Genomic DNA, 59,520 nt, shown 5'->3' with positions numbered 1-59,520 from the left:
GAGACCCTCCTCAGCTGTGCTCTAGGGTAATACCTGTGTATGTATATAGCATAGAATCATGGAATCCCAGCCTGGTTTGGGTTGGAAGGGACCTTAAAGCTCATCCAGTTCCAACCCCTGCCACAGGCAGGGACACCTTCCACTGCAGCAGCTTGCTCCAAGCCCCTGTGTCCAACCTGGCCTTGAGCACTGCCAGGGATGGGGCAGCCACAGCTTCTCTGGGCACCCTGTGCCAGTGCCTCAGCACCCTCACAGGGAAGAGCTTCTGCCTAAGAGCTCATCTCAGTCTCCCCTGTTCTGGCAGGTTAAAGCCATTCCCCTTGGCCTGTCACTATAGGCCCTTGTCCCAAGCCCCTCTCCAGGTTTCCTGCAGCCCCTTTAGGCCCTGGAGCTGCTCTCAGGTCTCTCCTTCAGGAGCCTTCTCTTGTCCAGGCTGACCCATACCAGCTCTCAGCCTGTCTTCAGAGCAGAGCTGCTCCAGCCCTCGCAGCATCTCTGTGGCCTCCTCTGGACTCCATTCACAGCCTCTGTGCACAGGTTTCAGGGTGAGGACTTGCTGTAGGGCTTGGCACTTGGTGCAGCTCCAGGCTTGGTGCTGCTTTCGCTGCTGGGTAACAGTGGCTCCTAGGGCAGACAGGAAACTGAGGCAAAGAATAAAGCCACAAAGTCATCAGCAAGTCAGTGACCAAGCAGGGAAAGGATCCCCTCTCCCTCCCAGGCAGTCCAGCAATGCATTGTACAGCTCTGAGGCATCTTACCCCTCTCTTGGGTCATGAGGGAGATAAGGATGTCTCCATCCTGGGAGGTTTCAGGGCTTGGCTGAGGAAAGCCATAGCCACTCTGATCAGTGCTAGGGATGATCCCACTGTGAGCAGGAGGTGGGTTAGATACGAGCCCTTTCCCTCACTCATTCCCTGATATGAGGAAATGTCCAAGCTAATCCCTGCTGGTAGAGCAGACAAAAAAAGTAAGTATCTACAGGCAAGACATTGGAATCAATGAAATAATTCACAATGTCCCACAGTTTCTGAGCATCATATGTGGATTTACTTGTTCTGCTGCTAGTACAGAGCTGCATTAGTGACAAATCAAGTCCAAATAAAGATGTAGATCTGAGGCTGGTGCTAAGCCATTGTTCTGCTGGCTACACACAAGCACCACACAAGCATCAAGCAATTACTTCAAACCTTCATAACAGAGGTCACAAACCAAGTCCAGACCCACTGCTTTTGTTGGAGCCTCACAGTTACATCATGAATGTGCTGTGAAAATGCTTAAGTAACTACATTACCCCAGTAGCTACCCAAACAATTACCTTGGAATGACAATAAATCTTTTTTATGCTGTTGTGTTGATGGTACCTTACTGGCAAATGAGTTAGAATTGGTTTATTTATCACTTTTATTACACTCATGACACATTTTACTACACTCATCATAAGGGCAGAGAGTTAGGACTGACAGTCCCTTTGCATATTTAAACAAAGAAGTAGGAAGGACCTGGTTTGGTTTAGATTTATTTACACATAAATCAACTTTATCTGTTGCTAAGCCAGACACGTTCCTGCAGAACTCTCCCCCTCGATTTGTCACACTGCCATTTTAAGCCCCATTGCTGGGAAATGAGCATCTTGCAAGTCTATGAAACTGCTCTGAAACCTGAGATTTACCAGATGTACTCAACTCAGGAGGCACAGAACAGCCCCCAGCCTTGGATGTGTCAGGAACATGAGCAGAGAGCAACCTTATCTGCTGAGGAACCCAAAGTCAGCACAAACACACAGCTAAAGAGTGAGAAAAGATCAGCTTGCATTATGCCGTGGGGCATCCTGGAGACCGCTGAGGCCCTGTGCAGCACAGCACATGGCCAGGGACATCCCATGGGACAGCCGAGTGCTCTCAAAAACTGGGAACAAAGGGGACTGCTAAGTGCTAGACTGCATCCAGGTACCCCTGGTCACCCTGTCCGCAGGTCCTGCTGATACAGCGCAGCAAAGGGATGTGGGCAATGACAATGTTGAAGGAAGGGAACACATGAAGGTGTTTCCAACAGCTTCAGTGTGGGCTCTTTATTTCCAACTCCAGGATTGCAGAGCCTCTGTCTTTCTTTGATTGCAAAGGGCAGATTTCAGCTCCTGCAAAGGCAAGGATGGCACAGCTTCAGTACAGGAGGAAGTGCCAATGACTTAACATGGAACCATAGACTTCCAGACTGGTTTGTGTTGAAAGGGACCTTAAAGCTCATCCAGCTCCAACCCCTGCCATGGGCAGGGACACCTTCCACTGGAGCAGCTTGCTCCAAGCCCCTGTGTCCAACCTGGCCTTGAACACTGCCAGGGATGGGGCAGCCACAGCTTCTCTGGGCACCCTGTGCCAGCACCTCAGCACCCTCATAGGGAAGAATTTCTTCCTTATATCCAATCTAAACTTCCCCTGTTTAAGTTTTAACCTGTTACCCCTTGTCCTGTCACTACAGTCTCTAATGAAGAGTCCCTCCCCAGCATCCCTGTAGGCCCCCTTCAGATACTGGAAGGCTGCTATGAGGTCTCCACACAGCCTTCTCTTCTCCAGGCTGAACAGCCCCAACTTTTTCAGCCTGTCTTCATATGGGAGGTGCTCCAGTCCCTGATCATCCTCATGGCCTCCTCTGGACTTGTTCTAACAGTTCCATGTCCTTTTTATACTGAAGACACCAGAACTGCACACAATACTCCAAGTGAGGTCTCACGAGAGCAGAGTAGAGGGGCAGGATCATCTCCTTTGACTTGCTGGTCATGCTTCTTTTCATGCAGCCCAGGATACAGTTGGCTTTCTGGGCTGTGAGTGCACACTGAAGCTGGCTCATGTTCATTTTCTCATCGTCCAACACCCCCAAGTCCTTCTCTGCAGGGCTGCTCTGAATCTCTTCTCTGCCCAACCTGTAGCTGTGCCTGGGTTGGGTGGAGAAGAAGTTCAGAGCAGCAGACAATTGGTTAATGTCAGATCTCAGGTCGGTTGTTGAGCAGCAGATGCGGTATTGCCTCTGTGCTCCCCTCCCTGGGGCGGGACAGGCAGAGCTGGTCATGAAAATCCCATTAATTACCTTGAGACCACGCCGCACACCAGCACCCGCGTGACGTCACTCTGTGACGTCACACTTCCCAGTGAGGCACCCCCGCTCCCGCCACTCAGCCCCGCCCACAGCGCCTTTTCCCCGCCCCCTCTACCACAGTTCTCCAACGCTGATTGGTCCGATGCCCTGCCAATCTGCGTCCGGGGCGGGGCGAGCGGGGAGCGCTGCCCAATCGCGTGCCGCGACGGCAGGCCGCCGCGGTGGGGACAGGTGAGGAGGTGGCGGGGGCTGCTCGGGTACCTGGGTCGGGGCTCGGGCCGGCTCCCCGGGGCGGGTCCCGCTGCTCGGGCAGGGCCCGCCTGGAGCAGGGCGGGATGTGGCGGCCCGACCCCGTGCTAGGCCGCGGGGATGCCGCATGGGCCTCCCTGAGGGAGCCGCGGCCTCGGACCGCGTCAGCCCGCGGTGCCGGTCCTGAGGTGTGGCCGGGGCTGGGCCGTGCTGAGCTCTGCGGGCCGGGGGTGTGACTGTGCTGTGCCCCGCAGCGCCGGACATGGCTGCGCCCTGGGAGGACGTGCTGCGGGACAGACCGGCCATCCAGGAGGCCGCGGCGGTGGCCGTGGACGCGGCGCTGCTGCAGGGCGTGTTGATGCGGACCGAGGGGCAGCCCAACGCCTCCGATGTAAGTGCCAGAGCGCAGGCACGGGACGGGGTCGGTCCCGCCGCGGTGTGAGTCAGCAAAGGCGGGGAGCGCCGGAGGAGCCGGCTGGCATCCTGGGGGCTGAAGGCCGACAGCCTGGGGCTTAACTCACCCCCCATCCTGCTGATGAGGGCGTCTGCTGAGACACAGCCCTGCAGTACAGTTCCAAAGAGAGGGAGAGATCCGGAAGCTTTCGGGATTGGGGGGATTGCCGGGAGCCTGCATGTGGGGGGTGGTGCGAGTTTATCCCTCATGCAGCACCCCACTGATCCTTTGAACTAGGGGAGCATCGCTTGCAGAGTGCTCCCTGCTGCAAGGCAGCCTGCACTCCATACCTGGGATGAGGTGACAGAGATGGGGGTGGCTGATGTGTGGGGTTACCTCTGGTGAATCCCTGGCAGCTGGCTGGGGTGAGGGTGCTGATGGGGGTCTCGGCCTGCTGGAGGGAGACCTGGTGAAGGGTCTGAGAGGAAGATGTACTCCTGTGCGAGAAGGGTGGGACACTGTCAGGGCTGGGTCCCTGAGGAGCTTGGGGGCAAGCAGGGAGCTATACTGGGACCTGGCAGGGGTGCAAGGAGGGAGGTCTCCACCATGAGGACTTCACCTTGATGTCAACCCCATAGTCAGAGCTCTGAAGGAACCTCAGGGGGTGAGAGGAAGAGGGAGCTTGGAGAGGCTAAACACACTGCCAGCGTCACTTGTCTTGTGTAAAGTCAAGGGGTATTGGGAGCTCCTCCCTGCTGTTGTATTTTGCCTTTGAGGGTGGGCCTGTGCCTGAGCTGTGGGGTCTGGAATCACCCCTGGGACTCAGAGATCAAAGGCAGTGACTGATGGCTGAAACCCACAACAGGCAAATTCCCCTTTGCTCTGAAGCAGAGGCATTTTGGAGACAGTGCTCTCCAGCTGAAGCACAAACGGGGCATCCTCCAGCGGGAAGCACTCTGCCCAGCTCTAGCTGTGGAGCAGCTGCTTCTGCAGTCCCTGTGAATGCTCTTCAGGCAAAGCCCTCAAAAGCCAGGGGTCAGCAGGGTTGAGCCATGTGTCTGTCAGGGTGCACCCAGGAGGGCTGGGGGTGGCTTCATCTTTCACACAAGCAGGGGCAGCTCTTTTTCAGTCCCACTTAAGCTGCACAGACCTGACCTCTCTGCTGCTGCATCTTTGCAGGTGGTGAACTTCGCTCCCTTCACGCTGCTCCCATCTGCAGTGCCCAGTGCCCTGTTTGAACAAGCATATGCTGTTCAGCAAGATTTTAACATGCTGGTGGATGCTATTAGTCAAAACAAGGATTTTCTGGAGCATACTCTGGCCAGGTAATGCTCTTTCATGGTGCATTTTAATGAACTATTTTAAATGCAAAGCATTTACCACCTCTCAGCCTTCCCACCTTCCATCCATTCATGTCTTTCACCTGAGGCAGGTACTCCTGTCCTCTGCAGAAAGTGTATCCTTTCCTGCATTGTTTGTCCCAAGATTAATTCCCATCAAGTCTCTGTGTTTTGAGGTTTTCTTGGGCCTCAGGGGATGGGACATCTGGCCACGGAGGTGACTCGCTGCAATGATCTTCAGTTTTGCCAGTGCTTCAAGGTTGTGAATTCTTATTGTGAGCTTGATAGCCCCTGGGCCTTAAATTCAAATTGGTGGGTCCAATAACCACCAGCCCTGCCTGCTGTAATGAAGAGGTGTTTGTCCTCCTGCCATCCTCTCTGCTCAGACATGCAGTGTCCCCTGCTCTCCCAGCCATGTTGGGAAGGTGAGCCACAAGCTCTGGGTGATGGAGTGACCATCCCTCACTATGGAATCCATAATCCATAGGGCTGATGCTTCCACAAAACCCATTTTCCTTCCTGCTGTCTGTGGGGGTATTGCTGGTGTGGGGGTGCTGCTGGCTCTCTGGCACTGGGACAGAGCAGAGGAGACATTTCCAGCATCCTTCTTGTTCTGGCCCCTCAGAGCTGTTAAATGCTTGTGCCTGTTCCAGAGCTGTTTGCAGCCAGAGCTTGTGGGGACATGCTTATACCTGTGGCGAAGGAATGCAGTGCCTGGGGCTTGGGTGCACTTGGGTGCCTGCCTTGTGCTGCCTCCTCTGCATTGTCTCGGGGCAGCTCCTTGGAGGTGCTGCTCACCACTGGCTCAGGGATTTGGGATCCTGAAGAAAAGCCAGACCTTCTCTAGCAGGGCCACTTGGTACCACGGTGTGTGGGATTTGGAACCCAACAGGATGGGGATTCAGTGAAGCTTGTGAAGCTTCCTCTATGAGCTGTGCGTGCAGGCCCAGAGGGACTTCTCATTCCTTTCCTGTGTGTGGAATTCTGCTGCAGTCCTTTGCTTCTGCTTGTCTCTTGCCCTGCAGACGAGTCACCTCTCACATGGTGCTTTTTGTAGGGTGCAGTGCTAAGCAAAGCAGGTTTGTGTTGAGGTTGTACACCCTTGATGAGGAGTGCTTTCATGGTGAGATGCTTAACACTGCTGCAGGACCTGGTTTAGTCACAGCCCTGCTGTTTGTGCGGGGGAGTGTCCCAGGGAAGGTTTTCTTTGTGGAGAAAAGGGATTGAGAGGAATCTCCAGGAACTCGCCAACAAGGTTGAAGTTGACAAGCAGGAATTCTTCATTGCGGCGCCGGGGGATAGCTCCTCCTAGTGTGTCTCAGCCGAACCTCAAACAGACTGTGATACTATTGTTGCTTCACGTGCATATTCATTAAATTACATACATATTCATTAACCGTCCAAGAACCGCTTTACGGCATTCCACGCCCATTTTCACATGTTCACAACAACGTGGTAGTGGTCTTTTGGGGGTCGTTTACTTCTTCCAATAATCTGCATCACTTCTGGCAGTCTGAAGCACATGCAGTACATAATGCTTACACCAGCTTAATTGGTTCAGTAACACTGCAGACATAATCATCTTGTCCTTCTACTTGTCACTTAGCTTAGCTGCAGCCCATCCTGGACATCTGCTAGGTTCAGATACTCTTTATCTACATGTCCTGTTTTTCTATCCTGTTTTTCTTACACTTATTTTTGTACTAAGAACATAAGGACCAAAAACTGCATCAGCTACAATGATTTATCTTATACAAGGATTCTTGTTATGTTCTCTAGCTGCACTCTGCTATTTTTTCTGTGAAACATGTACCTCAGTTATTTGCCATTGCTCCTGTTACAAAGCCCCCAAACTTAATGCTACTTAGAACTGATTTTCATATTTAGGAAGGTTTGTATTTCATTTTATGCCTTCTTGTCTCAAGAGTTAACTCCTTGTTCCCCTGTGACAGTGTAAGGGGCTGATGTGATGTGTGTTCCTCTCTAGCACCATCAAGGTGGATGACTTCACAGCTCGACTCTTCAGGATCTACACACAAGTTCTGGAAGAAGGCTTGGCTCAGGTACCTGCCAGGAGACCTCTGTGCTCAGTGTCTCTCTGCACCCTGGTTGCCTTGCCTGGGCTCTGTCTGCAGGCTTGCTGCTGCTTGGGACTGTCCCCTGCTCAGTCCTACAGCACAGTGTCTTGGGTACAGCCTGTGAGCTTGGGACTTTGCCCTGTGTGGTCGTCGTGTCCTTTGGTTAGTGTTGCTGGAAGCAGACAGCCCTTGACTGGGAGGGTTTAATATGTCTTTGTCCTCTGGGAGCCTAAGGAGAGTGCAGGGATGTGTTCCACATCAGGACCTGTGCTGGCAGGCTCTCCCTTCAGAACCTCCTTTAATAAGTGTTAACTCCTTGGAGTGCTAAGGAGGGCTGTGGTTCTTAAGCAAGGGCCTAAGCATCCATGGGCATGGCTTGCAGAGGCTTGTATCAACATGAAGGTGACTGGATCTGTCCCAGGAGTATTCTGAAGCAAGGTCATCAAAGGGATTTGCAATTAAAGGCATCAGGAGCCCCCACTTCACCTCCCCTTTGTTCCAGTCTGTGTTTTTAGGCATAAATCGCTCTGATTACATGTTTGACTCTGGGGTGGATGGGCCACCAGCTCTGAAGCAGATAGAAATAAACACCATTGCTGCCAGCTTTGGAGGCCTCACCTCCCGCACTGTGGCAGTCCATGGGTAAGGCAGCATCTCTGGCCTGTGCTGCAGCAGCTGTATGCATGGCCTGCTGCACAGCCTGCCTCTGCATGCTCCCAAACTCCTGCTCCCTGTCACTGGCCAGGGGCTGTTGTGGCATTGACAGGGTTCTTTGTTCTACAGGCAGGTGTTGAAAGTGCTGGGAAAGCATCAGGAGGCATCACGGCTGCTGCCCAACAACCCATCCAGAGGCCTTGCCTTGGGTATTGCCAAAGCCTGGGAGCTCTACGGCTCTCCAAGGTAAGGAGAGGGGAGGTGCTGGAGGCTTCTGTTATCTTGTCTGCACTGAGGATGCACGAGTTTAGGTTTGAAACTGTGCTTTCTGTTTGCAAGACAAGCTGCTCTCAAAGCCTGGGACACCCTGGGAAGAGCACTGGGTTGTCTTAGTACACAAAGCTGCTGTGTCCCAGAGGCAAGGAGGGGCAGAGGAGCCCTGGAGAAGTTGTGGGGTTCAGTAACCCTGCACAGAGGTTGCTTCTCCTCCTGCCCTTGGGCTCATGCCCTGCACTGGTTTGGTTGTTACACAGGAGCAGTGCTGCTCTCTGTTTGCATACTGACCCATAGAGACTGGTGAAAATGAGCAGGAGCAATGCAGGAAGCTCACAGAGGTCAAAAGTTGGCATTCTTGGGTGCACATGGAGTGTTTCTGGGTTCAGTGATGGCTTTGGTGTTTCTTCCAGTGCTGTGGTGATGTTTCTGGTGGAGGAAGTCCAGAGGAACATTTTTGATCAGCGATGTGTAGAAAATGAGCTTTGGAACAGGTAAAGGTTGGATATTCCTGGGATGGGAAGGGAAGGAGGTGGAACAGGCTTGGAAGAGGGAAGCGGAGTGAGCTGCTGCCAGATTGTGGTGTTTCCCTCTATGCAGCTTTTGGGGTGTTTCCAGGCTCTCCAGCAGGCACTGAGAGTGTAGGAAAAGGGCAGGGAAAGATGGTGGTATGCAGAATCCATTTGCTTTTAGCTTTGTCACCAGCTCACAGATAAGGTCAAAACACTTTTAGTTTTTGGGGCTGTGAGAGGCCACATCTTGGTATGTAACAGGGCAGCTTTTATCTTGGACTTATCTCTGCTCTGTTATGCAGCTCTCTCAGCATTCCTTCAGTGGCCTCCTGCCCAGCCTCAGCACCCACATTCACCTTCTCACCAACTCCCTAAAGCCTCTCACCAGCTCTTTGCTGGAAATGCCAGCAGCATCAAAGCCTCTGCTCTTCCGGGCTGATTCGTTGCTGCTGTTGAGCCTGTGTAGTCCTCAGAGCTGCACCAGTGGTAGCTTTGCTGTGTGCCCAGTCTCTTAGATGAGACAGTAAGGAGCAGAGGAGGTTAATGAGGGTCCTGCTTGCCTCTCGCTCGGGGTTTGGCACAGGGCATTTAATAGAAACTTAAATAATGAAGCTCCAAAGCAAAAGGAAGCAACGTGACCGTGGAGCGAAGCACTGGGGAGATGGAGGTGTTCAAAGGTCTAGCCCCGGAGCAGTGCTGGAGTGGTGGGAGGTGTATCCCGTATCGTGCAGTGTCTCCACATCAGCAGCTCCACACTGCCGCTGTGTGGAGGAAAGGCTGGAAAGCAGGAAGGAGATAAACCGTGGGGGGAAGTCACTGTCTGCAGCTCTTTCCTTGGAAGGCAACAGTGGGTGAATTTGTTGTGTAGGGATAAAAACCCCAGAATACCAACTTCTCTGAGAAACGCTTTAGGAGATGAAAGGAGAGATGGAGAAATCCAGGGGTTCGGGGACATGTTCTGCTTCCTATAGTATCTGGGTAGGAAACACAGCAGAGAGGTGCTAAAACCTGGGACTGTTTTGCCCTGTAGGATTCCTCTGGCTGTAGTGTAAAGTCTGTGAAGGAGCCACCAGCTCCTCCTTGCTGGGGCAAATGGCTCCACCTCTGATTCCCAGCTCAATGCCCTGCTGGTGACTCTCCCACTCTTCTCTTGACAGGGATATCCGGGTCATCAGGAAGCGCTTCAGGGATGTGTTTGAGAAGGGATCTCTGGATGAGGCCAGGAGGCTGTATATGTGAGTATGAGCCAAGGTGCGCATCCCAGCTCTGTGTTGGGCACATGGGGCTGCAGTGGGAATGTTCAACCAAAGCTGGTGGGATGTTATGAGTGTCAGTAGTGCCTGAGTGTCAGGCATACTTCAGGCTGCTGCTTCTCCTTAGGTCTGGAATGATTGTTTGCATGCACACACCAGTCCCTTACAGCTGGAAATGTAATTTCCCTCCTTCAAGCAACAGCCATTAGAGCTCTGTGGGATCCTCCACATACATCTGCTAGGAGAAGTCCTGGCTGTTCCAGAGGCTTCCTCAAAGCCATTTCCTGTTTCTGCTCACATGAGGCTCTGTTAGTGGGGGCTAGGGTGCTGGAGGAGGAAGCATCCCATGTCCTCATGCTGTCTGTTGGATTTAAATACACTCAGCATCTTGCTCTCTCCCTGTGGAGGCCTGTGCAGGTCACAGGCTCCAAGTGCTGGCCATTGGTCCCAAGTGGGACATTTGTCCTGTTTCCAGGTACTGTGCTTGGAGCTGTACAAGCCCAGAGGAAGCTATGGTTCCATGGCAGTGTTTTTAGGCTGTGTTTTCCTTGGTTTGACCTTTGGTGCCTCTGCTGTGTTTAATTAACAAACACATTTGCCATTGCCATACAGTCAAACTGTATCCATGCACTTCCTCAGAGCATCCTCCTCTCCCTGCTGAATGCCTTTATACTTATGCTGCCAGCAAGTTCTGTGCTGCTTTCCCTGAGCACATGCAGGGTGGCCCAGGTTTGAGTGTGTGGTGCTGCAGGGGTGCTGGTGGCCCTGCCCTGGCAGGGTGATTTGGTGCCTGGGCAGGTTGTTGAGTTGATGTCCTGCCTTGAATTGCCACTGGACAAGGACCCTGTTCCCTCCCAGCCTCCAGCATCTCACAGGCCTATCTCCTGGTGGCAAAAGCTATTGAAAAGTAAGGGTCTTCCCTCCGTGCTGGCTGGAGCCTCGGAGGCTGTGGCTGGTCATGGGCAGAGTTGAGGTGTCAGCTCCCTGTGTCTCAGGCAAGCGGCTGGGGTGCAGTGGAGAGGAGCCAGGGCTGGCAGCTTCCTCTGGCAGAGCCAGGCAGGAGCAGAGCAGCCTGGGAGAAGGGGCAAATGCTGGAATGTTGCCTCCTGACTCCACTGCAGCCCCCTTGGTGCTGGGGTTCAGGCAGGGGTGGCCTGGTCTGTGAGTGCCTCTGGTTTGTGTTCCAGGGACGGGCAGGAGGTAGCTGTGGTGTACTACAGAGAGGGCTATGTGCCAAGCAACTACAATGAGCAGGTCAGTGCTGACACCTCTGCTCCAAAAAGCCACTCATGCTCTGGCCTTGTCCAGTGGGTGTGAAGTGCCCTGTGATCCCAGGGGTTTGTCTGCTGTCCAGGAGGGTTGGGGTTAGTCCTGGTCCACGTGGCTGATGGCATTGGGAAGCTGTGATGCTGCAGTGCTATGGGTGTCCCTGGCATACAGTAAGCAAAATGAGTGGCTTTCTTACTGCAGCACTGAACTGCTTCAGTACAATAGGAGTTAGCACAGGTATTAGCACCACCTTAAAGGGTTTAGGTTTGATCTACAGCCCGCGCTGCCCTCTGCTATAGGGCTGTTAGGCTGCAGCTAATACAGGCCACATCTTGCTGTTGCCTGCAGGTGGCAGCACTGGACAAGCTGGGCAGGGGTTGGCGGCAGAGGAGGTGGACCAGTGGTGATGGGAAATCCGTGTGCGCATCTCCAGGGTGCTATTCCCATCCCGGCCAGGCAGGCAGGGAGGGAGGGAGGAGGCAGCTCATATGTCCATAACTGAACAGAAAGGAGTGGGGAGAAGCTTTAAACCTTTGCTTATGTGACCGTCGCTGTCTTTGTGCCTCAGAACTGGGAGGCTCGGCTGCTGCTGGAGAGGTCCCGGGCAGTGAAGTGCCCTGACATTGCCACCCAGCTGGCGGGCACCAAGAAGGTGCAGCAGGAGCTGAGCTGCCCGGGGACTCTGGAGAGGCTCCTGCCCGGCCACGCTGAGGCAGTCACGAGGATCAGAGCAACCTTTGCTGGGCTCTACTCCCTGGACATGGTGAGTGGGGCTGTGCAGGGACAGACAGACAGACAAGCATGTGCTTGGCCTGTGGGATGTTTCTGGTTAAGGAGATGCTGTGATCCCCAAGGGACCCTGTTGATGCTGCTCACAGGGGGGTTCCTGGGGAGCCCCTGCTCCTCCATCATGCTTTGCTGTTCCATCCTCCCTGGCAGGGTGCAGAGGGGGACAAGGTGGCTGCTATGGCAATCGCCGACCCCGACCGCTTCGTGCTGAAGCCGCAGCGAGAAGGTGGAGGTATGAGCTGAACCCATGTGGGGCTTCACTGCTGCTCATGCTGGAGCAGGAGGTGGTAGCTGTGCGGTGGCCCCTGGTCTTCTGCCAAGGGGGTTGGAACTGGGTAATCCTTCAGGTCCCTTCTAACACAGCCCAGTCTGGGATTGTGTTTTAGGCACAAGGTCTCCCCTGTGTGGGTGCGGAAGCGCTGGCACAGGGTGCCCAGAGAAGCTGTGGCTGCCCCATCCCTGGCAGTGTTCAAGGCCAAGTTGGGTACAGGGGCTTGGAGCAAGCTGCTCCAGTGGAAGGTGTCCCTGCCCGTGGCACAACCTGTCTGTAAAAGATGGGTGGAGGAGCTGGGCTATGGGGAGCCCCAGGCTGGGTCTCTGACTGCTGGGGCTACATAGCTGAGGCCATGGGTTTGTGGTGTGCTGGGCAGCCCTTGACTTGCTGGTTTTGTTGTCAGGAAACAACCTCTATGGTGAAGAGCTCAGACAGGTTATGGAGAAGATCAGAGACAGCCCTCAGAGAACCTCCTACATCCTGATGGATAAGATCAAGCCACGGCCAGCCATGAATTACCTGCTGCGGGCTCACAGCCCCCTGCAAGTGTCCGAGTGCATCTCAGAGCTGGGAATTTTTGGTGTCTATGTCAGGTGAGAGCGTGCTTGTACTGCAGGGTCATTTCCTGCTCCAGCCAGCACTGCAGCTGGGAGCATTCTACCCTGTGCACTGTGAGCACAGCAGCAGGGCTGATGGCTGCGGGGAGGTGGAGGTGCAGGAACAGCCCTGGCAGTGCAGCCTCTGCCCTGGCTGCAGCTCCAGGCACTGCTCAGACCCTGCACTGGTGCTCTGGCCCCGCTGCCAGTGAGCTGATGCTGGCAGTGACGGGTGTAACAGCCACGTAGAGCTGGTGTGTGCACTCCTACTCTGGGAATACTGCTCAGGTCCCCAGTGCAGCCACGTGCCTCTCTAAAGCCCTGGCTAGCACAGTAGTACCTGAAGGCTGAATTTTAACCCTAAGTACTTGCTGCTTTCGTTTAAAACCCTCGTAGGCCCATTGGAACGGTTCCAGAGCTTCTCAATTCAAGTCCTTCTGGTATAATTTTAGACACAAAGGTACTCTGGCAGCATTCAGAACCTGGCACTGTGTGTGCAGTCACCCAAAGCACCACTGAGGGAAGGCACAGAGAGGGCCGGGCACAGCTCTGCTGTGTGCAGACACCTCTGCACCAGCCCTAGGGGTTTTACCTGCCTTGCACGGGGGTGGGGAACACAAATCCCACTGTCCAAGCTAAATTCAGCCAGGTTGGATATAAGGCAGAAGCTCTTCCCTGTGAGGGTGCTGAGGCGCTGGCACAGGGTGCCCAGAGAAGCTGTGGCTGCCCCATCCCTGGCAGTGTTCAAGGCCAGGTTGGACACAGGGGCTTGGAGCAAGCTGCTCCAGTGGAAAGTGTCCCTGCCCGTGGCAGGGGTTGGAGCTGGATGAGCTTTAAGGTCCCTTCAACACAAACCAGGCTGTGACTCTGCCATCAGGTCCATGCTGTGTGGTGCTCACCTGTCCCTTTCCTTTGCAGACGGGGCTCGGAGCTGGTGCTGAATGAGGCTGTGGGGCACCTCCTGCGCACAAAGGCAGTGGAGCATGCGGATGGGGGGGTGGCGGCAGGGGTGGCCGTGCTGGACACCCCCTACCTGGTGTGAGGAGGTGACCCCATCCTGCTGCTGCCCCAGGAGCTGAGCTGCCCCAAGCTGTTCTCGGGGTGCGCTTGCCAAGGCCTGACCTGCTGGGGATGGTGAGGAGGGGATGGGAGGACACCGCAGCTTAACCACCCCATGGACCAGCCCCAGCTTCTCTGCAGGACAAAGGGGCTCCCCTGCACATGTCCCTGCCCCTGCACATCCCACCCATGGCCTCCCAGGACAGCACAGCTCTTCCTGTGCCTTGGGAGCCACAGCAGGCACTTGTGCTGCTCCTGGGTGTGTGCTCCGTGATGCTGTTTCTGGAGACGCAAACCCCCAAAGTGTGCCCCTGTGCCACACGAGGCAGGCAGCAGTGCAGGCTGCATCTGAGACCCCCAGTGATGATGGGGAATTGGAGCCTTTAGTCACTTTGTCCATAAGCCCCAAATCCCCAGTACTTCCCACTGCGGGTCCCACACTGAGCAGCTCCTGCCTGGGCTGCTGCAGCATGTACAGCCCAAAGGGGTGTCAGGGAGCGCCAACCTCAGTGAATGGTCCTGTGGGACCTGGGAGCTTTGTGCTGAGGAAGCAAAGGAACTGCAGGAGAGGCTGAGTAGGTGCAGCCCTGCTGCTGATGCTTCCCTCTGGGACCAGCACAGGCACTGCATGTCACCCTCCAGCTTTCATGGGTTGGGAACAGCAGCAGTGCAGGGATGTGGGCGCAGCCTTTCCTTCCCCAGGTCTTTTACTCTTCCTCCAGCCCCTCTTCCTCCTCAGCTGAGCAGTTCGAGGGGGAGCAATCACAATGCACCTTTCCAGCAGTGCCTTGGTTAAAGCAGCCTCAGCTCTGCCCTTGTGGTGACACCAGAGGAGCAGATTAAAGCCACTACTCCTGAAGCCGAACTATGCTGAGTGCCAGTGCAGTGCTGCTGCCTTCACTGTGCACCTCAGTGGTCACTCCTGTCTGTGAGGAGAAGTGGTTTGACATTCCTGGGGGTTGTGGCACAGGGGCAGTGATTGCCCCCAGCCACACATTAAAACATGATGTGCAATGTGCGCACTGCTCCTGTGCCTGTTCTGTGTGATGCTGGGTGTGGAGGGCCAGGGGCTGCCTCCTGGGTGCCTGGGCTGCTTTGGGCAGGGGCCCACGTGTGCATGGTCCTTCTGTGTACCTTGAGCCCAGGGATGGCTGAAGCCAGTCCATCCCTTTGTGTTCTGTGTGCACTGTGGTGGTGGTGGGTCCTGACACTGCAGCTGGTGTGAGGGCTGCCAGGTAGGACACATCTCCACGACGAGATGCTGAGCCAGGATCTGGGATGCAGTGAGCTGGAGCAGCAGGGGAAGGGACAAGGTTGGGCCAGTTGTGAGCAGCAGGAGCACAGTGATGGAGCATGGCCCTGGAGCTGACACAGGACCACAGTGTGGAGACAGAGGCTGGTACTCAGTGCTGTGCCTGTGTGAGGACCAGGCCTGGTTTAGAAGTGAGCCCTGAGCTCCTGTGGGTGCTCAACTGCATCAGTGTCCTGTGGTGTTGATGTCAGATGGGTGTCACCTTGAGCCTCAATGGAATAACCTTGGCTGCAGCCCAGGGAGAAACTGAATCTCTGCCCTTGCCCCAGTGCCCAGGAGCAGCACAGGCAGTCACAGCCTCTAACCCTAGCCCATGCTCTGAGCCCGTTTCCATTTTGTTTCCTTGAGCTTTATTCCATAAAACTCGAGCTGTTTCCAGCCAACACAACACAGTGAACAGTAACAGAGGACAGTAACTGAGTGAATAGGAACAAGGTGGCACAATCCAGTGGTACAGTTGTGGGGGACTGCACACTCAGGTTATAGATCACAGACATGGGCTGTGCCAGCAGGAGCAGCAGGTAAGGAGTGAGCCATAGGCTTTGGACTACAGCAGCCAGCCCCAGAGGCAGCTGCCTCAACCCTCCCCACTCTGCCCAGCTGCAGATAAAGCCTCTATAGCTGCTGCAGCACTTTTTAAAGCCCATTTCTCCTTTGGTTTAAGTGCAAAATCAAACAGCTCACATGCAGTGTTTATACAGACATTACAGAGGAGGTAGCTCAACACAGGGCTGGAGTTCAATGTACTTCACTGGAAGAAGAATGGCTTTGGCAGTGCCCTTGTGATGTTCAGGCTCTTGGGCTATGGGTTTTGGGGTTCTTTTTCCCTCTCAACAGCATAAATCCCTGACATGTTTAAGCAAAAGACACCTTTAAACATCTTCCACAATGTTCTTCCTGATGATGAAACACCAGCACTAACTGCCCTGCCTGCCTTGGTGGCCTTTGCATGGGCTCCCTGCCTTGGGTACCACAGCACCTGCTCACACCCCAGGACACAAGAGGAGCATCAGCCTGAGCTCAGCTGTGAGCTCTGGAGCACATCACACCAAGGCTTCTCCTCCTTGAATATTCATGGCTCTCTCTCGTGTCCATGGCCAGTGCAAGACCTTGGGTTGGGTAAAACACAGCCCATGGCACTGCGCACTTGGGAAGCAGCGGATCTTGGTACCCCATTGCTCTAAGCAAGCTGTTTAAAGGACAGTGCTCCCTCAGCCTTGCCCCACTCCCTCTCAGGTGCAAGGACCTCTGCTAGCAGCAGGCTTGGACAGTGGATGCAAGACCGAGGCTCAGCTGCACAGCTGTAATGTGCTTTGCAGGGCTTCAAGGAGAAAGAGGGAGCTCAGCTGGGCCTGTGGGGGCTGCAGCTCCCTTCCTTGCCTGCATCAGGTAACTCCAGCTCCACCTCTCCCCTCCAAACCCCAGTGTTCCTTCCCACTGTGTACAAGGTGCCAGACCCCCTCAACTACATAAAATTAACCAACAACCCCAGCCCCAACTAACTTAAACATCAAGAAGGAGGTGCTGGAAAGGGAGGAGTGCCCCTTTGCATGAGGCTCAGCCTCACATGTACAGCTCCCATGTAGAACAGGATGCACTCACTCTGAGGCAGGGACACACCAGTGAGAAGTAGCCTCTCCAGAGCCTGTCCCTCCTTCAAACACTTGTACATTCAACTCAATGGGTGAAGGTCCGTATCCCAAGGCAGGCAGCTGGGACCTACTCACAGGACACTGCTGCCACAGCAGGGCCGATGCTGCTACTGGCCAGTGTTACATCTGTTGTTGAAGAGTTGGTCTATGATGCTCGGGTCTGCCACAGTGGACATGTCCCCCAGGTCACGGTCATTCCTGGCAATCTTCCTTAAGATCCGTCTGGTAATCTTCCCTGTAACAACAGCCACAAGAGGGGAGCAGAGTCAGCATCTCCTCATATCCTCAGCACGAGTAGGGAGTGCCCAGACCTGCAGCATCCTCTTTGCCCTGAGGTTGCTCCCCCCTGACTCTGGGTGTCCCTGGACAAGCAGCTGAGGGCTGGTTCCCTTACCTGAGCGGGTCTTGGGCAGGCCGGGGGCATACTGGATGTAATCGGGCGTTGCGATCGGTCCAATCTTGTCTCTGACTACAAAGAAGAAGAGATTTTAAATGCAGGTAAGATGAGGCACCACACAGCTCCCTTTTGAGGCAGGAGGCCCATGACATGCACAGCCCAGCTGCAGGGCAGGGCTCAGGGCTGCTGCACCCATGCCTTCAGGCTGCTGGGGGGGGGCAGCGAGACCTGCAATGCCAATGGGGCCATAAGCACGTCCTGCCATAGGCAGCAGCACTCATCTTTTCATCCTCTCCATCCTCAGGAGACCTCTCCAATAGCTACAGCCAGCACTAAACACCATTTTGACAGAGCAAGGGCTGATTTGATGTTGGGTTCATCCAGACAGGAAAGTGCCAAGGGTCCATTTCAGGTCTGATGTGGCCATGAAATAAGAGCTCCCTTGAGACCAGAGCACAAACACTCCAGAGCACCCAACAACCGTCTCAGCGAGTCAGGATGTGCCCAGGGGAGCCACTGGGAGCCGTACCCACACAGAAGAGCTTAACAAGGCTCTGGGCACCCCAGTCCTTCACAGAGCTGCCAGCTCCCATCCCAGGAGGTCCAGAGGGCATCACATGTGCAGCCAGAGACTCCAGAACTAATTTTAGTGCTCGCCAGCCATGCTCTGCTCAGAGGTGCACCTTGTCACACTTGTCCTTGCTGCATTCCCCACACTCCCAAACCCTGCAGCACCCATCCCGCACCTCCCCAGGCCTGGCTGGTGGTACCTTGCTTTCTGAGCTCATCCTCCAGGCTCTTGGTGAACTCATAGCCAACCCTCAGGGTGACAAAGCAGTAGAGGCACTCTCCCTTCAGGGAGTGGGGGTGACTGACCACTGCAGACTCCGAGACAGCCGGGTGCTCCAGCAAGGCTGACTCCACCTCTGACGTGCTCAGCAAGTGGCCTGGGAGCAAAGAGAGGCAGAGTTTTAGACCTGCATGGGTGAGGTGATGTCCTGCAGCCTCCAGCTGCTGGGAGGAGGAGGGAGAAGGCCCTAAACTATGGGTTTGAGAGCAACAATTCCATGTGCTTGAGAAAAGACGAAGGCTGGAGAGAGAAACCCCAAAGGCTGCCAGGTATCAGCCACCTGCAGAGCAAGGCCACCTCCCTTGACTGCCCCCACTGCCACCTCTGGGCTTCTTGACCAGCCCCAGAACTGCTTACAGCCATGGGAGCACAGAGCACAGGCTGAGAAGGAGCTGGATGTGGTAAGAGACCGGCCCACATGGGGAGCTGGAAGGTGCAGAGGAAAAAGAGGCTGGACCTGCCATGCACTGCCCAGCTCATGGCTGTGTGGGGATGATGTGATGCTTCACACCTCAGGGCAGGGGCACAACTCCTTCCTGTACCCCGGCTCCTGCACTCTGACATTCCACCCTGGAAGTGCTGCCACCGAAAACCACTGGAAGGTGGCTGACCCCCAGAATGATCAGATGGAGGATCAAGCACTGCTGGTCAGAGAAAAGGATTTAGTTTGATGCAGGGACAAGTACAGCAGTATATCACAGCCAGCAGTGTATACCTACAGTATACAGTACCTACAGACTACAGCCTCCAGGGAAGAAGCTATTAAATGCAGTATATGGATAATGATGGGCTGAGAAGTAGCTGAATCTCAGACTCCCTCAAGAGAGGTGGGACAATCTCCACCCTCTGTAGACACAGCTCCAAGCTCCCTGATTCAGCTTCAAGATTAGCCCTATGGTCTTGTCCAACCTCTGTGATTCCCTGTGCCCAAAACACTTCAGCACACAGGCACTTGGCTGGTTACAGATCTCCTCTGAGTGGTTACAGAAGGTTCGTTCCCTGCAGTGCATTGTCTCCAGAGGAAATGATGCAGAAAGCTACCAAGTCAGACACGTGTCTCAGAAAGAAGATGATCCAGCAGTTAGATCCACTGGAGGGCAGGTTGCTGGGCAGAGTCATGACGCAGAACCAGCCCCCATAAGCCAAGGTGCATTTATAACTAGTGTCAGGAATGGATGGGCAAGTGCCCCCCCAAGGCATCTCTCAGGCAGTGTCAGAAAGCACACTGGTCCCCACTGAAGACAAAACTTCTTACCAGAAATATTCAGCATGTCATCCATTCGCCCTGTGATCCAGTAATAACCATCTCTGTCTCTCTTGCAACCTAAAAATAACCAGAAATGCCAGGGTGAGGAGCAGTGCCAGCACCCAGCTACTGCCTGCCAGAACTGAGACTGCTGTCCCCAGGCCTCTGCAGCTGTGTGCTCCCCAACCTACCATCGCCTGTCACATAGTACCCAGGGAACTTCTTGAAGTAGGTTGCTTCAAAGTGTGAGTGGTTCCCATAGAGCGTGCGCATGATCCCCGGCCAGGGCTGCTTGAACACCTGAGAACACACCTGAGTCAGAGAGAGCAACACCAGCAGCCCAAGCTCTGCCATGCTGAGATGGACACAGGCTTTGCATAGGATGAAACAGAATCCCAGCCTGGTTTGTGTTGGAAGGGACCAGCTCCAACCCCTGCCATGGGCAGGGACACCTTCCACTGGAGCAGCTTGCTCCAAGCCCATGTCCAACCTGGCCTTGAACACTGCCAGGGATGGGGCAGCCACAGCTTCTCTGGGCACCCTGTGCCAGCGCCTCAGCATCCTCCCAGGGAAGAGCTTCTGCCTAAGAGCTCATCTCAGTCTCCCCTGTTCTGGCAGGTTAAAGCCATTCCCCTTGGCCTGTCCCTACAGGCCCTTGTCCCAAGCCCCTCTCCAGCTTTCCTGCAGCCCCTTTAGGCACTGGAGCTGCTCTCAGGTCTCCCCTTCAGGAGCCTTCTCTCATCCAGGCTGCCCCAGCCCAGCTCTCTCAGCCTGCCAATGAACATGCAGTGTCAGAGATGCCAGAGACAGCCAGGAGACACCTCCACACCTGCTGCCCAGTGCAGATCTACTGGGAAAGCCTCACCAGGCTTGGCATGGGGGAAGGAGCTTGGATGAAAAATTGTTCCCATCCTCCTGCATTTAACCATCAGCTGATGGTTATCAGTTTATTTACAGCAAAAAGCTCCCAGCAAGTTATGACAGTGAACTAAGTTCCTACCACCCAAGAAGGGGGTCCCTTGTGTGGACCCAGAGTAACCAGATACATGTGTATGGTACCAGGAAGGTCCAGGGAAGGAACAAGAGGACGGTGAGATCATCTTTACCAGGTAGCCTTCTGCTTCTCCTTCCAGCTCTTCCCCTGACTCGTTCAAGACGGCAGGGACCACACCGAAGAAAGGCAATGTCTGCCATGGGGACCAGAGAGAAAGGAGACATGGAGGTGAGCCCTGAGCAATCCCTGGAGGGCAGAGTAAGGGCAGCTCTGCAGAGGCTATGGCACATGGGACCACCTCCCTGCATGTACCATGGTCCCACAACCACCCTGGAAGGCTGGAAAACACCAGGCCATGGTACAGGCAGTGCCATCTGCTGCTGCAGTGCCCCGGGGAGCCCCCCTGCCCCTGGGAGGAGAGCAGCAGTACTCACAGCAGAGCCCGGCTTCAAGGGGGTGGCACCAGGGAGCGGTGTCAGCATGTGGCCACCCTGCAAAGAGAGGGAAATCCCAGTGAGTTTGGGCCATGCCAGCCTGGCCCACACTGTCTGCATCAGCTCTGATCACACCACGTCAGACACAGGCTGCTCAGGGTAGTTGTGGAGACAGGGCCTTGAGAAGGGTAAAGTAGGGGATGGGGGCCTGTGTTTGGGCACAAAGCTTTGGAGCTGCTGGGGGACAGAAAGAAGGGCAAGACAGCAGGGTCCAGAACAGACCTTGGAAGGGACCCTATGGAGAAGGTTTCCCCTTGGAGCCTGTCTGAGCTCCAGGAAAGAAAGAGGAGAAGGGGAACTAACACTTGCAGTCCAAGCCTGGAGTCTCCCGGGCAAGCAGAACAACTAGTGCCCATAGAACCAAAGAAACAGCATGGCAAAGCTGCCAGCACCCTGCAGGGAGCACGAGGGATAGAGAGGCCCCAGGGACACCCAGGTGAGCACTCACTGTCTCTGTCTGCCAGAATGTGTCCACAATGGGACACCTCTCTTCTCCCACCACGCGGTAGTACCAGAGCCAGGCCTCAGGGTTGATGGGCTCACCAACGCTCCCCAGCACCTTCAGAGACTTCCTGCTGTGCCTGCAGAGAGGAGGGGGCTGGCAGGTGCTCAGCAGGCCATGGAGGACAGCAGCTCTGAGCCTGCTGCAAAGCAGAGCCTACAGGAGCCCTTGGGCTAACCCTGAGAGTGTATGCGGAGCTTCCAGGCATGGTTGAGACCTTTCTCAGCCCTCTCCCATGGGTGAAGAATGGAGACCTCTGTGATTCTGGTGTCTCCCACCCCAAGCTCCCACTTGGCTCTGCTCATCCCTGGGCCAAGGAGCAGCTCTCTGCCCAGCACACCCCTGTGAGCTTTGGGTCAGGAGCAGGGAGAACCTACAATCTCTGAACTTAACTGCAGCTTACATTGGAAGAGGACATGCTCAGAGGTGCCATAATGAAATCAGTGCTGGGGGTACAGAAACATGGCCTACATATTGCTGTGAGGCAGAAGATGCTGATCTGCTCAGAAAATCTGCTGGGGAATCATAGAATAGTTTGTGTTGAAGGGACCTTAAAGCTCATCCAACCCCTGCCACAGGCAAGGACACCTTCCACTGGAGCAGCTTGCTCCAAACCCCTGTGTCCAACCTGGCCTTGAACACTGCCAGGGATGGGGCAGCCACAGCTTCTCTGGGCACCCTGTGCCAGCGCCTCAGCACCCTCCCAGGGAAGAGCTTCTGCCTAAGAGCTCAGCTCAGTCTCCCCTGTTCTGGCAGGTTAAAGCCATTCCCCTTGGCCTGTCCCTACAGGCCCTTGTCCCAAGCCCCCCTCTCCAGCTTTCCTGCAGCCCCTTTAGGCACTGGAGCTGCTCTGAGGTCTCCCCTTCAGGAGCCTTCTCTTGTCCAGGCTGCCCCAGCCCAGCTCTCTCAGCCTGGCTCCACAGCAGAGCTGCTCCAGCCCTCGCAGCATCTCCATGGCCTCCTCTGGCCTTGCTCCACCAGCTCCACGTCCCTCTTGTGCTGCTGCCCCAGAGCTGCTGCTCAGAGGAACCTGGGGCTCCTTTCCCCCACTGCTGCCTTTGGCTGTGCAGGAATCCCCATGCTCTGGGGACTGGCACTCACTTTCTGACAGGCTCGTCCCCATACTTCATGAGTAGCCGGATGGCCGTGGGTGCTGTGTAGAACTTGGTCACCTTGTACTTGTCAACGATGCTCCACATCCGCCCAACATCAGGGTAGGTGGGGACACCTTCAAACTGAGAGGGGACAGGGCAGTGACAGGGGCACCATGCATGGAATCAACCCAGGGACCTCTCTTACTGCTTCTTTGGGGATGCATCTGGGCATCACCCATCACAGGTGTCCTAGCAAATGTCACCCGAATCACCCAGCAGCCCAGGCACTGTGGTACCACCCACCAGCCCAAATGACCCGTGCCCACATGGTAAGTGGCAAGAGGTCCAAACACAGTGACAGAAACAAAATCAAAAGTACCAAGAACCCCAAGGACTCCCTCAACGTGACAGTGATTTTCCTGCTCACATTTCCCCAGGGAGCCTAGGACACAGGCCTCTGTCCCCCTGATCAAGTTACAGTGGCACACTGCCACAGATGTTAAATGCAGGGTGTGCCATCAGCATCAGCAGAGAAAACATCATTCCCTGCTCCTGGTCCAGCTTTCCTATTAACCCGCAGCAGCCCTGGCTCCCCAAGGCTTGTACTTGTAAGGGAAAGAAACCAGGCAGCACTTGAGAAGTTAACCTCCAAAAGCACACACTGGCTGTCCCCAAGCTGTCACCATGTCCTCCTTGGGACCACCACCCTTTCCTGCACATCCCAAGGCACTGCACGCAAGTGAAAAGCATGTTCATGAGAGAGCAATGTAGGGATGCAGCTCAGCACCACATTCTCCACTTGGAGTCAAAGCACCCAGCTACCAGTCAGTACTTACTATCACACTGGTTGCCCCATTGGCCAAGGGTCCATAAGTGATATAGGAATGACCTGTTATCCAACCAATGTCGGCTGTGCACCAGTAGACATCCTCAGGCTGGTAATCAAACACATATTTAAATGAGGTGGCAGCATAAAGCATGTATCCACCCACTGTATGCAGCACACCCTGCAAAAAGAAGGCACACAACTGTGAGGGTAAGCTCCCACCAGGGCCCTCACCCTCCCAGGCCAAGCTGAACATCACTGGTCCACCGAGTGATGGAATGACCAGCACAGCTCCTTTCTAAGACCTCTGTGGCTCCTCTTACTAGGGCCTCCCAGCATGGCCTGGCCACTTTCTAGATGTTACTGCAGCCCAGCTCCGGGGGTGAGCTGGGGAGAAGCATACCTTGGGTTTCCCAGTTGAGCCACTGGTATAGAGGATGAAGAGCTTGTCCTCTGAGTCGCACCACTCGGGCTCGCAGTCCGTGCTGGCATCACTCATCAGCTCGTGCCACCACATGTCTCTACCTGGGGTCCAGGCGATCTGAGGAGAGCAGGAGAGTAGAAACAGACCCCAAAGCCATTGAGGGTGCGGCCCCAACTTCATTCCTCTCATGGACCACTGAGACAGATATTCATAGCACAGCTTCTGTCCCAGAGCTGCCTGCTGCAAACCATGCATCAGAGCTGCAGTTCTCACTCCAGAAGCTCCTTTTCTCAGCCCACAGTTACAAGGAAAACCTTCAAACAGCCTGCACACACCTGAAGCACTGGCAATGCTGATAAATCCCTCTCAGCAGCCAGAAGAGGGCTGCCCTGTGCTCTCACAGCACATGCTCCTCCTGGGCTGCAATGAAGCAGCCAAGCAGCAAACACTGAGCACAGCCACACGCACTGCAGAGGCCCCGATGGCAGCATGGCCCAGACAAATAGGAACAGATTCGGCTCACACTGCAGACCCCCAGAAACCTGTTATTTGGATTTTAAGGCAATTACCCTCATAAGAAGTGACTGCTCCATCACTGAACCATCACCCAGCACTGGCTGCCAAAGGCTGCTGCTTGAGGATGCTTTGAGGATATCAGAGCCACCGAGGCCTCTGGCTGATGGTCACAGGTCAATCCCAGAGCTGCGCTGGCTGGTACCCCTCCAGGGTGGCACAGGACAGTGCATGACCCAGCTCCACCTTCTCACCTTCCCTCAGAGCAGTCTGGGGGCAGCAGCTCCCCAGCACAGAGCTCCACTTCCCACACTGACCCTGGGCCTTGCAGCTCCCCCATGGGGCACATCTCCTCCTAAAAGAGCTACAGCCTGCTCAGCTGGGTTGTGGGGCATGGAGAGCAGCCACGGGCCACACAGTGACTCTCTGCAGCCTTAAAGATGTTCATGGTCCAGCACATGTGCTGCAGGGGATACCAGACACTTCACAGCCCAGCATATCAGAGCCTGCTTGGAAAGCTCTCAGAGATGCCCAGGGCTTTACCTGGGGAAGCAGCTTCTAAAAGGCTGTCCCTACCAACAAGCAAAGCACAGGGTCAAAGAAGCCCAAGGTAGGCTCCCACCAGCCCATCCAGCAGTTGCTTTCTTGCATCCCTCCTTGAAGGATCCCTTCATTTTAGCATCCAAATTTCAGGACGTGAGATACACACCACAGCACCCAGCCCTGGAGGCCAGGCCTGCCTCTGCCTGCTGCTCATGGGGTCCTGAGGCTGCAGCTCCTTGGATGGGATGGGCAGAGTCCAGATGTTGGGTCTGGAGCTCCAGGTTGGCTGCTGCAGCCAGGAAGCTGTGGGTGATCCCAAAGGCATCACCACAAAGGGGAGTCTGCTGCAAGAGCTGCTTAAGAAGGCAGAGAGATGAACATCATGGACACACTGGCAGCACACCCCAGGAACTGTGCATCTCCCCTCCTCAGCACCCTGACATGCACTCAGGGGGGTTCATGGACACAGATTTATCTCTGGCAGCAAAGTTGGTGGCACTGTATTCACCCTGAAACTGTGAGAAGCTCTGGCCAAGCAGTGAGTAGAGTCTACAATTAACATGCAACTGCTGGTAGCTAGGTTAGGAAGGCATGTGTGGCTGTGCAATCACAGCAGTTAGGAAGGGGGTGCAGAGGGAGGTGCCATGAGAAGAAAGGCAGTGATGGGTGTAAATACCTTAGGATGGAGTCTCTGTGAGCTGTCTGTCTTTTTTCCCTGTTAAAAATCCACACAGAGGATGTCAAAGTGGAGAAGTGGAGGATCCACACCAGGAATTGCAGGCAGAGATGCTGGGAAACCATCCCAGCAGCTTGGAGAGCATTTGGATCCTGGGCTAGGCCAGGAGAAGCCCCTGAGCAAAGTGCCACCTGTTGCTATCACCTTCCCTGGGCACCCAGAGACCACCCCTGCACATTGGCCAGCTGGGTGCAGAGCACAGAGCCAGAATATAGCCCACAGGGCGACCAACAGCGTTACACAGGCCAACAGCATGGTGAGAGTGCATTCACCAGGGAAAGCAGCCTTTAATAGCCAGGAAAATTAACTCAAAGATACAGAATCTGTTGGACTTGCTGTTCCAGGAATGGGCACAGACCATCCCTTTGGAAAGCAGAGCCCAGAGCTCAAATGCACTCCCCAAATACAACCCATTTCTGAAGAAGCAGCAGTCTGGGGGTGACCCAATGCAAATCATCACCTAACACAGATGGGTAGAAGACATGGAGCTCTGAGGCAGTTGGAAGCAACCTGCCTGTTGTGTGGATGGAGGCAGCAGGACTGCTCAGGAGCTGAGCAGCAGCCAGGGCTGCAGGACACCTTCTCCTCCTTCCACCCCCATCTCACCACATGCCTCTGGCCTACATCCTTTTATCTGGTTTCAGATGCAAAGGAAAGCCCCAGCCCTGACAGCTGACGCAATTGCTGTGCCAGCTACAGAGACTGCACTGTTCTCAGTGCATGATTGTTGGGAGGGCTGTTGGACCCACACCACAAGCACAAATGTGTTTTAACTCTGCTAATGCCACTGTCACAGCTACAGTGCAGGAGGGCACTGCTCTTTGCACAAAAAGGGAGAGAAACACAGGGGTAGGAAGGAAAAGTTCTTCATTATGTGGAGGAAAACAGGCATCTTGTCCTTGTCCTAGTGGCTTCAGAAGTTCATAGAATCCCAGACTGGTTCGTGCTGAAAAGCACCTTAAAGCTCATCCAGCTCCAACCCCTGCCACAGGCAGGGACACCTTCCACTGGAGCAGCTTGCTCCAAGCCCATGTCCAACCTGGCCTTGAGCACTGCCAGGGATGGGGCAGCCACAGCTTCTCTGGGCACCCTGTGCCAGCACCTCAGCACCCTCAGAGTGAGGATGGACCTGCTGTGCTCTCAGAGGTCCTGCAGCTGGCAGCTCTTGATGGGGTTAAAGGAAGAAACAGAGAGAGGATCTGGTTAAGACAAAGGAACCATTTCCAGACCATTCTCAACGCAACAGCAATGAAGGAGGAAACAGGAACAGGAGTCAGACAACAGAAGCATCCAGGGAAGCAGTGTGGTGGTTTCACACCGACTGATTTTCTGGGCTCAGGCCCATAGCAATAAAATCTTGCCTCCCAGCCCCAGGAGCATACCTGTACATCCTGGCACACCCTTTTGAGAGGTGGAGACTTGCTGCATGTCCCAGCCACTGCTGTCTCTTCCCTTCCCAGGTGCTTCACCACGATGCACTTCTTCAAAGGGCAGCCCCTGTTAAAAAGCAGGAGCTGTCAGATCCGGCTGGTCAAGGGCGAAGCCTGCCCTTCCCAAGCAGCACTGGAGGCAGAGCGGGGGCTCTGAGCAGCTTTTGTTGAGCTACAGCATGTGCTGCCATGCAGGCTCCAGGCACCATGAACTGCCAAAGGACACCAGGCACAGGAACAGGGCTTGGAGAACAGGAAAGGTCTGTGCACATCTCACTGGGGATTTATCAGGAAACGGGATCCCACAAGCACTTCTCACAGGTCACTGCTGGGGAGATTCCTCGCAGATCCCAAATTTGCCCATCTGTGACAATGAACACCTCCCACAGCACCCAGGAGACAGAAGGTGGCTGCTCCCATCAATAAGCATGATTGACTAAGTCAGAAAGAGGAAATACTTCCAAAGCCAGATTATACATCAAAGAAAAGAGCAGGCATTTGTCCCCTCAGGAGGGAAAGCAGCCTACCTATAATGCAAACAAAATGCCCTTTTCTCCCTCCAGCCCTTTTAGGGTACCACCACCCTGTCTCCATCAGGTAACTGGCAACTTCAGAATCACCCCTGTCTTCCCAGGTCCCTACTTCTACAGACATACAAACTTAAGTTCTCGAGTTTGAAATGCTCTAAGAGTTTGAGTTTCTAACATGCACAGACTATCTGCCATAGATGTCCATGGTTGATCTAACTTATCAGACCACATTCAGTCTTGTACAAGCTATGCAGATACTGTCTATAAGCACGGCAAAGTCATTTCACCATGATCATTTCCCTTTCTGTAAGATCTGATGGTAGATGTGTCTATCTCTGTATGGTTACAGGAGCTCAGTGAAGATGTTCAATAAAATAAAGTAGCTTCACCATAGGCTTGTGCACAGCCAGGCCCTGATCCTGCACACACATTGTGCATGGCCACTGGAATGCCTGTTCCTGTTCACACAGCCAGTTCCCAAACTTGCTTTACTATATTATTATTGAATTAGTGGCTTTGGAGCGAGATTTAAGCCTCGTCTTGACATGCCCCAAGGCACTGTGTCCATCTGTTCACAACTGGCACTGCATTATTCCCTCTACTCCAAGAGCTGCTGCTGCACAACTGGGCGATCTGCCACAGTATCATAGAATGGTATTGGACAGAAAGGACCTTAAGATCATCCAGTGCCAAACCCCTGCCATGGGCAGGGCTGCCTCACAGCAGACCAGGCTGCTGAAGGCCCTGTCCTACCTGGCCTTGAGCACTACCAGGGGTGGGGTATTCACAACAGTGAATAAAGGTAAGGAAGGTGAACAATGTAATTCAGTCCTCTTGGCCTCCCTGATAAAGGAAGGCAAGTGAGGCCATGGGCTGTAATGACAGTGGATCAGTTTGGCTCCAGCACATCCTCTCATCCAATATGTGGGCCTTGAGGTCAGAATGGACAAGAGGAAAGTTAAAAGAAGGTATTTTTAAGATGAGGGAGTTGAAGCATTATATTACTTCCAAAAGACTCATGAATGTAGTGCAGCTCATGTCTGAACTGCTGCAGAGTCTGCCCACCACCCATAGTGAAGGAGCAGATTCCACAGCAGCAATGCCCTTCTTAGAAGGGAATCATAGAATCATAGCATAGTTAGGGTTGGAAAGGACCTTAAGATCATGCAGTTCCAAGCTCCTGCCATGGGCAGGGACACCTCCCACTAAACCATGTTACCCAAAGCTTCATCCAACCTGGCCTTGAACACTGCCAGCAATGGAGCATTCACAACTTCCCTGGGCAACCCATTCCAGTGCCTCACCACCCTAACAGTAAAGAATTTCCTTATATCCAATCTAAACTTCCCCTATTTAAGTTTTAACCCTTGTCCTGTCCCTACAGTCTCTAATGAAGAGTCCCACCCCAGCACCCTTAAATCCCAAACTTACTTGTCTTTACATTTCTGGAGGGCTTCGTCTGCAATCTGCTTCAAGCTGATCAGCTTGTCCCCTCGATAGAAGGCATCTGCAAAATGGAAAGGAGAACATTAAAGGGGCTTCAGCACCAAGGCAGCCTGGGACATCTGGAAGCAACAGGCAGCTCCAGGAGGGCAGAGCAGGGCCCATGTACTGAAGTGAGGAAAGCAGACAGGCAGTTGAAGGGAAAGGTTTCTAACATTCCCTTTTAGCCTAGAGAAAACAAATGTCAAGAGAAATGGTGGAACTCCTTCCCTGAGAGAGGTTCCAATTTGACCCGACAAGTCTGCTGGGAATATTCTTCGGGAAACAATCCAACACAGCCAGAACACAGATTGCATCTTAGTGGGTCCTTTCCATGCCATGGATCTATTAATAAAACTACTATTTCTTGCAGCATTGCAAAAACCAGTTGGGAAATGCAGTTGGGCTTACATGCAGAACTCCCATTTTCTTAATCCCTTGGCTTTACAAGATTGAGAAGTGCAGCACAAATATCCCTGAAATTGGGAAGGGAGGGAATTCTCATGTAAGGACTGCTCCCTAAATGATACATCTTGCAAACATCTGGCTGGTTTTGAGAGGAACACAGATGAGAAGCATTTAGGAACATGTTATTAGCAGCTGGTGACATCATGCTATACAGGCCCAAGTGGGCGGGCTGCTCAGTGCTTCCCTGTGTTTTCAGGGTGGAAAGCAGCTCTCGAGCAGAGCTACAAGCAGCACATCCGTCCTGTGGCAGCTCAGCCGCAGCACTGCCCCTTCCTCTGCCAGTTCCACAGTATCTGGCTTTAAAGTCAACTCCTTTCAGACAAGCAATGGTAGAATCACAGAATGAGCCAGGCTAGAAAAGCACTTTAAGATCATCAAGTCCAACCCTTACCCCAGCACTGCCAAGGCCACCACTAACCCATGGCACTGAGGCCTCTTCTCCATGGTGTGTGAACACTTGCAGGGATGGTGACTGCAGCCCTGCCCTGGGCAGCCTGTTCCAATGCCTGAGCACCCTCTGGGGAAGGAATTGTTCCTCAGCTCCATCTAAACCTGCCCTGGTGCAGCTTGAGGCCGTTTCCTCTTGGAAGCAGAGCCGAGCCCCTCCTGGCTCCATCCTCCTGTCAGGCACTTGTAGGGAGCCATCAGGTCCCTCCTGAGCCTTCTCTTCTCCAGACTGAAGCCCCCAGGTCCCTCAGCCATTCCCCATCACACTTGGGCTCCAGGCCCTGCTTCAGCTTCATTGCCCTTCTCTGTACCTCAACAACAGTGTCTCAGAGGCACAGATGAATGTTTTACCTGCTGTGATGAGGAGACAACAACCACAGTCAACAATCCGCTCGCAAAGGGAATCTGCTGAGAAGCCTGCAAACTGACAGAGCACACAACCAAGTCAGCAAGGACACACAAAACCCTCAACCCAGAACACCCAGCAGCAGCCCTGCATTTCACCCATGGCAAATGATACCACCAGGCATGGATAGAAAGAGCTGAAGGAACTTATTCCACAGTTAATGCAGAAAAAGTCTAAGAAACAGCAGCACCTTAACCTAGTTTCCATGCATCTATCTCATGGTCTGCACCCATCCCTGCAGCTCCTCTTTCCAGAACAAGAGCTGGTCCCCCCTCAAAGGGCTGGGTCCTACCACAATGGTGTGCAGAGCTCCAATCCTGGCACAGGCAAGCATGGCTATAACCAGCTCCAGGATCATTGGCATGTAGATGGAAACACGGTCTTCTTTCTTCACACCTGGGGAGGCAAAAGGAACGTGACTTTTAAAAACAAATATGACACATGTCAAAAGAACAGGGTATAGAAAAAAACTGATGGTTGAAACTCAACAGTTACATGCATACAATAAAGCTTCAAGTTTTAGAGCCAGCCAGCCTTGGGTTCTGCCTTTCAAACCTAATGGCTGTTGTAGGAGCTGTTGTAAGACCTCAGGGAAGCTCTTGTAAGAGCCATTAGGGGTAACAGGTTTAAGTTAATGTTTAAGTTAACAGGGAACCTTCAGGTTAGATATAAGGAAGAAGTTATTTACTGTGAGGGTGCTGAGGCACTGGAACAGGTTGCCCAGGGAAGTGGTAAATGCTCCATCCCTGGCAGTGTTCAAGGCCAGGCTGGATGAAGCCTTGGGTGATATGGTTTAGTGTGAGGTGTCCCTGCCCATGGCAGGGGGTTGGAACTGCATGAGCTTAAGGTCCTTTTCAAACCAAACTATTCTGTGATTCCTATGATTCTATGATTCTAAGATGACTGCAAAGACTCCAAGTTCTCCCAGGACACAGCCCCTTGAAGGAAGCAGAAATGCAACCAATGCCTGCTGCTCACTGGAAATCCCAGAGCAGGAAGTCTGGAGCACAGATCTCTTCCTTGTACAGCTGCCATAACCACCAGCTGTAAAAACGGAATCAGTTTTCACACTCACAGCCAGAGATCAACCTCCAAAAGTGTGTTGTGGAGCAAAGCTGCACCCACCAACTGCGGGAGCAGACAGAGAAGCCAATGATTTTGCACAAAATGACTCAACAGGCTGGCGAGCACACACAGAATGGGTGCAATCTCCTCCAAAGCCCTGCTCCGATGCTTTCCAAGTAGCCAACACAGCGTACCTTGGCTGCGGAGGACGTTGGCAAACTGACAGACCTTGTGCAGCAACTCGCTGTAGGTGATTTTCATGGAATCCCCAGGTTCATTCCCTTCCCTGGGAAAACAAGGTAATATTTGTTAGTGTACAAGCATTACAAGGTGAGAAGGACACTGCAAAGTCAGAGGTACTGCTTTGGGCAATATGTATGTCCTCCCCTGCCCTTCTGAGCACAGAGTAACCAAAGCCCAGAAATCCAATCCTGGACTAAAGTTCTCCAATAGTAGGAAAATTTAGTCCGAAGTCCCCATCCCTGTGTAAATAGTACACTTGAAAGCAACAGAGTGCATGCAGTGGAAATACATGGGATTTTCAGAGAGACAAGAAGGGTCCAGAGAAACAAAGCTGAGAGCAAGCTGGGATTGATGGCACAGCACCCTTGCTCACATGTACTTGTGCCTGCAGATATGTCTGCATGAAACACGGGCCAATGTTGTTGTGCAGCAACACCCAACCCTTAAATACCTCCCATCTGATTGACTGGGATGGGATGCCAAGGGCTGGCTTACTTTCCAAGGTCATATATAAATATACCCCTGTATCTCTGTCAGTGCTATGTCTCCTCTGCATCATCCTCTCTGTGGTTCTCCATGAACCAGCTCTGGCTCCTGCAGCCCTGGTGCTAGTTCAGCAGGACCTTGCCATTAGACACACTGATGGGGAGAAGAGCCAAGAGCTGCACGTGGAGATGGCCCTGGATGCCACATCCCCAAAGAAATAGTTTGCTACCAAAAACCAGCTGTTTTGAATGTGACACAACACTTCAGCTATGCAAACAAGGTAGCACTGCCACAGACCAGGAAATTAATGGAGGATGTGAGATGACTTCATTCACTTGGTCTCCCACATGCAGGAAGGAAGGAGACACCTTCCCAGGTCTCTCTCCAAGGCAGCCAGGATAGAGCCATCAGTGATCCATGAAAGAAAAGCAGTATCACTCTCAGATAGTGCGCCTGGAAAAGTGTTCCCTTGAGTATATGCAGCCAAGTGAAACACAACACGGGTGCTGGGGAGGAGCCAGGAAGCACCTCCATCGTGTGTCCTCCCTTAGGACTGCAGCCAGGCTCCAGCTAACTCAGGAACAGCAACCTCACTTCTTCAGCATCTCAAACAGCCCAGAGCATACACAGTATGTACTGCACTGTAGCTAAAACTAACCACTGCTCTCCCTTCCTCAGCAACACCATTAGGAGGGCTCCTGTGATGCAGAAATCCATAAACACACCCCCTCATTTCTCATGTAATTCATAGAATCAGCCAGGTTGGAAAAGACCTGTAAGATCAAGTCCAACCTTTAGCCCAGTACTGCCAAAGCCACCACTAACCCATGGCACTGAGGGCCCTGTCCACATGGGTTTGTGAAATGAAGGAGATCCTGGTGGAAACAGCATTAGAGTTGGGACACCCCCACTGCTACAAGCTCTGTGCCCCCTGCCCTGTGTAGGACAGGGGTATCAGAACTCGTGGTTACATCTGGATTATCCCATTCCAAGCTACTAATGGATCTGCTGCTTACAAACTTGATTTACCCCACCTGACACCTGGTTATACTCCTGGCTTCCCTGGTACTCTGCAGCAAGTGGGTGCATCCATACCTGCACTGACATGCACAGGGCACTATACCTTCCCACCAGTAGCTCCTGAAAGGGAATTCCCTGCTTGATCCTTTATGCAAGCTTGAACTCTTTTTAAGTGTAACAAGGAAAGAAACAAGAATACAAAGAAGAAAAGCACAGGAATGAGAACCAGCGCCCAGGGTGGCTCTGCCCTGGCATCCAAGCAGTTTCCTCCTTTCCCCATCATGAGCAAGAGCATCGCTTTCAGCTATCTGCCACATGAAACCGTGAGATGAGGTCCCTTACAGCAGGAAATCAGAGAGCTTCCTCTTTGCTTCTATTACTTGAGGGTCAAAGATCAAAGAGCTGATTTTGGTGCTGGACTGCGCATCTGTAACTGATCTGGCTCAAAGGAAGAGCATCTGCTGCTGGTGCATCTGGCTGCATGCTGAGTGCCTTCCCTCACCATGCATAGGTCTTTCATGCTGGATCCACAATGCAGGTGCAGCAACATCAAGGCCAGCACTGCAAACCTGCCTGCAGTATCATTGCCAGTGCAGCTCTGCCCTCAGCAATAAGCCTTGCAATGAAATACCTCCTAAAGACAATTATAATGCTTCCAAATACAAGTTGGAGCATCCCAGCCCACTAATCCCTGCACTGTGGTTTGCTGGGTACTGTGGGCAAGCCCTGATTGCACAATCCAGCCCACAGCCACCATCAACCTACAGAATAGGAGAGGGAGGAGGGCCATCCTTCGCCCATGCTCTGCTGTAGCCTGGGATCTACTTCCAATCTTTACTAAGGAAGAAACACAACAGGAGGAAAGACCATCACAGGCTGTCCCATCTGGAAAGCTTCCCACATAGGGCAGGCAGCAGCCTGTGCTCTCTGTGCTGTCTGGGGCTTGGCTCGGTAGGTGAGCTTTAGCCAAGGACACCACAGAAGGCACACTGGTTCCCCATGCCAAGAGAATCAGGTTTTCACATCAATGTGGTAGTGCAATACCTGCTGAAGAAGGGAGGGGAAGGCTCTGCTTTGTGCACTAAACCTGGGAGTCCTCCAACACAAGCAATCCCAGGAAAACTCAGCTGGTACCCGTGAGGGACATGGACCTGCCCAGAGCCATTTACTGCTCATGGCCCTGCTGTCCCTGCACACAAGAAGCGCATCTCAAGCACTCCAGGTCCTCCTCAGTGCTGGGCTTCAGGAGGGAAATTCAGGCCAGGGAGTGCACCCAGGCTTGTCCTCAAAGCCAGCACAGGCAGAGCACTGCAGAAGAAACGTCAAAGGGAAGTTAAAACTCACAAGGATTCTCAGAGGGCTTTCAAAGTCCTTTCCACTCATTCTCGTGACTGCAGAATAACTCCATGAGCACCAGCAGGGGTGACCTCAGGCTCTGGCTTTGAAGCTGATACTTAATGGGAAGCAAGTCACTTCCACCCCTCTGCAGGACAAGCTGCCTCCTTTCACCTCTTCTCCAGCAAAGGCCTCCAAGCAATCTCTCAAGAGCAGGCCATTGCTTTAAGTTTCCTCACATCTGAAAACAGTGTGGAGTGCCCGCAGCTACACTCAGTAGCACTGAGATTGCTCTGTCCTATTCTCGGGAACAAAAGTCCAGAGAATGATGGATTTTAGGCAGGGCATTTAAAGGAATGCCCACTTGCACGCTACCCAGTCCTCTTGGCAGCAAAAGCAAGCCTGCAAATCCCTGGGGTTGGTTTTGCAAGCAGCATCTCCCCTTCTTCGCCCATCAGATGTAAGAGCTGCCAGTGCTGAGCCTCTCGCATGAACTCACTTGTTCAAATCCAATTGAAAAAGAACTAAAAACGAGATACAAACCCTTGCATTTCCAAACCCATTTTACAGTGCTCACCTTCCCCAGCCCTGCAGAATCCAGCACCCTCAAACAAGCCTTTGGTAAGAACTGCTGTGATTGCCAGTGTGCTGCTTTTGATCTAACAGGGAAAAGCCATTTCCAGCTCTCCAAACTTCCCAGAGACATCATGAGATGAATCACAGTTTTTTCCTCATGTCCCTTAACCCAAGTCCTGCATGTAGCAAAGAGTAATCACAAATTCCATAGTATCATCTGGGGCACAGCAGGAATGTATTTGAGATATTTTAGCACTTGAGCAGCCTGTGTTTTACACACTGCATGTTGACTGCAGGCGCAGCAGGAGAAAGGCAGCTTTTGGCCATACGGTCTCAGGGGAACCACCCATCAACTAAGTACATGCAAGTCTTTTAAATGAACCCACCAGATGCACAGCTGGGGACCTTCTGTGGCAGGCTGCCTCCTAGAACATGGTGCTTTGGTGAGTAAGGCAGGTTTTATGCAAAGATGATGACTTCCTAGCTGCCTGCAGCCATTCACATAGCCCAGGGGCACTGGGGACCATCACCACAGTGGTGTGCAGGGTGGTAGTGCCCAGCTCAACCTGTCAGCATATTTAAAAGAGCAACAGGCTCTGCAGAGCACTTATCATACTGCCAGCAGTTAAAATAATGAGTTATCCACTTCTGAACAGGCACCGTGATGCACACAAGCCCCATGGTACATACATCCCATGGAGAAGTTACCCTGGGCAGGAGAGGAAGAAAAGCTCGGGTAGGAAACATGAACACTGTCACCTCTGAGGTGCAGCCATGCTTCCAGAAGCCTCACAGAATTCCTGCCTGTTCAGCTGGAGCTTCACCTTGGAGCTGCAGAGCCACAGACCTGTTTCACCCAGTGCCCATGGAGCTAAATCCAGGTTAAGCTTCCCTGTTAGTTCAGTGAAAGATTCAGTGTTGTAAGCACGTTGTGTAGTAGGGAATGTGGTTTGTAAGAGCAGAGAAGCATGTCTTTAGAGCCACATTAACTCAGGTTGACCCTGTGGAGCAGACAGGGCTGTGGAGCAGCAGTGTGGCCAGATGCACTCCTGCAGAGCTGCACCGTGCTCTGCTCAGCATCAGGGCTGACTGCAGCACTTGTCCTGAAGCTCTGCTCCAAGCACCTATCACACAGCCAAGCCAGGCTCAATGCTGCCATCCAAGCAAGCAGAGCCCACCTCAGCTGGAGGATAACAAGCAGGAGGGAGGGGTGGTGGCTTCTTAACCTTCTACTCAGTGGCCAAGGACGTGCCCATGTCCCAGAGCACCTGAATGGACCAAGCAAACCTGACCTGAGAACAAACCATCAGTGCTGTTTGGTTCCTCTTTCGCCAGATTCTTAAAGGACAGTTATGTGCACGAGCTGCTGGAATACCAGCTGAGCACAGCTTCCCTGTGCTACACTGCCCCAGCACTTGCACGGAGCACCAGGAAGCACAGGTTGCATCAATGGGAATTCTGGTTTTCAAGGTAATTGCTGATGCTCATTGTGGTTTCACCACTAAGGGGAGGTGGTGTAAGAAGAAAATGCTGAAACGAAGCCAAGCAAGTGAAGTGTGACACGTTTCCAAGATCTGCCAGACCATCTGCAGCTCCACAGACAGTCAGGAACTTGAAAATGCACAGACCAAAGCAAACTGAGGCACAAAACCAAGCCTATGTGATGCCTGCAAATGCTCCCACTGGGGAGCAAAGGGGCTGAAGATCCTTCAGGTTTCTCCTCGAAGCTCCTGTGACCACATCACCCACAACCAAAAGCATTAACCCATGGTCAGGAAGCCCTGCTGGGGTGTGGGGCACCTGGAAGGTGAGTTTTCAGAGCAAAGCAAACCACCAAGTTTCACCCCAGGACCAGCAGAGGCAATGGCAGCTCTTAGAGCAGTTTTGCTTAATCCACATTTTAGCTACAGAAAAACACCCTTAAGAAAACAGGGATTTGCCATTTGAAAAAGGTGCTGGGAGAGGGAAAGGACCCTCCCCTAGATGGTGAAACACCACAGGAAGAGTGTGCACAGTGGGGAGCCATGAAAACCCTCCAGTGGAGCAGAGACGGGGTCTGTAGGTATGTCACAAAATATCTTTGGTGCCTTCTGAACTAAAACATGCTCAGAGCCCAAAATCCCTCCTAAGCATGGGACCAAGCTGGTGCATGGATGGAGACAGCAAGTTCTCCAGCTCCTGCTCCAGCAGCAGCCTGTCCCCAGGGCACAGTGCAAGGCAAAGCAAGTAGCTTTCCTTTACCACAGGCTCTTGTATGGTGGCACCTCCTCATACGTGAGGTTGCTGGGGGCAGGGCTTCCTGATGTGTTCTGCATCCCGAATTAGAGCAGCTGAAATGCCAGGCAGAGCTCCTGCCATCTGGGAATGGGCTCACGTGCAGGCCGCATGGGCAGCGGGAGCCCCAGCATTCCTGGGCTGCGTGCTCAGCTACCACAGCCATCAGCTGCTCCCAAACCTTCTGTTGCTAGAGTCTCAGGGAAGCTGTGGCCTCAAGAAGGCTCTGCCTGAAGTCAGCTCGGGAGTTTGGGAATAACAGCAGCTAAAACTAAGAAAACCACGATTTCTCCCTCCACCTCCAGCCTTGCTTATCCCATCTGACATGGAAACGGCACTGGAGCTGAGAGCATGCTGTAATATCTGCCCTGATGAAACAGATTATGTTGAAATGTGACATTTGGAAAGACCAGCTGTGCAAGATCATCAGAAAGACAGCATTTCATCAGGAAAAAATGCTTCTATTTGCATGGATCATTCCATATGGGAGCTCCTCCCGTGTGGAGACAGGCTGAGAACACTGGGGATGTTCAGCCTGGAGAAGAGAAGCGGCGTGGAGACCTGAGAGCAGCTTCCAGTGTCTGAAAGGGGCTACAAGGATGATGGAGAGAGATCCTTCATCAGGGACTGTAGAGACAGGACAAGGGGTGATGGGTTCAAACTGAAACAGGGGAAGATCAGGTTAGACCTATGGCAGAAGCTCTTCCCTGTGAGGGTGCTGAGGCACTGGCACAGGGTGCCCAGAGAAGCTGTGGATGCCCCATCCCTGGCAGTGTTCAAGGCCGGGTTGGACACAGGGGCTTGGAGCAAGCTGCTCCAGTAGAAGGTGTCCCTGTCTGTGGCAGGGGTTGGAACTGGATGAGCTTTAAGGTCCTTTCCAACCCAACCCAGTCTGGGATTCTATGCTCCTACACAGACTGCCCAAAGCAGAAGCATCTCCAGCAGTATCAGCACCAGGATTTCAGGAGGCAGCTGGGAGGGGCTGAAATGGGCTTGCAAGAAACTTTCATGAGAACATTTCATACTAACAGGACTGACAGCGCAGCCCTGACCATGCTCCACGTCATCCACTTCCCACCACAGCAATCCATGGCAGGAAATACCCAAAGGAGTTCTGGAAATGCCAAGAGGCTTCCCAGAACGCCCAGCCTCTTCAGTCATGCTTGAATCCCATTGCGTCATGACAGGGCTCAAAAAGGAAGAAGTTGTGAAATGATGGAACATAAACTGGGATGGGCTGGTGGAAAGGGTTTCCCAGCATGTTGAGATACCTGGCAGCACTGAGGGAACACTGAGGAGTAAACCTGACACAGGAACCCCAGGGGAAAGAAAACTCTTCATCAATTTAACAGCTCACCTTCTAAAGCCATACAGTGAACTGAGACCTGCATTAAAACCACCCTACGGTTTTCCCCTCATACACATAGGTAGAGCCTAACAAAGCTCCATTGTCAAAACCATCTCTGAGCCAAACCATCCCAACTGAAAGGTGATCATGTCCCTAGTATGAACAGGCTACTGTTGCTGTAAAGAAACCCAAAGCAGATGGCAAACAGCACTATGCAGTTCCAGAGCAGGAGCCCTGTGCGCTACACAGCACCATGGGCTGTGTGTCCAGCCCATCCTCTCCAGCCCAGCTTACACAAACACAGACATTACTGTGCCTGTATTGCACAAAACAGCAAAATGGAGCTGATTTCTAAAGGGTCACAGGGCCACCATCTGCTCTATGAGCAGGGCATCAGTCTTCTAATCATCTTTAAAAACAGCCATATGGAAGTACAGCTTACAAAGCAAACAGCCAACACCCTGCATGGCTGCTGGTGTCCCACAAGAAAGACTGCATCCATCTTTGTCCTTTCTCACTACACACACTCTCAGCTACTCTGTCTGGAGCCTTTCAGATCCTGAATGAGTACCAGAGGCATCTCAAGAAATAACCTTTACCTTGTGCAGTCCAACCACTGTTCACTTCACCATCCCCTGAGAGATGCCTCCAGCACAGAGCCCAGCTGGATGTGGACCCTGCTCCAAAATCACTCAGCATTCGCTGACCTTCCAGAATTCCCTCCAATTTTCCCACTCACCTGCCAGGCTACCCCTTAAGATTTACTTCAAGCCCCTTTCTCTGGACTGTGGGATGCTCAGACATCTCTGAAGGAACCAACACCTCCTGCCTTACATTGCTGCCAACATCAGCAAGAGGGTAAAGTAAGTGTGCTGGGGTTTGTGCATACTGTGTTCACACCTGAGAGCCACAACACTGATGGATAACAGGGAAAGTCAAGGGAAATCTGCTGTTGTTTTGCCACATTTGATCAAATAAGGCAGTTTACAAATAACACAGAGCACACGTAAATACCTCAGTGCTGGTGTCAGCAGCCATTCTGTGCTGCCAGGTATCTGCTCAGCAGCAAGGGGAATGCTGCTCCTCTGGGGCTTTGTTTTTTTCCTACTCACTTGATACAGAGCAGCAAATCAAGAGGGTATCCCTGGGGGTTGGACTTGGGTGAGCTTTAAGGTCCCCTCCAACCAAAACCAGTGTGGGATTCTGTGATTATGTTCTTACTTCAGTGTTGTACAGCACAGGAGCAGAGCCAGTGCATCCAATGACAGCTTTATACCAAGTTTAGTGAGAGGAAAGTTTAAGATTTTGAAACATAAAGATTTTAAGGTTTTTTTTTATTATTATTAAACAGAATGTTCCATAGTGTTGAAACATAGCTCATCTGGAAGACTTGTGCAGTAGGTCACTGAGTCTGGCTGCCTTCAGCCAGCACTTCTAGCCCTGCAAGCTAAAGTCATGCTGTAGAATAATGCAACAGTTTGAGAAGAGAGGTACATTTGATGCCTATCATGAGCAGTATTATCAGAGAAACAGAGTCCACTGGGGGAGAGCCTATTTCCTGCTGATTCCTTGTTCTAACAACTTGCATTGAGGCCACAAACACATCCTGGATGAAGCTTCTGCAAGGCAGTCAACAAGCTGCCTACAGTTGGGAAACACCCCTATTGGGAAATGCTGTTCCAAGACCTTCTAACACTGAAAGCTGATTCCAGTGGGGGCTCAAACAATATCCATCAAGGCTATGACCTGGAAAGGGGTGATGGATTCAAACTAAATCAGGTGAAGTTCAGGTTAGATATAAGGAAGAAGTTCTTTACTTGAGGGTGGTGAGGCCAAGGCACAGGTTACCCAAAGAAGTGATAAATGCCCCATCCCTGGCATTGTTCAATGCCAAGCTGGACAGAGCCTTGAGTGACATGGTCTAGGGTGAGATATCTCTGCCCATGGCAGGGGGTTGCAGCTGGATGAACTTAAGGTCTTTTCCAACCCAAACCAGTCTGGGATTCTATGACTGTGATTTCTGGTGGACATTTCAACTTTATGCCTCAGACATCTCTACAGCTGACGGCCAGCTGTCACCTGCTGAAGTGTCATCTCAGTGGTCACTGGTGATAGGAATGTAAAACATGCTTCATTAGTAGATACCCAGTCGTGAAGAAATAATCAAGAAGGCCATGGGTTTCCTCAGGGATTCCCCTAAAGGGAAGTGCCATCTGTAAAAATTATAAGCTTTGAGCCTATGGAGAACTGCCAGGGCTCATGATCTCATATCACACCACATTTCACCATCTACAATAAGTGACGTGCAGATATGCAAACAAAGAACTGAAACCCTGCTGTGTGCAATGGCTCTGATGCAGGGCCGGCCACAGGAGGAAAAGGCAAGCTCATTGTGGTGGAGGAGTCAAAGAGACCTTGTCAAAGCACTGGCAGCCAATACTACAGCCTAACAGCTATTCAGGCTGTAAAGAAAGCCCACCAGGTACAACAACGCTGTGCAATACTCCATGCTTGGGGGAGAGTGGCTGGAAAGCTGCTCATGGAAAAGGACCTGGAGAGGTTGACGGACAGGGCAGAACATGAGCAGCTTGTGCCTAGGCAGCCAGGAAGCTACCAGCATCCTGGCCTCTACAAACACCAGTGTGGAAACAGGACCAGGGCAGTGATTGTGTCCCTGCACTGGGCACTGGTGAGGCTGCACCTCGAATCCTGTGCTCAGCTCTGGGCCCCTCACTACAAGAGAGACCTTGAGGTGCTGGAGCAGGGCCAGAGAAGGACAATGGAGCTGGTGCAGAGCCTGGAGCACAAGAGAGATGGGGAATGGCTGAGGGACCTGGGGGGCTCAGTCTGGAGAAGAGAAGGCTCAGGAGGGACCTGATGGCTCCCTACAAGTGCCTGACAGGAGGATGGAGACAGGAGGGGCTGGGCTCTGCTCCCAAGGAACAAGGGATGGGACAAGAGGAAACGGCCTCAAGCTGCACCAGGGCAGGTTTAGATAGAGCTGAGGAACAATTCCTTCCCCAGAGGGTGCTCAGGCATTGGAACAGGCTGCCCAGGGCAGGGCTGCAGTCACCATCCCTGCAAGTGTTCACACACCATAGAGAAGAGGCCTCAGTGCCATGGGTTAGTGTTGGCCTTGGCAGTGCTGGGAAATGGTTCAATCTGATGATCTTAAAGGTCTTCTCCAACCAAGCTGATTCTGTGATTCTGTAACAAATACAACTACCCAAAGGAGAAACACCATGCCTGGAACAAGCACCCACTCCCACCTCTTCTGGCAAAGCCTGATAACTCTGTCCCCTGACAATGCCACTACTCAGAGCCAGTGTCATCCCCATGGAGCCTTTGTCCGCTTCTGCTCCACTCACTGCAAGGTGCCAGGGAGGGCACAAGCCGTTTGCACAGCTAAAATAAAATAGTCATGTTTTCTGTTTGCTCATTTCTAGTCCAACAAACAAACCGAAGGCTCTGACCTTCCATGTCCTGGATCAATACAGGGTTCACCTCCTCTGTGCCCATGAACTCCATTTATCCATCCCACGTTTCAACTCTCCTACCAGCACTCACAGTGTGCCATCACTGCAGAACCATGGTGCCTCTCAACAGTTAGCAAACTATTCTTAAAACATAGCAAGGGGCCTGTAATAGCTGCCAGAGTTACAAGTTTTACATGTGAGAAACTCCAGGAACTATTGCCCCTCGCTACTCCCCCAGGTAGTGATCATGCAACCACACACCCAGAACCACCCAGGGCCACAGCAGCTCCAGACAACAACAAAACACTAGTCAAAACCAAGGTGCAGGGTTCTGCCCCCAGGAGCAGCTGGTTATGGAGGGCACATGAGCCTGGCCACCATCAACAGTTCAGTTTCAACACTGATCCTTGAAAGACCTGCTGCTGGTCCTGAAAAATGACCATTGAAAGTGAGGAGGTGAAGGGTAAGTCTAAACCAGCTCTACAGAACTTCCTTGAACAACCTTTTTGTGGGAATCCTCAAGAAGGCAGCCTGAAAACAGCCATATCCATGTGCTCAGTGCCACACAACTGCACTCCTACAGGACTCCCATCACCTTTTTCCATGCACAAAGTGACCCGATTCCACTGTACCACTACAGATGCAGGGGGGTTGGACTGGGTGATCTCCAGAGGTCCCTTCCAAACCTAATGAATCTGTGGGATTTACCAGTTCCCAGGACCCTTCTATTGCCCTCTCTAAACAGAGTGGGGCTGGCAACCTCCCAGTCATTGGCACAACAGCCCTTTGCAAGAGCACACAGCATACCCTGGCCAGAGCTCTGCAATTTCACATTCAAGTCCCTGCAGTCCTCTGGGGCACATGCCATCTAATCCTGGGCACTTATTGCCATCCAACTTGTTTATCTTCTCAAATACTTCCTGGATATTCCCTTGTATTTATATAGACAGATGTTGTATCCCTGCCAGCAAGCAGCTTCCAAAGGTTTCAGAGCAAAAGGCTGGGAGCAAACAGTTCTGGCAAAACCCAAATGAAAGTTGCTGCCCTGATTCGAGGCTGTTGCTGTGTGTGTGTTCCCAAACTGCAGAGTTTACACAACCTTCTCCTCACTACTCAGCCATGGAGCGGGACACACAAGTGCTGCCTGAGTCCTTCTTTCTTTACAGACTTAACAGAGAAGAGCTCCAATCCTGCAGGAGGATTACAGCTTATTTGAGCTCTGTGAAAACTACTTCCAATGAATATCTTCAATAATGCTGAACACCTTCCACATGGAAGCACAGCTCCAAAGGTGCTTCTGAATGGGCAAGCCACAAAAGACCATAGGCAGTGGCATAGAATCCCAGACTGATCTGTGTTGGAAAGGACCTTAAGCTCATTCAGTTCCAACCCCCTGCTACAGGCAGCGACACCTCACACTAGACAATGTTTCCCAAGGTTCTGTCCAACCTGGCCTTGAACAGTCACCAACCCTCAGTACCCCCATCCTTTGTTGCACTGCAGAGCACCAGGCTGACAGCACTTGCCTGATGCTGCCCTGCATCCTATGATGGAAAAGGCTCTGCACAGCAGGAATACAGCTTGAGATCTTCAAAACATTAAACCAACCATTTCCTGGCATCTTGCTGCAAACCAGCATGTGTAGCTGACAGGGATGACTCAAGCTACTCTTCAAGTCAGAAGGGAAAAATAATTCCAAGTGCCTCTGTGCCCACCAGCTGTCTGAATAACGTGTACACAGATCCCTGACTCACAGCAGCCAGGAAACACTCAGGAAGCTTCACTGGAAGCCCACAGGAAAATACCTGCCTGAAGAAGCTGTTTGCTGCTCTCACATACTTAGTTCATCTGTTTGGCACGGCCACTCACCTGAAAACTATCTCAAGACTTTCACTAGTCAGGAAGTGGATGTAGGATGCAGCAGACAAGTGCAAGCCACTAACAGAAACACTTGGGACAGGAGAACCTCTACATATGACAGGAGAAAACTGGCAGAGGTCCCTACTTACAGATAGCTTTCAGAACCAAGCTTCAGCCCATGATCCCTGTGTTTCCCAGGCCCTCAGGCCAAATCAAGAAGCTCCAAACCCTTAAGCAGGCATCACCATGCAGCCCTGGGGCAGCACCATCTTCTTGAAGATGGAGACTTCACCCATCAATAGAGAAAAGCTAGAGAGCTACACCAGGGACAAGCTGTGAGTGCTTGCTGTCCCAGTTTGCACTTCCATACAAGCAGCTGAACACAGTGGTGTTTGCACTACTGCCATAGCACCAACCATACTGGTTGGTGACTGTCCCAGAACTGGGAGTGGAAGAATTCCACCAAAGAAGTCAGGAAAGTGCAATACTTGGATTTTACTCCTTGATTTTAATACCAGATTCCTACTGATGCTCCCACTATTCCCACTCCTGCACTACAGATGCAACACAGAGCCAGAGAGGAGCTCACAAGCAAAGATGCTCCTGTTTGGAGATTCCAGGCTGTTGCTGTGTTTGTTCCCAAGCTGTGTGTGTCCCGAACCCTTCTTCCTGCTCACCCAGGGCTAATGGTGGTCACCCCACTTCCATGGAGATCCCATCAGGGAAAGGAGCTGTGCTGAGCCTGGGTATTGCTGTAAGCACAAACCAAACACTGTAACTGCCACAAGGCTTCTCACTGCTGTAGAGGTTACACACATTCCTCTGTGGAATGTTCTCTCTCCACAGTAGCATCAGGGGAACAGCAGCTTTGGGCTTGGCTGCTTGGTAGCACCTGCAACACAGCTTTGACTGCTCTCAGCAGCCTGCACAGGCAGGCCTGCAAGTATTTATCAATAAAAATAACCTTCCCAGCAGTGAATCTTCACTCTTTAAACACCCAGTGTGATTCACGGCTATGCTTTCACTGCCAGAACAGTGTTGAAAGAGGCTGCACCACTGCAAATGTAACAAATCATGCAGGAAGTTACTAAAGAAATGAAGCATCAGTTTGGCATGGGACATCCTGAAGGCAGTGGAGGAGCAGAGCTGACTGCATGGGGCAGGAGCTGGCTATGGTTAACACCTCTGAAGCCTGAGTGGTAGCAGCCAGCATCCTCAGCCACAGCATCTCTGCATACGACAGTATTGGATTGCGAGACCAAGCACTTGGCTCTCAGCAGTTTACGGCAAGATTATTTCTGCAATCAGAAGAGAACCAGACCTTTACAGGATAAATTCTACTCAAACAGTTTATTGGCTTCAGTTTTGACTCTGAGATGGCACAGCCCAGGATAAAGCACTTCATGGAGAGGAACAGCCACCAGATCAAGGTGCATGGGGAGCAGGCAGGACCCAACACATGTGGGCTTGTCCCATTTATGCTCAGCAGCATCCTCACACCAAACCTGTGTCTGATAATCTACAGCCTCTCTGGAAGGCTGCTCGACAAAGCCTTCCAGTTTCCTAGTGAAAACCTCCAAAAGGGCCCTGACACTTGGTTGTCATTTCGTGGTTTTAGGTTTTCTGTTGTTGGGGTTTTTGTTTGTTGTTTTTTTTTTTTTTAACAGGTTCTGTAGTTGTTTACTGGCCTTCCAAAAGGATTCACTGGAAGAAATGACACAGCTACAAGACCCCAAATCCTTTATTACATTAAAAAAACAACACACAACACCCCTTCTTCATTTTATCTTTGCATGTCATGTTTGTTCTAGGCCCAGAATGGGAACCACAAGCAGTTATTCTTCAGTTTAAATAGAGCTCCAGTAAGGTCTGGCAGCCTTTACCATCTGTTTCTCCTTTCTAAATGTGTTATTTCATATGCAAGCAGAAGAAAGATTATCAATCTCCCAGCGATGGCAGAAGCCATAAGCTAGGCTAATAACAGTGTCCAAAGCTCTATCTCCTTCCCTGCTCCTACCAGGCACCACCAGTGCTGCAGGTGGGGTGAAACAAAGGCAAGAACTTCATGCAACCTGTACACAGCTGAAACACCAAGAACAGGCTTCATGCAGGTCCCTTCCCACCTCAGGGTATCATTAAGGAGGGTCTGTAATAAGTGCTGTGCTATTTGAATTCCTACCTGGTTCTGTTTTCCCTTCCACAAGCTGCACAGGCTGATGCTTACAGGGGATTAACAACAGCTCTTCAGCACAGAAGTACAGGTTAGTCCACATGGCAGAGGTATGCCCAGAGCATGGTAAAGACACACTGTTTACACTGCCCACCACAGACCAAGTCCTCAGCACTCCTGCAAGTCCCCTGCAAGTGTCCCAGCTAGTTTGTTCAGTGCATTCCAGCTGTGAGGCCTACAAAACAGGGATCTACCTGCACAGTAACCACAGTGTTACTGACTTAGGCCTTTCCCTGCAATTATGAAGCAGGTTGCACTTCTGAGAGCAGCACTTTAAGAGAAACATTTCCTGGAGCTTCTGTTCCTCTTTAGGCCAACATCAATACCACAGAAAGAGGAATCAAAAGCAGCAGAAACAGAAATACTTGTAACGTTCATAAGCAGCAAGAGAGACCACAGTGAAACAGGACACAGGCAAAATGCAAGTGTTTCCTACCAACTCGGGATGGTCCTTGTGAACTAAACACAGCTAACAGCACCAAAAGGAGTGTACCATAACAGGAAGTGTCATCTATGTACAAGTTCTGCAGCACAAAGCAGTGGCATGTACCACCCTTTGTGCTGAAAGATCAATTCCATGCAGCTTGGAATGAGACCCTCCGAGTAGAGTCAGTCTGGGCAATCCTGGACTGCTGGTGGTGCAGGAACCTTCAAAGCAGCTTGGCCAGAACACATCCAGATGAACTGCTTGCTCCTTCCAGTCCATGCAACACTTGAGACAGTCCCAGTCAGGGCCATGCTGCAGCTGAGTTCTGCCAGGACACATCTCAGAGACACCAAGCAGTGCCTTGAAAAATTATTCACTTTTTCCCCCAATATTTCCTCTCTGAAAGCAAAGATCTCTTCTCACTTGCAAAGGTCTTGTATCTTTTCAAAGCTCTCAGAGGTGGGCAGTCAGATATCTTGGTATAACACCAGCACCTTTCCCCATCCAGCAAGCTATAGATTTTCTTAGAAGCAAGTGGCCAAGTTATTAAAACCCCAAACATCCAAGCCTTCCCCAGGAATCCTCTTTGGCTTTTGGAGGCTCTCATTTCTCTTTTGACCTTCCATACAGTGTGACAAGTTTCAAGTGGTTTAGGAAAGTGGACTCATTCAACAGTGTCAAAACAAAATGTGAAAGGCTAAGACAACCACAAGTACACTTTGTCACTGAAGAACATGTGTCCAGAAACGCACATGCACATTTCTAAAAGATTAATTTTATGAGCTGCAACCTATAGCCCTGCTTCCTTAAGACCTCAGTTCCACAAGCTCACAGGTCAATACCACACACATCATATTTAACATGCCTCCTCCGTCCCTCACCATGACATTTCCAGCTAACAGCTCCAGACACCCCAGTGCCAGGTCACTGGTGACAGAACCACACTAGGAGAATTTATGCTGAAGTATTCCGGGAAAACTGGCTGCTAAGGAGGAAGAGACCTTGTTTTTCAGCACTGTGAACACCGTTACTGTCAGACACCCACCCTTTTAATAGCCACTCCAAGCTTTGCTCAGCATCACAAACACCCCTCAAAGGCTGCCAAAATAACTACCAAGCTGTAGGCTGGTGCCAGGCTGTCACCCAAAGACTTACAGGCAAGAAGAACAATGCACCTGCTCCCTCCATAAACTCCACTGCCCAAGGGCTCTGTTTGCTGGCACACCTGAATGAGTGTACAAAGGAGTTTTCCATAAGAAGCTGCACTCACTTTACAACCAGGTGAGTTAGAGAATATATTTAACTAGCAGGGAAGGAACCAGATGTCACCATTTCACCTGTGGCAAGTACATCAATATGATTATTTGCTAGGCAGTATATTAATTCTCCTACTTAAGTGGTAGTTCTACGGATGGAAACTCCAGTGTGAACCCAATTTTACAGTCACAGCCAGAACTCCACTGGTGTAAACATGTTCCTTTCTGTAGGGGGGTAGCTCCCAGTACCCCTTACACAAGGTCACTGGGACCCTTCAGCTGCACAAAATCACTTTGAGTATCACAGTTGTTCATCATTAGGGGATCTGGCATTCTCACTACAGTGAAAGTGAGACTCTTCCAGCTGCTCTGCTGAAAGGACTCTCCACAACCCAAGTTATTGCATCCCTAATGAGTGGCACATTTAATTGTGCTTCTGTTCTACCACACACAGTCATACCAGGGCTAGGTCAGGAAGGCAGCATTAGTTCTGCATCTTGGACATCACTAGGAAAGCCTATTTTGCATTAGTATGAAAATTCCAAGTTCCACATGGCTTTTAACACTAGTAACTATTCCAGTAAAAAAAATACACACACCCTTAAGGCTGGAAGTTAACTTTTCTTCCCAAAAGGAATATGGGGAAGCCAGCCTTTACAAAAGCAGTGTTACATGTGTTCAAGTGCAAGGAATCATAAAATCACAGAATAGTTTGGGTTGGAAAAGACCTTAAGATCATGCAGTTCCAACCCCCTGCTATAGGCAGGGACACCACACACTAAACCATGTCACCCAAGACTCCATCCAACCTGGCCTTGAACAATACCAGGGATGGCACATTCACAACTTCCTTGGGCAACCTGTGCCAGTGCGTTACCACCCTCACAAGGAAGAGCTTCCATATCTAACTTAAACTTCCCCTATTTCAGTTTGAACCCATCACCCCTTGTCCTATCACTACAGTCCCTGATGAAGACTCCCTCTCCAGCATCCTTGTAGCCCCCTTCAGACACTGGAAGCTGCTCCAAGGTCTCCACACAGCTTCTCTTCTACAGGCCTCCTGATCACCCTCATGGTCTCCTCTGGACTTGCCACAAGCTCACCCCTCTCATCCTGCCTCCCCAGATGGGATGGGGAGGAGAATCAAAAAAATGTAAGACAAGATCAGTCCGAACACCAACACCTTTGACTTGGAGCATCAATGAACTATCTGAGCTCCAGAGCCCCTAACCACCTCTCCCAGGGCTCTGTAGTTCTTCTTAATGACTCCCAAGCTACTGCTGTCAATATCACAAGCACCCACATGGACCACAAGAAGTGGGTAATAATCAGTGGGACTTATTAGACCAGGCAGCCTCTCAGCAACATCCCTGATCTGAGCTCCTGGTAGGCAACACACCTCCCTCAAGACTGGATCAGGCCAACAGATGGGTGCCTCTGTGCCTTTTAAAGCAGAGTCACCTACTGCTATGACCCACCGCTCTTTCCTGGAGGCACTCAGTAGCCATCCTCTTCTTTATTGGTGCGTGAGCAGGATGTTCATTTTGTGCAGTATACATTACCTTGTTAGCCCTCTGCAGAACTACAAAGCAGATCTAGGTGGGGACAGCAGGTTTTGGAGGAAGACCCTTGCTTTTAATTGTTCTCTTCACCCTTTTTTGTTGTTACTAGTTCCCACCTTCCTGGATTATTGCCCTCCTTTTCTACATGCGCTATGGTGGATGCTTTTGGCCCAGTTTGGGCCTGGAGCAAGCAGTTCAGCTCCCTCTCAGCTTCCCTGGTACCTCTTAGCCTACTGACAGTCTCCCACAGCTCAGCCACCTGCTGCAGGAGTACCTGCACCAGAGTGCACCCTTGCCCCAGGACACCAATGGAGTAACTTTCTGCACCCAGAGCTCCGCACTGCAGCCTCTGCTCTCATCAGGTCTGCCTGGTCTGCCATTGCCAGGGCAGCCAGAGCAGAGCTCCCAGAGGTGAGCACTCACCACCCCACTGCCTGCACCAAGTGCCACACCACACCGTGACAGCCCACCCTGCCCGCACTCCCTGCGCCATGCTTTACCCACTTGGGCCTGGGGCTGTTCCTCCTCATACAACCCCTGTGAGCCAGCTGCTGGCTCCTGAGCAAGGCCTGTCAAGGGGGTGATGCTTCCTCAATGGCTCTCACCGCTCAGAATGGAGGCTCCTGCATGCTGTTTCCCCTCACTCTAGTGCTGAAGGCTCCTCTCTGGAGCTGCTCACCTCAGTAAATGAATCAATGGATACCCTCAGGTTTTATGAGAACCTTTCTGCCACAGAAGAGTGCCAGACCCACAGAACATGAAGATAGAAAACATGGGGTTTATCAGCTTTTTGCTGTTGGGTGTTAGCTATGCCTCATCCCATTTCTCTGCCTGCATCATTAAGGAATTGTGGTACCTGCCTCAGTAACATCTGACTGCTTTTTGCTTTTAGCAGGTTCAAGTGCAAAGGCAGAGCTGGAGGTCAGGAGCTGTCCGTGGCTATGCTGGGCACTCCAGTGCACCCAGGGTGGGCAGAGAAGCTCCATTGCACAACCCCCCTCAAACACTCAAAGCAAACACCTGCTGTCCCTATCTAAAGGTTAAAGCCCCTCAGGTCTGACCATGTTTTAGTTCACCTCAGTAGGAAGCAACTCTATTTAGACACTTCAGCATGACACACACCTTCTACACCACAATAAAACCAAACATTTACCAGTAAAAAGCAATTTTGTCCCCAAGTTTCTTCTCGTTGACGTTTCTATCCAGGACGTTGTAACAGATGTTAGTGGTCGCCCCTTTCATCCACTCAATGAAGACCTTCCCCTTTGTCACATCGAAGTTGTACTTCAGAAAGGGCCCCGTGTGCGGAGTCTTCCAGTAGAACTGTTTAGCAATGTCACCCCAAAACGCTGCAAAGGCAACGGCCAGAGCTCGTGACCCACACACAGGCTCGGGTAAGGAGGACAACGGTTCAGGGAACAACGTACGGCAGCCCCGCACCCCCCGCTGGGAGGGCTCAGCACGGCCTCACCCCTTCCAGCCCGCCCGGCACCCCCGGCCCCGCTGCGGCCCTCCCCGGGGCTGGCGGGCTCCCGGCGCGGCGCTCACCGTGCGGCTCCTCCACGGAGCGCTGGTACAGGCGCTCGTACTGGGCCAGCGACGGGACATGGGCCGCCGGCAGCCACTCGGGCCGCGGGGGGTAGGTCCGGGCCTGCTCCTGTCCCATGGCGGAGCGGTGGCAGCTCTGCCCGGGCAGGCAGCCTCCGAGCCCGCTTTAAACAGGCGCGGAGCCGGGGGCGGGAGCGGCTGAGGCGGCGGAGGGCGGGGACGGCCGAGGCAACGGCCAGGCCTCCCGCGCGGCCGGGGAGAGCAGCACCGCTCCGCAGAGCGCCGAGGCCTGCCCGCCCGCTGCGTAACGGCCGTGGGGCACGGCACCGCTGAGCCCGGGAGGCCGCGAGAAGCGTGAGCACACGGGGGCTCGCCAGCACCCGACTGCGGGGCGGCGGCGATGTGTCCTGTCAGCTATGGCCTACTGTCAGCTGTGTCCCACTGTCAGCCGTGTCCCACTGTCAGCCGTGTCCCACTGTCAGCCGTGTCCCCCTTCAGCCATGACCCACTGTCAGCTGTGTCCCACTGTCAGCCGTGTCCCACTGTCAGCCATGGCCCACTGTCAGCCGTGTCCCACTGTCAGCCGTGTCCCCCTTCAGCCATGACCCACTGTCAGCTGTGTCCCACTGTCAGCCGTGTCCCACTGTCAGCCATGGCCCACTGTCAGCCGTGTCCTACTGTCAGCCATGTCCCACTGTCAGCCATGTCCCCCTTCAGCCATGGCCCACTGTCAGCCGTGTCCCACTGTCAGCCATGTCCCCCTTCAGCTGTGTCCCACTGTCAGCTATGGCCCACTGTCAGCCGTATCTCCCTTCAGCCATGGCCCACTGTCAGCCATGTCCCCCTGTCAGCCATGTCCCCCTTCAGCCGTGTCCCACTGTCAGCTGTGTCCTCCCCTCAAACATGTCCCACTGTCAGCCGTGTTTACCCCCACCCACCATGCCCCTCCTGTCACTCCTGTGACCCCCATGAGTGGCGTCTCCTGTGTCAGCCATGACCTCCATGCAGCCCTGTCCTCTTCCCCACTGATGTCTCCCTGTCAGCCATACTGCCTCCATCATTGGTGTCCCTATCAGCCATGTCGAGTCTTACCAGCAGTGCCCACCCATGTCCCCACCATCAGCCATGTTCCCCCATGCCAGCAGTGTGCCCCATTGGCAGTGATGCCCCATCAGCCATGTCTCCCTTGTCAGTGTGCCCCAGGAGGACACTGCCCTTGCAGACAGTCAACACTCAACCAGACAAGCCCCTGCCCAACCAGCCCTGTCCGAGCAGGAGGCTGCACCTGGCATCTCCCAAGGGATAAGGTGATTCCATGAGTCTCTGTCCTGCCTATGGTTGTACCCCCAGCAGCAGCCCCATTGTTGGCTCAATCCATAACATTTCCTTTGCTGAGGAGCACTCAAAGGATAAAATCCATAACCTTGAGCTTAGCACAGTATTCCTCAGCTGGGAAGCAGTGGCCTGGTGCCAGTGAGCAGGTACAGCCCACTCCAGGATCCGTGGTGTTTTCCATGATTGAATGCCCTCCCTGGGAGCATTATTAGCTTGCTGTACACTGCAGGAGATGCAAACCTGTGGACTGATGAGCATTATCTGCCACTCCATGTAATGTTCTCATCAGCAAAGAGGCCACAAACAGTTCTTCTACAGACACAAGTGCCTGGTCCTGGTGTGTATTTTCTATTAAGGATGCTCCCACATCTGTGCTGCAGCTCCCTGCTGGGGAGTGTGAGGGAGGGCACTGCCCTCACACTGCTGGAGGGCAGAAGTTCTTCTGTGACTCCATTTGGGAGAACATAGCTCTTTTCCTCCAGGATGAAACCCAGGAGGCGTTCAGATGATACCTGCCTCCATGGACTGTATCCTGTGGGCAGCATCACTCCAGGAATGCCCTCTACACTGCTCCAACGTGACCTCAGCAGGCTTCACACCCAAACCTGGTCAGCCACCCTCACAGCACTCTGCAGCACATGTGACAGAGCTTCCTTAGCCATGGGGTATAAAAACACTGTTGTGAAAAGCTGCAGTGTGGCATCGTTATTAACCAAAGAGTCATTGGAAGGTATAGTCAGACCTTGCAGTGCAGGGACTCAACCTGTACTATAAACCACACGGATGAAGGTGAGGTCTCCAGCACAAGCCCACATCCATCCAGATGCCAAATTTTAGCATATTCCCTGTTGGAGTTTCAGTCTGGGACCACCAGTCTCAAGCCCAGGCTCACTCTGTCGACACAGTACAGACACAGTCAACCCTTCATGGTATTTCCCTCTTCCAGCCACCATTATCATTTCCAAGTTCCCTATCACAAAAAGTGTTTCTGAATAAAAAGCCACTTTGTCCATGCATCCTGGGCTCTCTGATGTGGATAGCTTTTAAGCTCCTCTGGAGCCACAGCAGTTGCACTCCTCCAGCACTCCCCTCAAAGCTGTGGTCCAGGCACAGCCCCATGAATTTTGGGGTACATGTGGCACATCATGAAGAACCCCAACTAAAAATCACACCTATCCTCTCCTGAGCAGTGGGACAAGCCCAGCGCTTCCAAAGTCCTTCAGAAGCCACCTGACACTGAAAATGTTCGGTTACAAGTTGCCAAGCCTTAGTTTTAGCAGTCTCTTGTCTCGAGGAGTGTGCATTCCCCAGCAGGGCTTCAGAGCTCACTACCAAGCCCTCTGTCCCCCAACGCCAGGCAGGAGCCTATAGTTCACCCCACTGCTGCGAAAAGGGCTTTGTTGCTTTCCGTGTCACAGGGCAGGCGCCCCAGAGCCAGCGAGGAGGTGGTTTTCAGACCTGGGAGGCACCCTCTGCTTTCCTTCCCATTGGCCTTTGGCTCTCCCGTGCCGCTGAAATTCCTCCCCCCAGGCTCAATGACAGCATGATTGCTATGCAGCAACTGTTGGTGCTGTGGGCAGGACATCCCGAGCCACCAGGCCGGGACAGCACCATGTCCCACCAGCCCATCAGCTGCCCTCCACCCAGCATTGCCCAGTATGGGCTGCCACAGCCAGGGCATTTCCTTGCTGGGCTTCAGCTGCCCACAGGAAGCTGCCTGATGGGAAGAGGTTGCATCACCTCTCTCAGTGAGTGGAAAACTCAGGACAGCCTTCAGGGCATGTTTTCCCATGCTCTCTCCTCTTGCAGGGGTTTTGTAACCCTCCAAGAACCTGTGTACAGGGCTGCAAACTGCATAGCTGGTACCATCAGTCACACCCTCTGTGGCACAAGCACAGTCCTTCCTATGCTGTCATTTCAGTGGTCCACAGCTAAAATATAAAATCACAGAACCACAGCCTGGTTTGTGTTGGAAGGGACCTTAAAGCTCATCCAGCTCCAACCCCTGCCACGGGCAGGGACACCTTCCACTGGAGCAGCTTGCTCCAAGCCCCTGTGTCCAACCTGGCCTTGAACACTGCCAGGGATGGGGCAGCCACAGCTTCTCTGGGCACCCTGTGCCAGTGCCTCAGCACCCTCACAGGGAAGAGCTTCTGCCTAAGAGCTCATCTCAGTCTCCCCTCTGCAACGGGCATGTCCAGGCCCCCCTTCTGTGATTTTATAGGCTTTAGTTGAGGTGCTCCTGCTGTGTGACCACACTATGCTTCTCCAGCTCTGTCCACCCCACAGCAGTTTTTGCCCAGCCGCACTCCTGCCCTGGTTGCTGGTGTGTGGTGGGGCTGGATGCTGCAGGGTTTGCTCTGAACTTGACTCCAGCTCTCCCCCGACCTCACCAGGAAAACCAGCTGTATTTCAGGCTCTTTCATTTTCTCCTCCTGTAAAGTAATAAAGAACATAAAGGGTTCAGGTTAATGTATATTCTGGGAAGAAGCCTAAGTGATGCTAGCAAATGGTCTTGGGACCTGCAGAGCAGGCGTGAGAGAAGGAGCAGGGTGCATATGTGACAGCAAGGGCCAGCTTATTGCTCAGCCAGTGCTGACAAAGGGATGTGCTCAAGGTCAGTTATATTAATGGGGGCCTGTGGTACTCGTGCCTCAGCGGACACCCATGTTGGAGATGTCCCATGCATGGGAGATGACACCGCAAGCAAGCAGCAGGACTGCTAGCAGAGAACAAAAGGCTGATGCTGCAGGCTTGAGGGACAGAGGGGAAGGCATTGTGCAGAACCAGCACAGCACCACTCTTGGGCTATGCTGCAGGCATCCCCCTTCTGCTGTGTGTGATTACCCTATGGACTCAAGCGGTGTGGATCCCCGGAGCACTGAGGGCACCGGGAGCCAGAGGAGATGTGGAGGCAGGATGTGACCAGGCTGCAGATCTTCCCACTGGCGTTTGCTGTGCTGATTTTCAGCACTCGGCCCAGCAGGGCAGCCCTGGGCTTGTGCTGAATGAATCAGCACACAGCAGCAACAGAGTTAACACGAATACCGCTCCTCTCCCCACTGCGGACACTCCTCCTCCGTGCTGGCGGCAGGGGGAGTTTTAATCAGCACGGAGATAGCAGCCCCGCAGCCCTGCTGGGAGTTATCAGCGCCTTTGTATGTAAATGTAACTGCTCAGGACGGAGTTCTGGCACACGCGGCTGCACAGCAGCTTCCCTGCACCCCCCTGCTCCCACCTATCAGGGTACGGGGCTATTAAAACAGGCTGAACACAGGATCAAGCCTGAGCTGTTTGCTTCCCCCCTCTGCTGCCGCTGGGAGGGAGACCTCTGCGTTTCAAGCTGCTTTAAGCTTCAAAGAGAAACTGATGAATGTCAGAGCCTGGTTAATTTAGCCCTCTGCAGAGTACCGACATCTATTCATAATCATTTTACATGCAGATGAGCTAATAACGCCATCAAGAATATAAATCAAACCCAGGAGCTATGCTGGTGCTGTGCCTGAGCTTCCTGAGCGATGCAGCCACAAGAAAATGCCTGTCCCTTAGACGGAGCCAGTTAACCTTATAAAGATGCACTCTCCTCTCACAGAAGCTCATTTGTTTACTTGGGCTCTGCTGGCTGCTGCTGTTTGCATTCTGGAAGAGGGGCCCAGGGCAGTACGAGCCTAGGCTGCAGAGGACGAGAAACCCGGATCAGGAGAGAAGGTGCTTTCAGCAGCAGCACGCTGAGGCGGTTGGGGTTTAAGAAGTGGCTTCCCCACGTGGCTTCATAGCTATCCGCAGGCTTCAGAGTGTCCTCACACACCCATAAATGTAACTGCCTGCTTGTGTGCCTGCTGTATTGGGTGGTGAGAAAGAGCTGGAGCTCAGTGTCTGGGGCCCATGGGGCAGACACGTCTCCTGCGGGCACCTCGGGTAGCACAGGCTCACACAGCCCGGGCAGGCAGCAGGGCTGTGCCCTCTGCTGATGAACTCCAGCCATGCAGCAGTGCTGTGCCAGAGCCCATGCTGACAGCAGTGCAGGGTCAGTAATGGCAGTGATGCGGGGTCTGTGAGGCTGGCAATGCAGGACACACGGTGCCAGTAGTGTGAGTTCTGAGGTGCCAGTGATGCAGGCTCCAAGCATGAGTTCATTGCAGCCACGTCTCATGATGCAGCACATTGGCTGGTCTCATCCCAGCATACTGTCCCCTGGCACCATCTGCTTCTGCCATGCCCAGGAGCTTCTCCAGTACCCAAGAGCAAAAAAGCCATTACCTACCTGCAAAGGGGGTGCCTGAAGCTGTTGACCAGCCCTGCACCCCAATACCAAACGTGGACATGAACCCCTGACAGGAGTAAGGGTTTGTATGTGGGCACAGGAGCATGTCCCACACTCAGACAGCCTGGGGGTAGCAGGACTGCACCAGTGCTTGGTAGGACTGCCAGGGCTGATGACAGCACCCAGCAAAGCAAGTCTGCTTTGCTCTTGCTCTGCTTCCTTCTGGCTTGGCTATGTCCTGCCCCACACCATGTGGGGATGTTCATATGCTGAAAGTAGGAGTGGGATTTGAGGTGGTGCAAGGATGCTCTGGTAGCCAGGCAGACCTGGGAGCAAGGGGACACGGCTGGAGCAATACAAGCATGGAGCCGAGGTCGCTGCTGACACCAGAGGGTGGTGTGGGCTCATGCATCCACAGCATCAAACCCTCTGTGCAGCTCAGACCTGGGATCTGGCTCAGGAACTGGCCATTTGCTGTGGAGCCCTGTTGGATCTGCAGCTTCACGGGCAGGGGGAAAGGCTGCTGACCACTCAGCTGGGAGCTGCTCCTACATTCAGTGGGGACAGGCAGCAGCTTGTCCCATCCCAGCCATATCTTCGGTATCCAGGACCCCAAAACTGGGCTCCAGGCATTCGACTGTGTTCCCATGGTGGGGACACAACTTTTAGGGCCCCAAGGGAGTCACTGACAAACATCCCATGCTACTTTGCACCAGGAGCTCAAGCTGTCCACAGGCAGGCAGATGCAGTGAGATAGGGACTGTTTCCTTCACCATCCAGAATATCACCAACCGCAGGCTCTGTATCTTCACCATAGCTGGTGTCCCCAGGGGCTGGGGCATGCAGGGCTGGGAACAGGAAAGCCATCACTGGGGACACATCACTGCTCTGACCCGTTTGAAGAAAAGGACTTGGAGACAGCTTTGATTTATTTTTTTTCATAGAGATTTTTAATGTTAATTTTTTAACAGACTTGGTTTCATTTTTTGTTTTCTACAATAATTCCATGTAAAAATCCCAGTACAATATACAACAGTTTGAACAGTTGGAATAAGAAACCCTGCTTGGGGAGACAGAACTTCAGCTAGTTTCTAACACAGGTATTAAGTTCCCTCCACCCTCCCCCAGTTTTCCCAGCCAGAAAGGCATGTGGACAGGAATGCTTTAGAAAGGTCACCCCCAGCCCACCAAGACACTGCCAGTATTGCAAGGGGATGGTCCCTCAGACACAGCACCTTGGAAGGGGCAGTGTCCCCTCCATGGGATGGTTGGGAGTCTCCAAGGCAAAGTCTGCAGTCACAGGAGGCTGCTGGTCCTTGTGCGTGAGTGATGTGGGAGGCCTTGCAGACAGGTCCCTCAGATTATGGGGCTCCCTTGGGATGGAGAGGAGACCTTTTGCCCCCTTGGCAGCAGCCCTGTGCCCTACTGCAGCCATAAGGTCGTTGGAAAGGGATGGCCATGGCCCTGCATGGCCCAGCCCCAGGGAAGGAAAACAAAGATGATGCAAGTGTCCCTGGCTTTAGGGTCCAAGGGGTCATGTCACAGATAGCTCTCTGGCCTGGGATCTGGCAGTCTTTCAGGAAGCCACTTTGGCCTGACCCATGGTACTCAAGCAGACTGGCTAGTCCTGCTTCAACAGCCTGGAATGGTCCTACTCAGGTTACATGGGCTGGTCCTGCTTGAACAACCTGGGAAGGTTCTGCCCAAGCTACATAGAGTGATCCTGCTCAAGCAGCATGGGATGGTTCTGCTGGAGCAGCAATGGGGGGGGGGGGGTCCTGCTTGAGAAGCATGGTCCTGCTCAAGCAATGTGGGATGGTCCTGCACAGGCAGGCTGATGTGATCCTGCTCAGGATGCATAGGGTGGCCTGCTTGGGCAGCATGGGATGGTCCTGCTTGAGCACCATAGAACAGCTGCAAGTGGCAGGAATAGATCCTCATGTCCTGCAGCATCCCAAGCACTGCATTCAAAAGCCATCTCTGGCCTTTCTTGCTCCTCTTGGAAATCCTCCACTGCTCAAGGATTCTCCCAGAGATGTGTGTGTTTCAATGGATCGAAGGGGGCCCTGGGCCAAGCTCTGTGTTCCAAAATAGTTACTGCTATGCTAAATCAGCACACTGGTGACTTCATCTGGCTGAATTAAACCTTCTAAGGGCAGGGGGATCCTCCCACTTCCCCAGTGACCAGTTCCAGATGCACCAGCCCTAAGTGTTTCTTGGTGTCCAGCATGAATGTGCAAGCTGTAGCCATCACCTCTGCTGTGAAAGTGCCTTGAGTTGTGGGGATGGGGTGGGAGGCTGATTCTCCAGCTAACCCAGCCCCATATCCCATAGGGCTGGTGCTGGTGGTGGCTTTGCTGGGTTAGTGAGGGATGGGAGACAAAGCAGAAGAGGGGAAAGTAACAGCAGGAGTCAGATGTGCTGGGAGTAAAAGAGTGCAGGGAGGAAGGAAGAGAGGATGAATGGCAGAGGTCAGGCTGGGAGATGGGAGGTCAAGATGCAGTTGGGATGTGAAGAATGAAAGCACAGTATGAGAGAGAGGTGTGAGGAAGGAATGATGGTTGGGGGTAAGGGAGGGTGGCTAGAAGGGAAATCTGTGAGGTAGGTGGGACACTTGGAGGATAAGGAGGGAGGAGGAGACTTGAGAGATGGAGTATGAGGGAGACTGGGAGGTGAATGCCAAGAGATGGGGAGAAAGTCAGAGGTTGAGTATGAGGTGGGACACAAGAGGTGAAAGAGCATGAAAAAGGGGAGGTAACAATGGGAGGTAGAGGTTCACATGAAGGAAAGAGAGACTGAGGTGGAGAAAGAAGAGGTACGAGGTGGAGGATGAGAGAGAAGGTGTGGAATATGGTGGGAAGTGGGGAACAATAAAGAAGACGTCGGAGGAGGACAAGGACTGGGCAGATAGAAGTGGAGAATGAGGAAGAGCAGGAAAATAGTGGTCAGTATTGAGACATAAGGAAGAATGGGGGACAATGGGAGGTGGAGGGGAATGAAGAAGATGGGCAAGGGGATGTGGGGTCCCTGTGCAGGCTG

At 52.7% G+C, this 59,520-nt stretch overlaps 2 protein-coding genes across 3 annotated transcripts; one reads left to right on the top strand and one right to left on the bottom strand.

The window, feature by feature from the left end:
• The first annotated feature begins 3,281 nt into the window (after positions 1 to 3,281).
• Positions 3,282 to 14,848, top strand: GSS (glutathione synthetase). Its single transcript, XM_005147580.3, has 13 exons — positions 3,282 to 3,321; positions 3,594 to 3,730; positions 4,913 to 5,058; positions 7,061 to 7,136; positions 7,654 to 7,793; positions 7,935 to 8,051; positions 8,492 to 8,572; positions 9,748 to 9,825; positions 11,031 to 11,097; positions 11,681 to 11,875; positions 12,052 to 12,133; positions 12,579 to 12,768; positions 13,690 to 14,848. Exons 2-13 carry the CDS (start codon positions 3,602 to 3,604, stop codon positions 13,811 to 13,813), a joined length of 1,425 nt encoding a protein of 474 aa, XP_005147637.2. The 5' UTR covers positions 3,282 to 3,321; positions 3,594 to 3,601; the 3' UTR covers positions 13,814 to 14,848.
• A 633-nt stretch (positions 14,849 to 15,481) lies between these two features.
• Positions 15,482 to 51,013, bottom strand: ACSS2 (acyl-CoA synthetase short chain family member 2). Of its 2 annotated transcripts, XM_005147579.3 has the most exons (19): positions 50,883 to 51,013; positions 50,488 to 50,683; positions 31,436 to 31,527; positions 30,469 to 30,572; positions 30,122 to 30,194; positions 28,805 to 28,880; positions 26,796 to 26,910; positions 25,354 to 25,392; positions 23,601 to 23,738; positions 23,208 to 23,378; positions 22,379 to 22,512; positions 21,224 to 21,356; positions 20,716 to 20,772; positions 20,394 to 20,474; positions 19,479 to 19,587; positions 19,297 to 19,365; positions 17,962 to 18,138; positions 17,189 to 17,263; positions 15,482 to 17,029 (listed from the first exon to the last, which is right to left on the bottom strand). In XM_005147579.3, exons 1-19 carry the CDS (start codon positions 50,998 to 51,000, stop codon positions 16,902 to 16,904), a joined length of 2,085 nt encoding a protein of 694 aa, XP_005147636.2. In that variant the 5' UTR covers positions 51,001 to 51,013; the 3' UTR covers positions 15,482 to 16,901. The 2 variants fall into 2 exon arrangements, with proteins under 2 accessions (XP_005147636.2, XP_030903521.1); XM_031047661.2 differs by lacking the exon at positions 25,354 to 25,392.
• Between the last annotated feature and the right edge of the window lie 8,507 nt (positions 51,014 to 59,520).

Source organism: Melopsittacus undulatus, chromosome 10 (genome assembly GCF_012275295.1).
Source record: "Melopsittacus undulatus isolate bMelUnd1 chromosome 10, bMelUnd1.mat.Z, whole genome shotgun sequence".
NCBI lineage: Eukaryota > Metazoa > Chordata > Aves > Psittaciformes > Psittaculidae > Melopsittacus > Melopsittacus undulatus.
Note: the sequence above shows the minus strand (reverse complement) of the source record. Positions and strands in the feature narration are given on the sequence as shown.

Excerpts from the sequence above, each read along its gene's own strand:
- GSS (XM_005147580.3), top strand. The coding sequence starts at position 3,602 with ATGGCTGCGCCCTGGGAGGACGTGCTGCGGGACAGACCGGCCATCCAG. Across the intron at positions 9,826-11,030 it reads GAGGCCAGGAGGCTGTATAT|GGACGGGCAGGAGGTAGCTG; the intron begins GTGAGTATGAGC and ends TTTGTGTTCCAG. Across the intron at positions 11,098-11,680 it reads CAAGCAACTACAATGAGCAG|AACTGGGAGGCTCGGCTGCT; the intron begins GTCAGTGCTGAC and ends TTTGTGCCTCAG.
- ACSS2 (XM_005147579.3), bottom strand. The coding sequence starts at position 51,000 with ATGGGACAGGAGCAGGCCCGGACCTACCCCCCGCGGCCCGAGTGGCTG. Across the intron at positions 28,881-30,121 it reads TTGTCTCCTCATCACAGCAG|ATGCCTTCTATCGAGGGGAC; the intron begins GTAAAACATTCA and ends TCCATTTTGCAG. Across the intron at positions 18,139-19,296 it reads TGACATGCTGAATATTTCTG|GCCACTTGCTGAGCACGTCA; the intron begins GTAAGAAGTTTT and ends CTTTGCTCCCAG.